General features: G+C 51.2%; 1 protein-coding gene across 1 annotated transcript; it reads right to left on the reverse strand.

The window, feature by feature from the left end:
* Positions 1 to 11,543: 11,543 nt before the first annotated feature.
* Positions 11,544 to 52,150, reverse strand: LOC133362455 (RNA polymerase-associated protein RTF1 homolog). Its single transcript, XM_061581403.1, has 18 exons — positions 51,853 to 52,150; positions 31,094 to 31,261; positions 29,602 to 29,746; positions 28,784 to 29,006; positions 26,903 to 27,017; positions 26,128 to 26,239; positions 24,501 to 24,642; positions 23,857 to 24,034; positions 23,024 to 23,106; positions 22,374 to 22,461; positions 21,714 to 21,821; positions 20,557 to 20,634; positions 19,568 to 19,689; positions 18,412 to 18,469; positions 17,793 to 17,870; positions 15,776 to 15,871; positions 14,490 to 14,628; positions 11,544 to 12,715 (listed from the first exon to the last, which is right to left on the reverse strand). Exons 1-18 carry the CDS (start codon positions 51,928 to 51,930, stop codon positions 12,609 to 12,611), a joined length of 2,118 nt encoding a protein of 705 aa, XP_061437387.1. The 5' UTR covers positions 51,931 to 52,150; the 3' UTR covers positions 11,544 to 12,608.
* Between the last annotated feature and the right edge of the window lie 19,770 nt (positions 52,151 to 71,920).

Consider the following 71,920-nt stretch of genomic DNA (forward strand, 5'->3'; position numbering starts at 1 on the left):
TGAAGGACTCCCTGCACCGTCGATATCCCTGCTGCACGTGAGAGACTTTGGGTGGGGGAGGTCTTTCATCCAGCAGCAGATTGACCATGGCTGCCGCTCGCTGCTGATTTTGCTGATGGTGGTGGTGATGGTGGTGATGGTGGTGGTGATGGTGGTGGTGATGGTGGTGATGGTGATGGTGGTGATGGTGGTGGTGATGGTGATGGTGGTGGTGATTGTGGTGGTGGTGATTGTGATGGTGGTGATGGTGGTGATGGTGGTGGTGATGGTGGTGGTGATGGTGATGGTGATCATGGTGGTGGTGATGGTGGTGGTGGTGATGATGGTGGTGATGGTGGTGATGGTGGTGGTGATGGTGGTGGTGGTGATGGTGGAGAGAGAGAGAGGAAGAGAGAGTTGCGAGGGGAGAGACGGGGCAGACTTTTGACTTTTTAAACAACTTTTAATGCCGCCAGCAGCAGCAACAGCACTGGAGGCGATTCCGATATGAAATGCACAAAGTCACCAGCAAACAAATAAAACAAACGCTACAAATCTATGCGCTATGGCGCTAAAAGCACCGCGCACAACACGAAAGAAAAGTCACGTGGTGGTTGGTGGTGGTGGTCATCGCGCACGCCACGGTGACGAGCGAGCACTTCAGAAGGTGAACACCACGAGGGTGCCGTCCACGCTGGTACAGAGAGGGGCTTGTCCGGCTCCCAAGCGTAGGGACCGGAGTTCAGAGAGAGGTGGATGCAGGAGGGTGTGTGGGTGGCGTAGGTGGAGAGAGTAGAGAGAGAGAGGCAGAGCGAGAGAGAAACAAGGAGTTGGGGAGAGAAATACAAAGGGGAGTGGGGTGGGAGGTAGACAGATGGAGCGAGAAAGGAAGGAAAGAAGGGTACAGTGGAGGGGAGACACGGAGAGACACGGGGAGGAGACACGGGGAGACTATCCTGTTCTGCCAAGCATGACGGATGTGGACCCTGACTCGCTCTTTCCGTGTCCCTACGACCCCAGCCACATCGTGTGCGCGAAGCGCTACACCCATCACGTGGCCAAGTGTAGCCTGACGCACAAGAAGGTGGCGCAGAACATGCGCACGTGCCCACTCAACGCACGCCACCGGATACTGAGGAGGAGTAACGTGGCCGAGCATCTGGCGCAGTGCCCCGACCGGACGGTCGACGCGAGGGGCGGCCGCGTGCGGAGAGAGGAGATGGTCATTCTTGGGTGCCGCAGAGCAGCGGGGAGGCACAGCCGTGCCAGGAGGATTGGGACGCAGAGATGGAAGAAGATGCCGAGAAGCAGCCTTACATCTGGGGAATATCCGCAATGCCCCGCAGTAAGACGACAAGACCGCCACGGGATATGGCCGTGTTCGCCGTGCCCGACTCTCTGCCACCGCTGGCCTCGCCGCGTGAGAGGGAACAGCTTTGCCGCTGGAGCCAGTGGCAGGCAGCTTGCCGCCACGCCTGATGCCACGGGCTCTAAGCACAAGTCTAGCAACGCATGGGCAAGCTGCAAGTCACGAGAAGGTGCTAACCGCTGCACTACCCGCTCTATACACACATGCAGCAGGGCGGTGTGCGTGCGTGATCATTAAGTCCCGACGCTCTGTGTGCCGCCTTTCTTGCAGAGGAGCTGCCTGGAGGACTCGCGCTGGGTGCGAGTTCTCGCGAGATTGGGGGGGGGGGGGGCAGGAGCGAGTTCTCACGAGATTTGGGGGGGTGCAGGAGCAAGTTCTCGCGAGATTTGGGGAAGGGGGCAGGAGCGAGTTCTCGCGAGATTTGGGGAAGGGGGCAGGAGCGAGTTCTCGCGAGATTTGGGGAAGGGGGAAGGAGCGAGTTCTCGCGAGATTTGGGGAAGGGGGCAGGAGCGAGTTCTCGCGAGATTTGGGGGGGGGGGCAGGAGCGAGTTCTCGCGAGATTTGGGGAAGGGGGCAGGAGCGAGTTCTCGCGAGATTTGGGGAAGGGGGAAGGAGCGAGTTCTCGCGAGATTTGGGGAAGGGGGCAGGAGCGAGTTCTCGCGAGATTTGGGGGGGGGGGCAGGAGCGAGTTCTCGCGAGATTTGGGGCAGGGGGCAGGAGCGAGTTCTCGCGAGATTTGGGGAAGGGGGCAGGAGCGAGTTCTCGCGAGATTTGGGGAAGGGGGAAGGAGCGAGTTCTCGCGAGATTTGGGGAAGGGGGCAGGAGCGAGTTCTCGCGAGATTTGGGGGGGGGGCAGGAGCGAGTTCTCGCGAGATTTGGGGGGGGGGCAGGAGCGAGTTCTCGCGAGATTGGGGGGGGGCAGGAGCGAGTTCTCGCGAGATTTGGGGGGGGGGGGGGCAGGAGCGAGTTCTCGCGAGATTTGGGGAAGGGGGAAGGAGCGAGTTCTCGCGAGATTTGGGGAAGGGGGCAGGAGCGAGTTCTCGCGAGATTTGGGGGGGGGGGGCAGGAGCGAGTTCTCGCGAGATTTGGGGGGGGGCAGGAGCGAGTTCTCGCGAGATTGGGGGGGGGCAGGAGCGAGTTCTCGCGAGATTTGGGGGGGGGCAGGAGCGAGTTCTCGCGAGATTTGGGGGGGGGGCAGGAGCGAGTTCTCGCGAGATTTGGGGGGGGGCAGGAGCGAGTTCTCGCGAGATTGGGGGGGGGGGCAGGAGCGAGTTCTCGCGAGATTGGGGGGGGGGGCAGGAGCGAGTTCTCGCGAGATTTGGGGAAGGGGGAAGGAGCGAGTTCTCGCGAGATTTGGGGAAGGGGGCAGGAGCGAGTTCTCGCGAGATTTGGGGAAGGGGGCAGGAGCGAGTTCTCGCGAGATTTGGGGGGGGGGGCAGGAGCGAGTTCTCGCGAGATTTGGGGGGGGGGCAGGAGCGAGTTCTCGCGAGATTTGGGGGGGGGCAGGAGCGAGTTCTCGCGAGATTGGGGGGGGCAGGAGCGAGTTCTCGCGAGATTGGGGGGGGGCAGGAGCGAAGAAGAAGTTTAATGACCACGTCCTGGTTTCACCAGATGTGAACCCTGAAGAACGCAAGTGCAAGAGGCACAAAGAGCAGCTCAAGTTCTACTGCAAGATGCAAGACCTCCTCAGCATCGTGTGCAGGGACTGCACCATCGCAGGAGACCACGCGGGTCATACGTTTATCACACTGGAGGATGAGCATCAGACACGGAAGCATGGAGTCGGAGAGGAGACGCGAGCGGTGGAGGAGAAGAGGAAGAAGGCGGAGGCATCCGTGGGACGGATGAAGGCCGCTCGCAAGGAAGTGCAGGACTCCACGGTCCAGACCAAGGCTCGCATCTCAGGCGAGTTCACCCACACGAGGGCGACGCTGGATGAAGACAAGAAGGCAGCTCTGGATCGCGTGGACGTGAAGGGGTGTGAGCTGCCGTCCCAGATCAAGGAGAACATCGCTCATTACGAGCGTGAGATCAGCAACCTCCAGGCAGCAGCTACGCGCCCGCGCGCTCTGCAGGAGGAGAGGGACTGGCTCACGTTCCTGCAGGTTCAACCTAAAGGAGACAAACCGGAGAGACACTCAGAAGGGATCTCCACCGTCATCTCCCAGTGAGAAAGACATCGCCTCCATCAGAGCCCTGCAGGGAGCTGTGATCAGCCTGCTGGCAGTCACGTACGGACGCTCGCCGACTGTGGACCCAAACTCGGCCCACAACATCCTCCAGATTTCCTCAGACCTCAGGACAGTGACGCGGACCGCTGTCTCCCAGGGTCGCCCCCCCGATCACCCGCACCGCTTTGATCACTGGCCACAAGCCCTGTGCTCCGAGAGCTTCTCGTCGGGTCAGCACTACTGGGAGGTGGACGTGGGGGGCGCGGCGGGGATTTGGATGGTTGGAGTCACGTACGGGACGATCGCACTGAAAGGGAGCGGTAAAGAATGCGGGCTGGGACACAACGACTCGTCCTGGGTTTTATATAAAAATACCAACAGCTGCTCAGTGCGTCATGGTGGTGTAGTGACCTCAGTGCCGATGAAGGATCCTCCCTAGAGAGTCGGGTGTCACCTGCACTGGGAGGCGGGGCTGCTGTCGTTTTACTGCACCGACTCCATGGAGCTGCTCTACTCCGTCCAACACACTTAACCTCAGGACATTAAAATATAACTCAGAAACAGGTCCCTGCGGGGTGGGCTGGTAGGAACGAACAAATGAATGGCTATAATAAAATGAAATGGCAAAAATGGCCGCCAATAAGTGGATGGAAACGTAGACGTAGTGGAACATAGGAAACAATAAAGTAGTAACCGTTGTGGAAAAAATACTAGTAGCGTTGTTTGGCTTTCCGTCTCGGCTCAACGAGTCAAGCAAAGTAACCCACGCGTCTGGACGTCCAGGGTTAACAAAGCAGAAGAGTTGCCAGTGGTTGCCATCCTTGCAAATAGGCATCAACCACAGGTGGCGAGTGAAAAGGTCACCAAACCCGTGCTGGCATCGAAGAGCACGTCGGTCGTTCTCCAAGATTTGACGAGGCCAATTCGTAGGATCCTGGGAATAGGTCGCATAAATGTCGGGTGAGATGACGGCGATAGTCTGGCGTTGGTCCTGAATAGCGCAGTGCACCTGTAATGCGGGCGTAAACGGCCTCGCGGATGTGACGTCACGGGGGGAGGAGTTAGGTCACGTGGGAGAGATAAATAACAACAGTAGGTGAGGAATGGCGGCAAATCCGTCTTATTATCTGCGAATAAAGCCACCCAGGGGTACCGTTTCCCAGAAATGCGAAAGTCGACACTGAATTGCGAAACTGGCCCACAGTCGACTTGTTTTACACCAATGCTTATGATCATGATGTATGTTGAACTTCTTTCGTACCGTACGTAGCCAACGGTGCTAATCGGAGGTGCGTGGGGAAGGACAACAACACTGAACAAAAAGAGCAGTTAGAAACAAATTAGTTTCAAATTTTCTTTCTGTGGATTTCACACCTGATGATGATTGCTTGTGTTGCAGTCGAAACGTCGTGAAAATGTTTATTTTTTATATTAATATTATTTTATTATTTCCCTTCTACATGACTTTACCAAATTAGTTTTAATCTAGATTTAAAAGTGCATACAGCTCCAGCGGCTGTGCAGTCGATGGATTTGTAATGGTTCGACACTCGTGTGGAGGAAACTCTATTTACTTAACACAACTTCAACACAACTGCAACACACCCTACACATGAGGTGGTGACCACCGTCCGACTCTCACTAACACTCGGGTACTACCATTGGTACCTCATTTGGCAGTAAAAAATATGATAATTGGTTTTTTACCCTTTAATCTGGCAACAAAAATATTTGGTCCAACCCATGTGAGACTAGGCTCTACGGAAAGCTGTCTCGGGTGTGGACCAATCAACTTCAAGGACAGTGCATACATTATCAGAGTTATGTTTATTGTTTGCATTATGACTGCAGGTATTGTGGTCAATGCAAACATGACTCCTCGTAAAAAAAACGTGTCAGTTTTGTTTCCAGATAAAAGGGTAAAAAACCAATTATCACTCGGGTACTTCTTGGCGCGGCCAAGCCAGGAGGGCTTCTGCTTGGCCACGATGACTGAAGGCTTCTCTCTTCAGAGTCTTCATACGACGGCTTCATCCCAGGCGCCAACAGCGCAGATCTGCACGCTGAGCCCGCTTCGAAGCCTCCCCGGAGTGGACGGCCACAACGCTGTGGGCTCTCATGATATTGTCTCTTCCCAGACCAAGGTGCTATGCAAACCTTCTGGCTACCATCAAAGGTTTGTGCATGAAGCCATCCAGATATACAAACATAGACATAACTTCAACCGTGATCATGGGTACAAATTGAGCAATCATTGGAAAGATCTTATTAACCATGTAAAAAAGATTTAACGACGCATATTTGTACCATCTTATTTGACAGGTACTAGTCTATTTTACCGAGTTGTTGACATCCCCAGCGTTTAACAGTGCTGCTATTGCTTGGTTTTGGAAGCCAACATCGGCCGTAACCCCTGTGGAGGTTCTTCACCTGAACCTTCCCTTCTAGCCCCTCCCACATTCCCCTTCTAGCCCCGCCCACCTTCCCTTCTAGCCCCGCCCACCTTCCCTTCTAGCCCGCCCACCTTCCCTTCTAGCCCCGCCCACCTTCCCTTCTAGCCCCGCCCACCTTCCCTTCTAGCCCCGCCCACCTTCCCTTCTAGCCCCGCCCACCTTCCCATTCTAGCCCCGCCCACCTCCCCCTCTAGCCCCGCCCACCTTCCCTTCTAGCCCCGCCCACCTTCACTTCTAGCCCCGCCCACCTTCCCCTTCTAGCCCCGCCCACCTTCCCTTCTAGCCCCGCCCACCTCCCCTTCTAGCCCCGCCCACCTTCCCTTCTAGCCCCGCCCACCTTCCCTTCTAGCCCCGCCCACCTTCCCCTTCTAGCCCCGCCCACCTTCCCTTCTAGCCCCGCCCACCTTCCCCTTCTAGCCCCGCCCACCTTCCCTTCTAGCCCCGCCCACCTTCCCTTCTAGCCCCGCCCACTTTCCCTTCTAGCCCCGCCCCCTCTCCCAGTCCCTGACTGCCACATTTAGATAAGCTCCTCTCCCCTCCCCTGAACCAGTATATAAGATCTTGTCTCTTGGATTTCTCTTCACTTGATACAGTAAATTTGGCTGTAACGGTCCCACCTGAAGACGGAGACTTGTGTTGCCTCCGAAACGTCGTCGTGATTTAATTTAGTTATTTTCATTTATTTTTATTTTATTATTATTTTTTACCTACGTGACTTTACCGAGAAAAAAACCCTAAGAGTATGACCACGCCCCCCTTCTAGATCCCTCGAGAAGGCTCCACTCCCTGACCACGTGACCCCCAGGGTCCCTCAGGGCCCCCGGCCCCCTCTTGGATCCGGTCACGTGTCCAGCCGGGGTCACTCGGAGTGTCATGGCCTGACACAACCCCCGTGGCACCCGCAAGCTTCCATAACGAATCAGCAGTGACGTCACGCATGCAGACCCAACATGGCAGTGACGTCATGTGTATACAGACCCGACATAGTAGTGACGTCATGTGTATACAGACCCGACATAGTAGTGACGTCACGTCACTACAGATTAATTGAGCACTTTTGGGTGGCTTATTCTCGGATAATAAGATGAATCTCCCTCCTCTCTCTGGTGACTGCTCCTATGTGCAAAAATATGTAGATAATAGGAAAATGTACGTGTGTGTGGTGTGTGTGTGCAAGCATATACGTTGTACATATAAACATATAACTCTGGCCGACACTCAGTGTTCCATCACGCTTGCTTAAACCCATGACGGTGAGCTGCCCAATGGTGAAAGACATGGGTTCATCAAGTCCGGTGACAAACTATATCACACGTAGCGCACTCCTTGTACACAACTAATACATCCAGTTAATAATAGCCACATACAGCCGCCTCCTTCCCATGCAGTATTTGCCTCTCCGCATAAACAAACGAAAACATTCTTCTGACATCCCATCAGCCGCGCAGCCTACTAGGGCACATCTTCTTGGTTCTTTCGGTAAAGTCACGTAGAAGGAAAATAATAAAATAATAAAAATAAAACATAAAATAATTCTCACGGCGTTTCGGCCACAACGCAAGCAGCCGTCCTCAGGTGAAGACCAGGTCTGTCGGGGAGACAGCGTCATTCGGACAGCGTCATTCAGACGCTGTCTCCCCGACAGACCTGGTCTTCACCTGACGACGACTTTACCGAAAGTACCAAGAAGATGAACCCCTGCAGTCACGAAAGCTTTAAATCGAAAATTATTTTATTGTTTTATTTTTATTATTTTATTACTTCCCTTCTACGTAACTTTACCGAAAGAACAAAGAAGATTAATCCCTACAGTCACGAAAGCTTTAAATCGATATTTACTCGGGCACTTGTTTACGTGAGCGCGGCCTCTGCTGATGAGACACCCGAGTGTCGAAACCGGTCCCGGGGCAGGTCAACCTGCCACCGCCACCGCTGCCGCTGGATCCACCAGCTTAGCACAAAGCCTCCCCGTTATCCATCTGGGCCCTCCATCCCTTACAGACCCTGGCCTCTTCACTCAGCCCAAGCCACGTGGAACAACGGAGACACCCATTGGCAGCGGCGGCACGCTGCACCCACTCGCGCACCGGGCGTGCGCGCAATTGAGCGAGCGTTGCACGCGAATAACTAGAGGATTTTTCAGTTTATTTTGTACTGGTAGAAACCTCCTGGTTCCACCAGCCCACAGGGGATTATTGTGTCCGTCCGTCCGTCCGTTGTGCATCCAACAATTGGAGGGGTGGAGCTGGGTGGAGAGGGGAGGGTGGGAGGGGCTGGGTGGGGAGGGGCTGAGTGGGGAGAGTGGGGCTGGGTGGGGGGTGGGAGGGGTGGGGCTGGGTGGAGAGGGGAGGGTGGGGAGGGGCTGGGTGGGGAGGGGCTGGGTGGGGAGGGGAGGGTGGGGAGGGGCAATGTGGGAAGGGGAGGGTGGGGAGGGGCTGGGTGGGGAGGGTGCGGATGGGCTGGGTGGGGAGGGTGCGGCTAGGTGGGAGAGGTGGGGCTGGGTGGGGAGGGGCTGGTCACCCCGTGGTGCCCTTATAAAACTCAACGTTTAACCTACTCACGCCGGCTTGTGCCCGCCCTCACAGTCGGCCATATTTGCGGAATACACCACGCCGCCATTGACCCTGGCCATTGACCGAGCAACCCAACGTTCCTACCAGCTCCCTCCGCAGGAATGTGTTTTAACCAGGTGACAACTGCAGAGACCGGCAGAATGGCATTGACAAGAGTGACCTGGGGCATTGGTCGGCCAGTAGTGGGCGATGATTGCTGCTGCATGTATGCCGAACTTCTTTCGCACCGTGCGTAGCCAACCGTGCTAATCGGAGTTGCGATGGAAGGACGACTAACTGCGGTGTAATTTTCAAAGTTTTTGTTGTCGTTGCAAAAAAATCGTACGCCAGATGCCGGCACACAATGGCCTCCTCTTGCGATTGACGTCAGGGCATCTTGAACATCCACTGTGAAGCAGACTGCGCGCGACTTCGTGATGGCTAATACATAGCCGCAGTATTAATCAGGGCGGCCACTGGATTTGAGCTGTGAATCTCTAACAACAAGCGGCGAACGCGTGACTGCGAGGTCATGATCACGGCACCAAAGTTTCGGAATTAAGCATTTTAGCTTTTTTTATATAAATTGTTGCGTCTCATTCAGATAATTGAAATTGTTTTCGTCATATTTATCTGCTGGCTAACAAAAGTGACGTCATCCGACGCAATGCGACACAACGAATGTTGGCAGGAAAGAAGTGGAGGTGACAATATTTTAGTGACATAATTTCCCTATTCGGAATAATCCGAAACAGGCGTGTAAGTATATTTACAATCGTCTCAAATTTCATATCTCGACCTAATTTGCGGATTATTCAGATCAATTCAAATGATCGAATGAGTGCCATTCCATACTCTTCAGATCATAAGACGCTCCTAAAATAACACACACCCAGAATCTTGCTTTCAAAATCAAGGGGGGGGGGTGGGGAATGCAATATTATACTCCGAGAATGACATATAAACACACACACACATTAAATTCGTTCACAATTGAGGGGCGTTCTGGAATATTTAGATATTGTTGAATGTATCGGCAGTTTGACTGCATACATCTCTTAAGCAATGTGCCAAAATGTCCATGCTATGTCCTGGCAGTGAAACCAGGCTGTGCTATGCCCCTAAGCCACACGCCCACCGCTAAGACAAATGTTTTAATTGCACTGCATGCGGTGAAATATGGTCAACTAAGCCCCATTTCAGTGTGTGGAGACCTTAATCCAGCAGTGGATTGACAAATCGGCTGCAATTGTATTATACTAGAAATGCATATTGCACACTGATGTGGGGGAAGTGGTGCAGACGGAGGTTCTGCCGAGTTGAGGAGTGGGACGAGAGCTCAGGGTCGGTGAGGTCGTGACATGGCCGAGCGGCAAGATGTTTGCCGCCTACCGCAGAGGATTGTGGTTCACACCACCGGGAGCCCTGGTTAATACTGTGGATGGCAACAACACAATGGGCATTGTCTGCTTCAAGGTGGGCGTTAAAGAACCTGTAGCGTGATTCCAATGAGCAGGCCATGCGTGTCAGGTGCCATGGTCTAAATTTGCAATATCACCTCGTAAACTACTTAAATCGGTTCTAGATTGGAAGCTTTCGTGACTGCAAGGATTCATACTCTTAGTTCTTTCGGTAAAGTCACGTAGGTAGTATCGGTGGTACCGGCCCACAGCAGCCTGGCTGTGACGGTCTCACCTGATGACGGAGACTTGTGTTGCCTCCGAAACGTCGTGATTTTTATTTTATTAATTTAAATTTCATTTTTTTTACCTACGTGACTTTACCGAAAGAACTAAGAGTACTTAAATCGGAATAACCAATGGCACCATGGCAAGCTACGAGCCGAGCGAATGCCCCCACTTGCCACCCGGTGTTGCGCTCATCTTGCGCCACAGGGACAAGTTTCCGTTACGCTGTCGGCGCGATATTAACGCCAGTTCTTAGTATTGTCACGAGCGGAGAGCATGTCGCTCTGAAACCAGGAAGCGATAACTGCGATTTTCTTATTCTGACAATCTCGTAGCAGGAGAACTAATTCATCTTTTATTTACTCGCAAGGATTTAAAGAATATTTTGGGCGAAAGAATAACATCCTTCGTCGCGTCTCATGTTTAACCTGCACGGGTCTTTCCCCAATATTCTGCAAAGGCCACCGCCTCTGGTGTTGACATTGCCAAATCTTGAGGAGCGCATTGCGGTGCTGCAGGGCATCTCAGAATGACATTAAAAGGAGCAAACGTTGAAAAGTTCGAGCTACATTTTAAATGACGGCCACGGTGCGAAAGAATTTCTACATACGAACCGTCAGTCTTCTGTACTCGTTACACTCGCCACTCCGGTGTCGTTATTGTTTTACGCACTTCTTCCACCGAATAAAGTTAGTTCAATGTGTATTTTTTTTTATACACGGATAATCCCGCGTAGCCAGTTACCCAGGTAGTATCAGTGGTACTGGCTCACAGCAGCCATGAACAGTTATCGTTGGGGGTGGAGCAGAGGTCGCAAACGGGTTTTGATTCCTTACCCGTACCCGGCCGCACCAGGGTCGCAAATGGGTACCCGCACCCTACCCGATACCCGGCTACCCGTAACCGGCTGGGTATCGGGCAGGGTACAGGTACAAGTACCCGATTGCGACCTCTGGGATGAAGCCATGTTGCAGGCGCGGGTGGGTTGATTCTAGGAACTTGAATTGTGAGAAGAGACAAGACTTTGGGAAATGAGTGACAAATGGTAACTCACCAGTGACTCACGGCCTACCTGTACCCGTACCCGGCCGCACCAGGGTCGCAAACGGGTACCCGTAACCGGCTGGGTACGGGTAGCCGGGTATCGGGTACCCGATTGCGACCTCTGGGGTGGAGAGGTCAACCAGCAGCCAGCCAGGAAACTCGGGGGGAGGGGGGGGGGCAGATTGTTTTGAATACTGTCGTAATAAATGACAGCCCCAAGCCACTGCACTATGCAGTGAAATCACAATTGAAGCTTTTCATTGCATTGCAGTGTATTGATATTTTATTTCAAAAAAAAGAGAGAGAGCAAGTTTTATGTACGTGGCTTAGAGAAGACGAGAGAGCCATCATAATGTTCCCATCTTCACCGAATATTTCATTTCCCCCTCTCCCCACCCGTGGTGTGCGTATGAGCGGGTTTCCCATATACACATGCCCATTCCGCAAAAAAAAGCACACTCGCCCTCTCATTGTAAAGACACAGACACAAAACTAGAACAATATAGAGAATCAATCAAAGAGTGTTACAGCAATCACATTATACAAGCTTACTAGTCAAGGGGGACTTTACACGGGGAAAACACGCGGGCGCGCACACACACACTCAAATTATAGAACAAAACCTCTGTAGATGACGTTCATACTTCTTAGGTTAAGTATAAAACTGCACGGAGTTTGTGAATTATATAAAAAATTCCGAGCCGTTATTGCAGGCTTAGATTTTGTTTTAACACCTTGTGTACAAGAAATACAATTAAACAAATGAGGTTAACCCATGGGTGCTATTTTGACATAAAAATTTGAATTCTCTACAAAATAGAACAATCCAAAACAAAAATAAACACACTTTAAAGTAAGAGAATGTTACAGGCTTTATAATATGAACAAGTTTATCCACCATACACATTAGGCAGGGCGTTGACATTTGGAGAATAAGGTACAGCTCATTATTAATAATCATCGTTATGATGATCACCATCCAAGCCGGGTGGCACAGTGGCTCGAGCAAAAACTTGTAACGGGAAGGTCATCACTTCAAAAACTGGGCAGTGGGCCTCCGTAACTCACCCCCATCGTCCCTACGGAGATCATCAGTGTCCACTTCATGGCAAGTTCAACAGTGTACATAATTTCGATGTGCCCTGCCAAGGTAACGTGGCGTTTGCCCACCAACCCCACTGGACCAGAATCACCAGCGAAGTTGAGAGCTGCCCTCCCCCACCCCCATTGCTTATCTTGAGTAGGCAGACACCGACTTTGAATATTTGTTTTTATCACTGTCATTACGATTATGATCTTCTCTTCGACGTTGTTGGCTCAACGTGTGGGGAGTGCATGTGGGGGGGGGGGGGCTAAATGAGGCCCCTTCGTTTCTTGTAATCTTCCAGGTTGAGGGAACGGCGAGGGCCGCCGTCTTTCACGGGAGGTGGCTTGGAAACGCCGCTGTTTGACTTGGACTCTGCACAGTGAGGGGAAGAAGATGGGAGAGGCCGTCAGTGACTGCACGAGGGGAAAGGGAGACGGAGCTTCAAGAAAGGAGCATGCTGCAGGAAATAAAAACTTGTCATTTTTTATTTTACTTTTAGCAGGCTAAAGTACCCTCTTTCAAGACGTTTGTGCAGCGTGGAGGCGGCCAAATAACTTAGAGAGCAGGTCTCTGAAGCTCTCTCTGCTGCAGTATTTTTACATGCTAATTGTAATGTTTTTGCATCGCTCAGTCGCCCTGCCAGGTCTCCCGTGCGATAAATTTAAAACTACATCAGAGGTCTCGAAAGTTCTTTGTGTAAAGAACGATATGAATGAGTGGTCAATGATCGGTCGCACTCATTGCACACAGAGTGCTTGCCACAAATAAACCACGATACCTTGCTGATCTCGTTATGGAGCATAAAACATCACGCAAACTCCGGTCATCCTCGCAGTGACTTTTCTCTAGCCAGCCAACAAAGACGGTCCCCGCATCGCGCGCTTTCCAAAGTGCTTCTGCAGCCGTCTGGAACGCTCGTCCTTCCGATATGAGGAAGCCATTGGGGCCATGCACTTTTAAATCACCTGGGTTGAAAACCAATCTCTTTAGAACTGATTATTGTATTGAGTCGTCCTTCCTCCGCACCTCCGATTAGCACGGTTGGCTACGTATGGTGCGAAAGAAGTGCAACATACGTACAATAATAAAACAAGGCCCATCGAAAACGGAATTGTTCCGGTGTTATTTCGAGTGTTTGCACGATCAAGTATGGCTGTTGTCTGCATGGTGTTTTGAAGATGCAACCCGAAGGAAGACAACACCTGAAGCTTCATTCGTGAGGACCCTAAACTTAACCAATATAGTTCAGCACAATAGCAGCGGCAGCGCGAGGCACACAAGCAAATCAAGCAAAGGCTGTGGGCAGCTCAAGGGGCCCCTGATTCATGCATCAATAAATGAGCTCAAATTCAGGTCCTAATTAACATAACAAGCTAATTATCATAAACAAACCTATCAGTCTCTTTCATCTCTCATCTCTATTGTTCGTCTATATTTCCTTTACCTCACTCCATTTCCTATCTCTCTCTAGTCATCTCAATCGGATGTTGGAAAATGAACGGTGGGATTCATGGAACGCACCCAAAGATGGATGAAGCTTGCCAATTTCAGTGTTCTCCACTAATTTCAGAGGGGGGGGGGGGGGCACTTTCGCCGATGAGACATCACCAATGTGAGCGCCGCACGTCAGGGGGTGCACGAAAAGTCGTCAGGGGCTGCACGAAAAGCCACTAAGGGCCGTCAGTGGTTCACGGACCTTGCAATGAAGAACGCTGTGCTCAAGTGCATCAGGACACGGTGGGAGCGTGGTGGGAGCGTGGTGGTGGTGGGAGCATGGTGGGAGCGTGGTGGGAACATGGTGGGAACATGGTGGGAACATGGTGGGAGCGTGGTGGGAGCGTGGTGGTGGGAGCTTGGTGGGAGCGTGGTGGGAGCGCGGTGGTGGTGGTAGCGTGGTGGGAGCGTGATGGGAACGTGGTGGGAGCGTGGTGGTGGGAGCATGGTGGGAGCATGGTGGGAGCGTGGTGGGAGCATGGTGGGAGCGTGGTGGTGGTGGTAGCGTGGTGGGAGCGTGATGGGAGCGTGGTGGGAGCGTGGTAGGAGCATGGTGGGAGCATGGTGGGAGCGTGGTGGTGGGAGCAATGTGGGAGTAGGTGGCACCTCCCGTCAATTCAACGGAGCGCCTTCACTCCCGCTGGTGGCTGACCTGTCATTGGGACTTGGAGGTCAATCTTGATGTCAAAGTCATGGGCCCTGAAGAGGTCGTCAGATTCATCTCCATGAGCCCTGGCACCCGAGGAATCCTTGGCTCCGCCCCCCGACCCAGCCTCCCGTTGTAGGAGTAACTGAAAGAGAAACACGATTAACTTCACGTATCTTAGAGCGTAGTTTTTCCGCCGGGCGATCCACTCTTGATTTTTGGGTGAGGTTTAGTAAAGATCTAGCCACGCTTAATGCCGTAACATCCTCCACCACCCAACACAGCCAAACTAAATGAGAATGTGGATCCAATTGCTAAAGTTTGTTGTGAGAATCGTTCTTAAACTTCCCGGCGAGCTGAAACGATAATATTTAGCACCTTAAAACGCTTGTTTCAGGGACAAATTAATTTGATTGACTGTGTAGGATGAAGGAAGGTTTTGAAGGACATTAAATTAGGTCAGAACATTCCTTGGTGTAACAAAAAAAAATATTACGAACAATAAATATTTTACAAAACGAGCTCGACCATGAGTTTTTGGTTCGCTACCGGGTGTTGTTCGGCACGATGTCCGACGTTTTGCTCAACGTGCTGGAAGCTTCCTCAAGAATTATTGCTCCCAGCACGTGGAACGACATGTGCGACGAAACCGGAGTACCCGGAGAAAAGCCACGAGCGCGAGGGGGATAATACTCAATCACCGCACGGATGGAATGGTTGGAAATCGATCCACCTGCTCTCCTGTCATCATACCCTAGCAAGCCAGACTTGAACGCCCACGGCTAAGAGAGCTTCACCAATTTGTGTGAGCCATCGACCCCTGGCCTCCCCAGTGCTGTATCGCAGGCGAGCAGCACAGCCGCCAGGGACATAATATTTCGTTGCAAATGCCCGGCTGTTATATATATAGGGGAATGGAAGGGGCGTTGGAGAGCTAAGCAAGGGGAGAGGAGGAGGGTGCAGGAGGGTGGAGAAGCGTAGAGAAGGGCGACAGCAAGAGGGGAAAAATCTGAATGTTTATTTACGTCCAGTGGAGGAGGGTCATAAAGTTACGACAAGTTACGACAACCAACAAAACACAATCGAGTGCAAAGCATAGGAAAGGAAAGCAAAAAGACGAGAGGGAAGAGAAATGGGCATCTGGCAAAAACCGCAGAGTGCAGAAATGTAATCGGGTTACAAGCGATTTAATAAAAGGGGACCATATTTTAGTGTGCACTGCCACCGATCCCGGTGGCAAGAGGCCCCGCGCGCACGTCCTGCTTAAGGAGAGAGATCACGCATCGACTCACCGCTCGCCCAATCTCGATCGGATTGTCTGACTCCAGCTGTCCGTACTTGGCGTTGAGCTGAGCCCGGATCGCGGCCTGCACGGCTGGATCACGTGCCTGTGGGCAGAGCGTCGTGTCAACAGGGCAGCGCGGTGCACTGCGGTGAGCGTGGTATTATTGTTTACAATAATACCACGCTCACCGCAGCGCGGTGCACTGCGGTGAGCGTGGTATTATTGTTTACAATACCGTTCGACGCAACACGTGTTTATGTGATGAATGTCGCGGTATATCAGTTTTCTGTATTTTGTTTCACACATTTATCGTGTTATTTTTCTGCTTTGATGTACTTCAAGTAAAAATGTATTCTTTAAAAGTTAAGCAACTACACTTCACTCAATATAAGCCTACGAACTCCGGTCATCCTCGCAGTGGCTTTTGACTCGCCATCGAACAAAGATGGTCACTGCATCACGCGCTTTCAGATGCACTTCTGCGGCCGTCTGGAATGGCCTTCCTTCCGATATTATGAAGTCACTGGAGCTATGCAGTTTTAAATAATCTAGATTGAAAACGAATTTCTGTAGAACTGTTTTTGTGCATCTTCTTGGTTCTTTCAGTAAAGTCACGTAGAAGGGAAGTAATAAAATAATAAAAATAAAATATAATAAAATAATTCTCACGTTTCGGCCACAATAAAGACCAGGTCTTCACCTGAGGACGGCTGCTTGCGTTGTGGCCGAAACGTCGTGAGAATTATTTTATTATGTTTTATTTTTATTATTTTATTACTTCCCTTCTACATGACTTTACCGAAAGAACCAAGAAGATGAATCCCTGCAGTCACGAAAGCTTTAAATCGAAATTTGCTTTTGTGCGATTAGCACTGTTGGCTACGTACGGTCTGGCAAATTGTAATTCTGTCTTTGGCGCTTTAACTTCTGGTTTCCCACCAGGTTCCGTCCTGGGGGGCCCTACTAGTCTGCCTCTACATGGCTCCACTTGGTCCAATTTTTCTGCCGATTCGGTATCAACTACTGTGCCGATTAGCTTGGTGGTTTATGTACGGTGTGAAAGAAGTTCAACATACTACATACTGACACGTCCTCCATATATATGAAAGTGTTATTGGCCAATTAACGAATGCTTATATGCTGTCATAAAATGATTATGTTATATAATCACCCAGCCGTTAATTACTCTTGAATGTTTTACAAGCACTAATGGAATGGATAGTTTCTATGTTGTACACCATCCCACAGGTGTTTGGATCTTCTCGATTGGTTATTCACTAAAATATTTAAGATAACTGAATAAAAATCTGAAAAAATCTGGATACAAATGAGAGAATGGAAACAAAAATGGAGAGAAAAATCCGCTCACTTGACGTGGCCTCCCAGTGATTTAAACATTCCCACAGTGAATGAATAACGCGTGGAAAACACGTTTTGTTCGTGACAATGACACAAGAAGCAAGATCGTGTCTCTCAAGTGGGGATTAAAACTCCAGTGACCGATGGACCAAGAGTACTGCATTTAAAGGATGACCGACGGTGCATAACGATAACATAGATTAATTAATTTAATCGCTTTAGTCATTGCCTGTTCATACACCTTCAATCACCTCCTGGCTGTGTTTTCGGGGTTGCTCTGCACGGCTCTCCGATGTGTTCTCGCGTTGTGCCGTGCATCATTGGGCACGCCGTCTGACGTTCCGCTCCACATTCTGGGAGCTTCTCTTACGCCAAAGAAGCTCCCGGCGGTGTGGAACGAAACGTCGGGACATCGTGCCAAAAAACTCACGGCACATCGTCCAAAACGCATCCGGAGAGGGCCATCAATCGGCCTCTTCTGGTAAAATGAACGACGAAGCGGCGCCGAATGGAAAGCCAGGGAATAAAAAACTCACGGGGCCGAGTCAATGATGCATGAGCAGAGGGCTGCTACGCACCACCAAAGCCCTGGGTGTTTGTCCCAAGGTCATTGCTCACTGCCTGGCCCTCGCTGTGTGTTTTTCTCAGCTTGGTGCAGTGCTTACATTGGACACCATGGTGGGCTTGCACTGCCTCCGAGTGAACGGGTCCATTTTCTGGTTCTTCATGTTTACAACCTCTGCCTGTTGAATTCGACGCACGCCATCATTATTGCGGGGAAGGAAAAAAAAACACAGTTGCTATGTTGTTGTCTCGACGTGGGCTTCCAAAAGACCCCACAAAAGATTTAGTTGCCCGAGTTCATTGGCCCAGATTTTCTTTACGTGTCAAAGGTATCTGCGTACTCGTGCAAGCAATCGCTCTCTCAGAACGAATCTCTGTCAATGCCCACCGCCGAGATGAGACACTTTAATTGCATATTGTACGTTTTGAGACGTGTTTTCTTTATGACGTATTTATATTTTAACATTGCGAAGTATTTACACGTTACACAATACCATTCATATTTAATCACCGGTGGCTACCCAAATTGGAACCCACGACCTCAACAGCACCGGCTCAGTGCTCTGACCACTGCACCACCCAGCCACCTCTAAGGCACATTGCGGTAGATGTAGAAGCTCCAGTGGTTGCAGGTATCACGTGAACAAATTACACACAATGGCATAGCAAATTATATAAATGATATTCATTAACGCGTCATTACATGCCTATTCGCCATACCTGCATGGCTTTTTCCGACTCCACAATGTTCCACTCTCGATTCCTTTGGTTGATATAGCTGCAGACAATCATGCATTGGTTACAATATTTTGTTAAGACAAATTTCACGTGTGTACTGAAAGGTCTTAAAATGTGGTATGTGTGTAATATGGTGGATAGCCGAGTGAGTGAATGAGTGAGCAAGTGAATGAGAATGAGCGACTGACTGAGCAAGTGAGCGAGAAAGAGAGTGAGCGGGTGAGTGAGTGGGTGAGTGAGACAAATTAAGAGAGTGAGCGAGTAAACTGAGTGAGCAAGCGAGTGAGCTAGAGAGCGAGCGAGCGACTAAATGAGTGAGTGACTGAGCAAGTGAGTGAGCAATTGACTGAGCAAGCGAGTGACTGAGCAGGTGAGTGAGCGGGTGAGTGGCAGGTGAGTCAGCGAGTGAGTAAGCAGGTAAGTAAGCGGGTGAGTGAGACAGTGAGAGAATGAGCGAGGGAATGAATATGAATGAGTGAGCGAGAAAGAAAGTGAGTGAGCGGGTGAGTGAGAGAGTGAGTGAGCGGGTGAGTGAGCGAGTGAGTGAGCGGGTGAGTGAGCAGGTAAGTGAGACAGTGAGAGAGTGAGCGAGTAGACCGAGTGAGCAAGCGAGTGAGCTAGAGCGAGCAAGTGGCTGAATGAGTGAGTGACTGAGCAAGTGAGTGAGTGACTGAGCAAGCGAGTGAGTGAGCGAGTGACTGAGCAGGTGAGTGAGCGGATGAGTGAGTGGGTGAGTAAGCAGGTGAGTGAGCGGGTGAGTAAGCAGGTGAGTGAGCGGGTGAGTGAGACAGTGAGAGAATGAGCGAGTGAATGAATGAGTAAGCGAGAAAGAGAGTGAGTGAGCGGGTGAGTGAGCGGGTGAGTGAGAGAGTGAGTGAGCGGGTGAGTGAGCGGTTGAGTAAGCAGGTGAGTGAGCGGGTGAGTGAGCGGGTGAGTGAGACAGTGAGAGAGTGAGCGAGTGACTGAATGAGTGAGTGACTGAGCAAGTGAGTGAGTGACTGAGCAAGCGAGTGAGTGAGCGAGTGACTGAGCAGGTGAGTGAGCGGGTGAGTGAGTGAAAGTGCGAGCGAATGACCGAGTGAGTGGGTGCTCGAGCGAGCAGCAGTGAGCGAGCGAGTGACTGAGCGAGCGAGCGGACCTGATGGCGGAGATGTTCTTTGTGCGAATGCGATCGAGGGCCTCCGCTCGCTCCTCCAGTTCGTTCATCTTGTCCTGGATCTCGCGAGCGCGGTCCTCGTTTCCACCCTCCTCCGCCATCGCCTAAACCGTCAAAGCGCACCGCACGCCAGTCACCAAATCAAGGACCGCCGGCCACTTTACCAAACCATTTACAGACACAACAGTCCCCCAAGATCGTCACACGCCATTTCACCAGATCAGTAACGGTCACAACAAATTATTTCCCCCTTGCAACATCGACGGTCACCCCATTCAGAAAATGTGAACCGCCGCAACAATCAAAAAAGTGTCAGGCTGTCACACAATTTTACAAAGTTCTCTGGGCCCCATTCACGAAAACCGTTTAAACTGTAACAACGTTACCAAACTGATTACCAAACCGTTAATTGCTGCAACCTTAACAGCTCTCTGTTGCACGCTGCAATGCATTGTGGAGGAGGTTAATGTGCATCGTGCATAAATCATCGCGCGCAACTTTCCAGGCTACGAAACATCAAATAGCAGGCAGCGAGCAAGTAGGTGAGATTACTGGCTGATGACTCCCCCCCCCCCTGAAGTAAAGTATTGACACTCGAGGAAGTGTCATTTGGTAAACAATATATATTGTAGACTATATATATTAAATTCAAGAAAAGTATGAAGCCTTATCCATTTTACTTTCAGTAATGCTGTTTGCTTTTGGCAACTTGGTAATTTGGGCCTTAAGTCCTGCACTCAACAACTTATGATGATGATGATGAAAAACTTAAATATATAGTGTGCCAGCACCATGGACAACATTTTCCAAATTTGAAAAAAATTACTCGGCAATGACTTAATTTGTAGACACGAAGCAATCGTCACCCCCCTGATGCGAAAACTTGGCAGGACTCTTCATAAAAACGAGACTTGCCGAGTCTTTCCCGGGTAACCGGCCGTGATGACAACAATAACAAATGACGTAAATACCTTATCCTTCATCAGCTCAGTTTTCTTCATGGCGTAGTTGGCAGGGTTTTTCCTGAACTTATCCTTTTCTTGGACGATCTGCGATGCGTCAAACACGTGGGAAAACACAACACAACTGGCAAATCACAATGCTCTCACTGCAACAATCGGTATTAAAAGCGTGCAAACTTTTAACCGGCTGCACAACTGGTTACATTTACAAGATCAGCAAGGAAATATTTTTTTTTATGACACATGCCTTAAATATGCTCTCAATAGCATCCCTACGATAATGTACACTGACGAGGCCCTCTCCATGCCATGCCGGTCTTGGTGGTTGTTTGACCATACTTCACCGCTCTGGTCAGTGCGGGTTGGTGAAGTTCACAATAATGCTATGCAAAGAGAATCAGTGTCCTCCAATTGGATTGGAGCACAGGATAGTCTTCATGTCTATCGGCAGTTCCAACCTAGTGGTTGAAACATCTGCATGACAACCAATGTCTCTGTATCCCAGAAACCAAAACTCGCCGCTACAATGCTCAACTGACGGCCAATGCAGCACCCGCCACGTCCCCATGCCCCCTCCCCCTCACTTCAATAATCTTAGCCACACTAATCAGGTACGAGGGGAAGTTTTCCCCCTGGGAATTGTCAATGCAACGTTTCTACTTCAAGCGTGCCCAGTCGCCTGTTGTCTTTGAGTAGTTCTGAGCGTGCACAGTCAACGCATGAAGTATTAGCGTTATCAAAGTTTAGCGTAAATTGACCCTTTCCCGTACCGAGACGTCTGCAAGTTGCAGGGTGGGTCCCGTTCACCGCCGAATCTCGTAACGAGCAAGCAGTTAGCATTAATTTTATTTAGAGGCATAGTGCCGCTCTTTTTAAAGACATTGTACTCACCGCTGAAAACCGTGGCGACACGACCGCACTCCACGATAGGGGGCGCAAAACTGTTTACTTCCGTACACGTACGTCATCGTACATCGGAAAGGAATCGGAAGAAAGAAAAACTGATGACGTACACGTACGTCATCGGAATGGGTAAGGGTTAAAGTGCGGTCTGCCAAACGCATTTGAGACTCCTAATGGGCCACTGTGTAGGGAAGCGGTCCCCAGTCGCCGTTGTGCGCACGGAGAGGGGGGGGGATACGTGAACACGAGGGCCATGCACTCACGTGCTCCACGTCCTGGTCGTTGAACTTGTAATCGTGGGCGACCTTGATGTCCTGACGCTTCTTATTGATTTCGTCCAGGGTCGGCAGCTGAAGCCCTCCCAGCATCATCTGAGTGAAACCGGGCGGAGCAATGCATTTTCAGACGATGCATCGTCGTTCGGCCCGTAAATACGCTCTGCACTAGACAACGCCTTTCGCTTCGAGGGGGATAATGCTGCCATGGTATAATGGGAAGCATACTGGACTTGCGATCCAGAGTTTAGTTTAACACGTAGGCTTTCGCGATCAATATTATCCGTAATAAAGGTTTTTTTGGGTTAGATGGCGTAAATACAAATGTGTTGTTATCCCACGTGGTGTGATGTTTACACACCGCACCAGGTACTCATTTGAGGCTGAGTCGACCTAGGGGAAGCCCAGGACCGGATCAGATAATCGTCACTGGTGTTGGCCATGTGCGGTAATTGAACTCGGGTCGCCAGGAACATAGCGAACTGCGCTAACCGCTGCACTACCGCTCCCTAAACTCTCCATCAATATATTCACACACACACACACACGTGTGCGCGTGCACGGGCAGCGGCCGGCGAAGGGCCTCACACATCAAGAGTCTCCTACAGCCGAGTGGCGCACACAGCGCCGCCACCGCCGCCGCCTTACCGCTTCCTTCCACTTCTGGAACTCGTTGTCGGTGATGTCCTGATTGGAGACGAACTCGAGCCGGAATACGCGCTCCTGGTTGCCGTGGCTGGGAGGAGACAACCGGCACAACGCACGCAAGGCCTCTGGGTGTTGGTGTGCTCCGATACACGTGTACACACGTACAGCGTCCTTCACTGTGTCCAATCACTGCTGGATGAGGGCCCTCCCCATGTCGGCCGTACTCCACCAAGCCGGTCAGTGCGGTTTGGTGACGATACGGAGCGTAGATGTGGGAGAAGCGCAGTACAGGAATGGATTGTTCTGCATTGCCCTCCGCTTGCAACGGACGTTTTATAAACGGTGGTAACCCATTCATGCACTATCCAGGCTCAAACCGGCTTAGCTTCCGAGATCTGACGAGATCGGGAGGGAAATTCAATTCAATGCACCTCATGCAGGTGGCCTCCATTTTACATGTCCTGCAAAGAATTTTGAGCTGGAATGTCTCGAAGCGGCAATTTTTTTTTTAAACACGACGCTTTATTGATGCAGTCGTCGGGGTAACCGGGCTGAGGCCATCAACTCGCTACACCTGAAAACCTGGAGTTAAATTGGGGGCGAGACGTTTAATCTAACGCTGTGCGAGACACAAACACGGCAAGCCTCACCGTAACCGGAGGCCCTTGTTGGTGCGTGTCGTCCCCAGCTGGTAGATCTTCCCCGTCTCCATCATGCCCGTCACCTCCGCCACCTGCTCGCAACCGGCACCCACCCAAGGGAAAACGAAACCATGTCGTTTCGCTCAGAAAGAAAGAAGCGTACAGATGCCGCTGATAATGTGGTTAAATAACAAAATGTAAATTTCGATTTAAAGCTTTCGTGACTGCAGGGATTCATCTTCTTGGTTCTTTCGGTAAAGTCACGTAGAAGGGAAATAATAAAATAATAAAAATATAAAACAATTAAATTCTCATGACGTTTGGACTGCAACACAAGCAATCATCATCATGTGTGAAATCCACAACAAGAAAATTTGAAAAAAGTGGCAGTTTTTTTCTTAAAGAAAATGTTATTGTTTTATATATTTTTTATTTTATTATTTCCCTTGTACGTGAATTTACTGAAATAACCAAGAATATGAATCCCTGCAGTCACGAAAGCTTTAAATCAAAAGTAACTAGCGTGTTAGGGATACCTCAGAAGATGGACAATTATTTAAAATATTGACCTTAATTTTTATAATTCACTTGCAGTTACCAGCTAGTTAGGATACCTTACAAAATGGACAATTTGTTAAAATATTAACGTTCATTATTCACACATTTATTCCTCAGAACCATGTTTGGGCCAGGCAATGGGGCACCACACTCGGTTGAAACAAAATTCAACAAGGGGTCAACACAGTAGCCAAAAAAAAAAGGTTGAGAACCACAGCTCTCGATGGATGCGAGCGAGCGAGCGAGCAAGCGAGCGAGCGGTGGCAAGAGACTGTGCGACGCACCCGGTACACGGGCTTGGCGTTGTTGTTGCCGATGCCAATGCGGACGAAGCAGCCGATGGCCGTGCGCTCGAAGAACGGCATGTGGCACCAGCGCTCCATCTTGTGCCGCGACAGCCGGATCTGGTTGAGCTCGTCCTTGGATGACACCAGCGTCGTCTTGGGCGCCGACTCCTCCTTCCTGCGGCAAGGATCATCACCATCACCGCTGTCATCATCATCGTCATAATCATCATCCGCTGTGATCTATCCACTGTCGGATGAAGGCATTCCCACGACTCTAACGACCCTGGCTTGCAGGTGGATGGGTAGCCTTAGGGGCATTTCAAGACCCGTGCACCGAGCCAGCACCGATCGGGGTCTTGGATTCGAATGTTACGCTCCCATCATCGCCATCGTCATCAGCTGTGACCAATCCACTGCTGGATGTACGGTATAGATTTCAGCATACATGGCTGGCTCCTTAATAAGGGGGGGGAAGCTTTTGATTGGTTCTTATTAATAGGCTTTTAGTGATGTTAACGTACTGCCTGAAATATGCGGTAGCAGAATTCCATTCGAGGGCGGACCAAAGACGTGTGGAGTCGTTAGGAGTTGGCGCTCGTTCAGGGAGGGCACGCGCACGCAGAAGAAACCCAACGACTTACTCTTCCTCCTCATCGGAGGAGGACGACGAGCAGGAGCTTTGGTCGCTCTTCTCGCTCGCCTTGTCATCCTCCTCTTCCTCCTCGTCATCGTCAGAGTACACGTCGCTCGCGTTTAGACGCTGCTTCCGTGCCAGAAGCTCCGCTGCAATTGGTCAAAATAAAACAATGACGGACGACAGTCCTTCGGTATCAAACAAAGATGGGTAGACAATATATCACCTTCATATATCAGTCTCTCCACACGCAAGGCCTTCTGGGAGTGGATTATTTTAGCAGCATTGATTCAGTACAAGCAAACACTGGACCTTTGTCGGCACAGTGTGTCTTATCAGCAAAGTCAAGCTTGCTTGAATCAATGCTGGTGAACTGCCAGTTGTTATCGAGAAGGATTCCCTCTCTTTAAGATTCAGGTCTTGGTTTGACATTAAATTACAATCAATCGGGTCATTGTGGAGAATATAAATAACAAATAAAAAAAGTTCCTTCCGACGATGAGTTCGCACAAGTGAATGTATGCAGAATCTCCAAACATAAGAGAATAGATAAGACTCCCTCATCCCAAAGGGATAATCATGAGTTAACATGACCCTCGACTGGTACTTGAACTCACGCACTTCCCACTCTGAGTTAAGCTCCGGATGGTGCAGATAGATGTAGAGCTGGGGATATCCAATTATTTGAGTAATTTATGATACCAGCTCGGAGTCTGTAATATGAACTGTACTCGGTCATTGTGGAATACCGTAGTTTCATTCATGGAGGTGAGAAGTCACACATGCAACAACGGAGCAATGGTGAAAGAAAGGGTGGTGAGCGATGCTAATTGAAGAGTGTAGGCTCAGACAATTCATTGAAGTGACATCATAAAAAGTGATATAATGCTAGTTTTGAAGTTTTCGTGACTGCAGGGATCCATACTTTTTGGTTCTTTCGGTAAAGTCATGTAGGTAGAAAATAAAATAAATCACGAGTTTCTGATGATGATTGCTTGTGTTGCAATCGAAATGTCGTGATTTAATTTATTTTATACCTACGTGACTTTACCGAAAGAATCAAAGAGTATGATATCATGCTACTCTTGAACAACTGCCATGCCTCACGTGCAGCTTAAAGTCACAAGCCATCAGGATCACCGTCAGCCAGTCAATCCACTGCTGAAGGCAAACTATCACTGACCCTAAATTTCGATTTAAAGCTTTCGTGACTGCAGGTATTCATATTCTTGGTTTTTTCGGTAAAGTCACGTAGAAGGGAAAAAATAAAATAATAAAAATAAAACAATAAAATTATCACGACGTTTCGATTGCAACACATGCAATCATCATCAGGTGTGAAAACCACAGCAAGAAAATAAAAAAAAAACGTCGTGAGAATTTTATTTTTATTATATTATTATTTCCCTTCTACGTGACCCTTTAAAACTGCAAAGGGGCGCAGAGCAGCGCACACTCTCGTGCGGCTGTGCATGGCTGCATCTACTAACAACTGGCAGGCTTTGGCCTGGTCGGCATCGAGTCTGGCTCAGGGGTTGCCCTGGTAAGATCCAAAGTGCCCACACGGGCAGTGGGGGTTGTGGTGAGATGGGGGCAGAGAGGGGTTAGGCAGAGGAAGGTGTGTGGTCACCCACCAGTCTTGTTTTTCTTCTTTTCGCGCTCGGCTTTGAGCTCCTCCATGGCCTGGGACTTCTTGTCGAGTTTCTCGTCCCGCTTTGAGCGCCGCTCCTTGCTGTGCGACATCACCTGCCCAAGGCAACGCCGATGCCAAATCCTCAGTCACCGTCAGTCACGGGGGACGCGTTCGCACGTTCGTTCCGTTTCGCCACCGGCTCACGTGGCACCGGCGGTAGTCGCACGTTCACCGCTTGTTGCAGAGGTTCACGGTTCAACTAGAGAGGCCTCCCTGATTATTACCGCGGCTGCAATAACCGTACATGGTGAGCGCCGTATACTTCACATCGTGCGTTAAAGCCCCCCTGACTTAATTCGCAAAGAGTAGACCATCGTGTGTGCCGGCATCACGGTCAAAATTTTCTTCGTTAGAAAATTACACCGCACTTTTTTTTCAATTGGAATTAGACAAAACAGCAATCATTGCACCAGGTCAATGTTGCAAATGACGACTATTCTGGTCTCTTGGCAATTCTCACCGACACAAAATAAACTTTAAAAACAACTACGATAAAAACATTTGTTAAAAATAAAATTCCTGGCACTGTCCATGCATTTGTGCAGGATCCACAGCCGGGGTGGGGGGTGGGTAGGGGGTTGGGGGGTTGGTAGGCGTGAGATCAGTGGGACGTCATCATGCAGATGTACGTGGTAATGTCACCACCGCGTGCCAGCCAGCCAGCCAGCAAAACCTTTTGCAATCTCGTCAGATAGATAATTTTTCTGCCGTCTCACCTTTACGGGTGTCTCCTGCACCTTGCTCTGCTTCTCCCTGTGCTCCCGGTCATGCTCGTGCTTCTTTCGTTTCTCCTTCTTCTTTCTCGCTTTCAGTTTCTTCTCGATCTCGAATCTGCGGCGTTAATCGTTTACGAGTCGTGCATCCGAAATGGATTTTTTAAAACACGGCGCAAAGACGCTGTGTTGAACCGAATTTCAGGATCGCAACGGCTCGGACCGGCTAGTGGGCTTCAAGAAATGTGCCCAACCGATTCTGATCAATGACCCCACCACCACATTGCTCGGTTTCACCAACACACACGCTCATCAGCAACGACACCACCCGACTGGCCATCTTCAATTTTCCATGGACACAGTGGCCAAAGCTTGGCTGGATCTGCGCACAAGCCATGGAAGATACCTGATGCACAAGTGAAAAATCAAACTCACTCTTGCGCGTGATTGCCGCGATGAACATCAAACCACGGACGCATAAATTCGCACTATGCCCAATAAATATTTGAAGGCGGTGGGTGAATGAATGGGTAGCTATATCTGCAATTCACTAACTATCATACAAAGCAATTGAAGGGCTAAATCACTTAGAACTGAATCGCTAATAGTTGGTATTTTTTTTCCATACAAAATCACCATCATCAGCCACACATGAAGCAAATTAGAGGAAACAATGTTACAATGTCTCCCTGCTGACATGAGCCTGGGGCGGTGCCAGTGGTGTAAATTTCATATTATCATGATGAGGGCCAGTCTCTCCGTTAAAGAAAGCAATTTAAAATGTAGGCTTTCGCGATCAATATTGTCCATAAGAGGTTTTTGTGTTAGATCGTTTCAATATAAGCGTCGTTAAACCAGCCACCACCTGCCACAGCCAATTAGTAAGGTTAGTCACGAAACAAAACATGCCAATTCGTTATTAGTACAGCACATCGGTGTGTTGGAGAGTAAATCCACGGCATTCACAATTTGAGTATGACATTTAGCTGCTAACTACATCCAGCATCATTTTCCAGAATTCTCCAACATCAGTGTGCTGTACAAGTAAAGAATTGGCATGTTTTGTTCACGTGACACACCTTACTAATTGGCTGTGTTGGGTGGTGGCGGGTTTAACGGCACATTTATATTTACGCGATCTAACCCAAAAAAAAAAAATCTATTTTGGAAGAGAGCAATGTTGAAGTCCCATGGTGGTAACAATTTTATTGGGCCTGAAAGAATGTTGGTCTGAGTCAATCTCTAATAATGCTGCTTTGAAAATTACGGCCTTATAATTGTGAGTCGAGTGATTTAAACAGTGCCAAACATGTCAGATACAAACAAAACCCCAAACTAAAGGATTACCAAAACGAGTAGGTAAAATATAGTAAATTAGCGAGTAATCACAAGCCAATCGCTCCATTAAATGTGAGGTAATGCTATTTCAAACAACAATTATGCATTTTGATAGTTTTTGCATTGCTCTTCTCTGCACCACTTTTGGTTCTTGAGTCATAAGCGGAATGACAAACAACTTTCATGATGAGTACAATGGATGTAGTGGCATAGTTGTCTCGTGTGCAGGCGGTGTAACGGAGGACAAGGCACCGGCTACGTATATACAGAAACTATCGTGTTTTTGTATTGTTTGTTGTTGTAACGTTCTGACCCGCTCCGACTGGATATCTGTGAATTTTTTTTATAGCTCATTGGTTTCTGACTATGACTTATGTTTAACTTCTTTCGCACCGTAAGTAGCCAACTGTTCTAAATGGAGGTGTGGGGGGCGGGGCAAAATTGCACATGGGGTTTGGAGGGGGGGGTCACCCATTTCACGCCTTGTTGCAAACAGGCTACGCCACCACTGAATGTGCTTGGGGGTGGGAGCTTTTGCATGCCGACCTCGTCTTGAGAACCTCGCGCTTCTCGATGCGGTTGTAAAGCTCCTGCTCGCGCTCCTTCTCCGTCATCTTGGAGAGGCGCGCGCGGTCCTCTGCGTCGCCCATCAGGTCGTCGTCGTAGCCATCGTGGAACTGGTCCTTCCCTTCCGACGATGAGGACGACGAGGACGAGCTCGCCGAACCCGAGCCCGAGTCGCTGCTGCTGTCCGAGTCCGACACCTCCCCTAGGGACAGAGAGGGCGGCGGGGGAAGGGGGGGTGGCGTTGTGGCCACGAAGAAGGTTCGGTACGGCAGTTCTTCCAAATGCGCTTCCTGGCGAGCCACGTAACAAAATTAGTACGCGTAGGTGGGCCACATGACGTGGGGTCGCATGTAAATACGTTGCGACGTGTTTCTGCACCTCCGATTAGCACGGTTGCCTATGTACGGTGCGCAAAAAAGTTCAACATACACACATACATGACGTCTGTGCACCGGGAACAGGATGTAATAACATCTTACATATGAATAATAGTTGGCACCTCTTGTGTATAGCTTTCTCATCTCTACGTATTGTTTATTTCCCTTTCATCTGAATCGACGTCAAACATCGAACGTTGGATTAGGATGGAAGCTATGTCAGTCAAGAGAGGCAGCGATGGATGAGGGAAACGGTCAGGACCCAACAGCCCAAGAGGCTAAGCGACTCTGGTGAAGAAAACCACCAGCGTTGCTCCGTGTGCACGCGTCTCCTTCCACGGTTAAAGCCTCCTGCCGCTCTGCTCGGTTCGAGCTCTTGCTCCGACCGAGGCGTTGGACTGTACTGCGCTGGGACCGCACCTTCCTCCGGCTCGGACGCCTCCGCTGCACTCTCCTCCTCGGAGGACCCCGACGCTGTCTTGGCCACGGCCGACGTCTTCTTACTCGACTTCTTGCCGCTCTTCCCCTTGCCCTTCTTCTTGGCGTTGTTGCCTCCGACCGTCCACTGTGGAAAACGCAGGCACACACCTCTCGTAAGACCATCAAGACGCCTCTCGTATGTATTAGGCATGTAACGACGCATTGATTTTATGGAAATCGGCCCCAGTTTTCCTGTGTTGAACCGATGCAGCGAATATATGCACTCCAAGAAGCAATAGCTTAATACAATTAAACTCTGCACTGGTTTAACACATTCACTGTCTCATCAGCAGTTAGGCTTGCGTGAAGGCAATGCCGAGAAGGTCGTGCAGCTGACAGGATGTGTAAAATAACCACTTATATTTTTTATGTCAAGCCGCAAATATGGGAATGAGGCTTTATTTATCTTGCCATAAACATTCTTCACACTGACTCTTAATGAGTTTTGAATGTTGTAGATGATAAATGGGATAGAATTGCAAAATACATTTAAGGCACAATTTTAATTGTGGGAGCAATCGTTGATTATTTTGATGCGTACATGTTGCACGAAAGGTTTTCATGTGGTTCCTGAAATGCTGCACATTCTGCAAATTTTAACGAATAGAATCCAATCTTGCCATCTCAGATAAAAAAGTGGCAATAGATTTTATAGCGAGGGGGGCGACTTGTAACAACATAGCTAGAATATATCTTTATAATTTTTTGCTCCTATTTATGCAGTGTTCTTGACAAATGTGGAGTTTTTTGTGTTGTTATTTGCGCTTGAGCACTACTGCCAATGCAGCAGCAGCATCACCAAATAAAAAGTTCAATATACAGAATATGTGGTGTATATAAAATGCATGGTACTATATATAACCATCTTTCCATTGGGATAGAGCCAAGAGGATTTCCTTTGGCTACAGAGTTCCAAAACATTTCCAACCGTGATAATCTAATTTGATCAGAGTTTAAAAGGAGGGGCCACTCGATGATAACTTCCTTTATTTCCTAGTTTAACCAAACTGCCAATGGCCTAGAATTACCACATTTTTTATTCAATGCTTCGGGGTGACTGTATTCACAACGCTATTCCCAAAACATAGTATGCTGGTTAAAGACCAACCCCACATTCCATATTAACAGAAGGCCCGTGGATGGATAGATTAAGGAGAGATTCCCATCATGAAGAAATGACCGGCACACATCATTCTGGTGTTTTCCAATAGTGTCGCTAATAGCGATGTGAGCACATGCGATCTGAAAAGCTGAGAAAAAGACCGTCAGAACAAAAATCTGACCCCAAATATGAAATCACTCCACAATTAACGATATAGCAGTGCCATCAAGAACCTGGATTTGAATCCAGATGCAGCCGCCCATGATTAAACCGAGATTTAAAGTGTAAAGCAATGAATGAAGCGTCAGAGCGAGTGTGTCGCGATCTCACCTCCAAGTCGCTGTCGGACGTCTCCGAGTCGGAGGAGTCTGACCGTTTTGCCGCCGTCGCCGCCGCCGATGCCGCCGCCGGTTGTGGCGTGGCAGCCGGAGGTACGGGAGAAGGGCTGCTCTGCTGCTCGGGCTCACTGCGCTTGCGCTTGGCCAGCGAGAGCCACTCCTGCACGGGAGGCAAAATGACGGCGGTAACAACAATCGCCATTCGCCACTAAGTGGCGATAACGTCACCACGGCGCTTGTGTCAGGCTATGTGCACCTTAAGCCTCGTGGATGGAGGGGGGGGCCCTCTGCACATGCACGCGGTGCGACTCAATGACTGAGCAGGCACGCCGCGTTATTCAGAACCGTGCATACCAGTCAAACGAGATCAACTACACCTCTGATGCAAAGGGTATATTCGTTATTTTTTTTAAAGATAAAGTTCCTTACTACGTAGCCTCTCACTTTTGTGCTGTATACCTCTCGGATGTGCTTTCGGGTTGTATCGAGTGTTGTTCGGCACAATGTCCGACGTTTCTCTCCACGTGCTGGGAACTGAATTAAGTTCCAAAAGAAGATCGCAGCAAGTGGAGTTTCGAGTGAATGGTCCCAGGTCGTGAAACGACACTCCACGTACTAGGAACTTCTTCAGGAACTGAATTCTATACCTGAAGCAGCTCCTAGTATGTGTTGTTCATCATGTTGTGTGATATCATGCTGAACAACATGCAGAACACCCGAAAACACATTGGAGAGCTAAAGCTGGTAGTTATTAAGAACGAGGTGAGTATAAGAGATGACTGGGTGGCTGAGGTCAGAGCTGCCACTGATAAGGTAGCCGTCCATGATTAAATTGGGGTTGCAAGTGTAGAGAGATGATGATTTTCCACCTGATAGGCAATGGCTGCACGTGAAAAAAATCATTACATTGCACCTTACTATGTCATTTATTTCGATTTAAAGCTTTCGTGACTGCAGGGATTCATCTTCTTGTTTCTTTCGGTAAAGTCACGTAGAAGGGAAGTAATAAAATAATAAAAATAAAACATAATGAAATCAAATAATTATTTGAAAAATAAAACATAATAAAATCAAATAATTATTTGATTTTATTATGTTTTATTTGTATTATTATTTTATTACTTCCCTTCTACGTGACTATGTCATTTATGTCGCTAAATTCCAGCTCTGAGAATTTTCAATATAAATGTTACTTTCCTGTGACAAACATAACTCTCTGTAGCATGGTACGTGATCAGAGATCACTTAGAGGGATCAGAGGTCACTTAGAGGGATCAGAGGTCACTTAGAGGGGATCAGAGGTCACTTAGAGGGATCAGAGGTCACTTAGAGGGATCAGAGGTCACTTAGAGGGATCAGAGGTCACTTAGAGGATCAGAGGTCACTTAGAGGGATCAGAGGTCACTTAGAGGGATCAGAGGGTCACTTAGAGGGATCAGAGGTCACTTAGAGGGATCAGAGGTCCTTAGAGGGATCAGAGGTCACTTAGAGGGATCAGAGGTCACTTAGAGGGATCACTTAGAGGGATCAGAGGTCACTTAGAGGGATCAGAGGTCACTTAGAGGGATCAGAGGTCACGTAGAGGGATCAGAGGTCACTTAGAGGGATCAGAAGGTCACTTAGAGGGATCAGAGGTCACTTAGAGGGATCAGAGGTCACTTAGAGGGATCAGAGGTCACTTAGAGGGATCAGAGGTCACTTAGAGGGATCAGAGGTCACTTAGAGGGATCAGAGGTCACTTAGAGGGATCAGAGGTCACTTAGAGGGATCAGAGGTCACTTAGAGGGATCAGAGGTCACTTAGAGGGATCAGAGGTCACTTAGAGGGATCAGGGTCACTTAGAGGGACAAGGTCACTTAGAGGGATCAGAGGTCATTAGAGGGATCAGAGGTCACTTAGAGGGATCAGAGGTCACTTAGAGGGATCAGAGGTCACTTAGAGGGATCAGAGGTCACTTAGAGGGATCAGAGGTCACTTAGAGGGATCAGAGGTCACTTAGAGGGATCAGAGGTCACTTAAGGGATCAGAGGTCACTTCGAGGTCAGAGTCACTTAGAGGGATCAGAGGTCACTTAGAGGGATCAGAGGTCACTTAGAGGGATCAGAGGTCACTTAGAGGGATCAGAGGTCACTTAGAGGGATCAGAGGTCACTTAGAGGGATCAGAGGTCACTTAGAGGGATCAGAGGTCACTTAGAGGGATCAGAGGTCACTTAGAGGGATCAGAGGTCACTTAGAGGGATCAGAGGTCACTTAGAGGGATCAGAGGTCACTTAGAGGGATCAGAGGTCACTTAGAGGGATCAGAGGTCACTTAGAGGGATCAGAGGTCACTTAGAGGGATCAGAGGTCACTTAGAGGGATCAGAGGTCACTTAGAGGGATCAGAGGTCACTTAGAGGGATCAGAGGTCACTTAGAGGGATCAGAGGTCACTTAGAGGGATCAGAGGTCACTTAGAGGGATCAGAGGTCACTTAGAGGGATCAGAGGTCACTTAGAGGGATCAGAGGTCACTTAGAGGGATCAGAGGTCACTTAGAGGGATCAGAGGTCACTTAGAGGGATCAGAGGTCACTTAGAGGGATCAGAGGTCACTTAGAGGGATCAGAGGTCACTTAGAGGGATCAGAGGTCACTTAGAGGGATCAGAGGTCACTTAGAGGGATCAGAGGTCACTTAGAGGGATCAGAGGTCACTTAGAGGGATCAGAGGTCACTTAGAGGGATCAGAGGTCACTTAGAGGGATCAGAGGTCACTTAGAGGGATCAGAGGTCACTTAGAGGGATCAGAGGTCACTTAGAGGGATCAGAGGTCACTTAGAGGGATCAGAGGTCACTTAGAGGGATCAGAGGTCACTTAGAGGGATCAGAGGTCACTTAGAGGGATCAGAGGTCACTTAGAGGGATCAGAGGTCACTTAGAGGGATCAGAGGTCACTTAGAGGGATCAGAGGTCACTTAGAGGGATCAGAGGTCACTTAGAGGGATCAGAGGTCACTTAGAGGGATCAGAGGTCACTTAGAGGGATCAGAGGTCACTTAGAGGGATCAGAGGTCACTTAGAGGGATCAGAGGTCACTTAGAGGGATCAGAGGTCACTTAGAGGGATCACTAGAGGGATCAGAGGTCACTTAGAGGGATCAGAGGTCACTTAGAGGGATCAGAGGTCACTTAGAGGGATAGAGGTCACTTAGAGGATCAGAGGTCACTTAGAGGGATCAGAGGGTCACTTAGAGGGATCAGAGGTCACTTAGAGGGATCAGAGGTCACTTAGAGGATCAGAGGTCACTTAGAGGGATCAGAGGTCACTTAGAGGGATCAGAGGTCATTAGAGGGATCAGAGGTCACTTAGAGGGATCAGAGGTCACTTAGAGGATCAAGAGTCCTTAGAGGGAATCACAGGGCACTTAGAGGGATCAGAGGTCACTTAGAGGGATCCAGAGGTCACTTAGAGGGATCAGAGGTCACTTAGAGGGGATCAGAGGTCACTTAGAGGGATCAGTAGGTCAATTAGAGGGATCAGAGGTCACTTAGAGGGATCAGAGGTCACTTAGAGGGACAGAGGTCAACTTAGAGGGATCAGAGGTCACTTAGAGGATCAGAGGTCACTTAGAGGGATCAGAGGTCACTTAGAGGGATCAGAGGTCACTTAGAGGGATCAGAGGTCACTTAGAGGGATCAGAGGTCACTTAGAGGGATCAGAGGTCACTTAGAGGGATCAGAGGTCACTTAGAGGGATCAGAGGTCACTATAGAGGGATCAGAGGTCACTTAGGAGGGATCAGAGGTCACTTAGAGGGATCAGGAGGGTCACTTAGAGGGATCAGAGGTCACTTAGAGGATCAGTAGGTCACTTAGAGGGATCAGAGGTCACTTAGAGGGATCAGAGGTTCACTTCGAGGATCAGTAGGTCACTTAGAGGGATCAGAGGTCACTTAGAGATCAGGCTTAGAGGGATCAAGAGGTCACTTAGAGGGATCAGAGGTCATCTAGAGGGATCAGAGGTCACTTAGAGGGATCAGAGGTCACTTAGAGGGATCAGAGGTCACTTAGAGGGATCAGAGGTCACTTAGGAGGGATCAGAGGTCACTTAGAGGGATCAGAGGTCACTTAGAGGGATCAGAGGTCACTTAGGAGGGATCAGAGGTCACTTAGAGGGATCAGAGGTCCACTTAGAGGGATCAGAGGGTCCACTTAGAGGGGATCAGAGGTCACTTAGAGGGCATCAGAGGTCACTTAGAGGGATCAGAGGTCACTTCTAGAGGGATCAGAGGTCCACGTAGAGGGATCAGAGGTCACTTAGAGGGACATAGGTCACTTAGAGGGATCAGAGGTCACTTAGAGGGATCAGAGGTCACTTAGAGGGGATCAGAGGTCCCTTAGAGGGATCAGAGGTCACTTAGAGGGATCAGAGGTCACTTAGAGGGATCAGAGGTCACTTAGAGGGATCAGAGGTCACTTAGAGGGATCAGAGGTCACTTAGAGGGATAAGAGGTCACTTAGAGGGATCAGAGGTCACTTAGAGGGATCAGAGGTCACTTAGAGGGATCAGAGGTCACTTAGAGGGATCAGAGTTCACTTAGAGGGATCAGAGGTCACTTAGAGGGATCAGAGGTCACTTAGAGGGATCAGAGGTCACTTAGAGGGATCAGAGGTCACTTAGAGGGATCAGAGGTCACTTAGAGGGATCAGAGGTCACTTAGAGGGATCAGAGGTCACTTAGAGGGATCAGAGGTCACTTAGAGGGATCAGAGGTCACTTAGAGGGATCAGAGGTCACTTAGAGGGATCAGAGGTCCACTTAGAGGGATCAGAGGTCACTTTAGAGGGATCAGAGGTCACTTAGAGGCAAGGTAATTGAGGGATCAGAGGTCACTTAGAGGGATCAGAGGTCACTTAGAGGGGATCAGAGGTCACTTAGAGGGATCAGGAGGTCAGATGTCACTTAGAGGGATCAGAGGTCACTTAGAGGGATCAGAGGTCACTTAGAGGGATCAGAGGCACTTAGAGGGATCAGAGGTCACTTAGAGGGATCAGAGGTCCCTTAGAGGGATCAGAGGTCATTAGAGGATCAGAGGTCACTTAGAGGGATCAGAGGTCACTTAGAGGGATTCAGAGGTCACTTTAGAGGAGAGGTCACTTAGAGGGATCAGAGGTCACTTAGAGGGATCAGAGGTCACTTAGCGGATCAGAGGTCACTTAGAGGGATCAGAGGTCACTTAGAGGGATCAGAGGTCACTTAGAGGGATCAGAGGTCCACTTAGAGGGATCAGAGGTCACTTAGAGGATCAGGTCACTTCGAGGGATCAGAGGTCACTTAGAGGGATCAGAGGTCACTTAGAGGGATAGAGGTCATAGAGGGATCTCCCAGAGGGTCATCTAGAGGATCAGAGGTCACTTAGAGGGATCAGAGGTCACTTAGAGGGATCAGAGGTCACTTAGAGGGATCAGAGTCACTTAGAGGGATCAGAGGTCACTTAGAGGGATCAGGGTCACTTAGAGGGATCAGAGGTCACTTAGAGGGATCAGAGGTCACTTAGAGGGATCAGAGGTCACTTAGAGGGATCAGAGGTCACTTAGAGGGATCAGAGGTCACTTAGAGGGATCAGAGGTCACTTAGAGGATCAGAGGTCACTTAGAGGGATCAGAGGTCACTTAGAGGGATCAGAGGTCACTTAGAGGGATCAGAGGTCACTTAGAGGGATCAGAGGTCACTTAGAGGGATCAGAGGTCACTTTAGAGGGATCAGAGGTCACTTAGAGGGATCAGAGGTCACTTAGAGGGATCAGAGGTCACTTAGAGGGATCAGAGGTCACTTAGAGGGATCAGAGGTCACTTAGAGGGATCAGAGGTCACTTAGAGGGATCAGAGGTCACTTAGAGGGATCAGAGGTCACTTAGAAGGGATCAGAGGTCACTTAGAGGGATCAGAGGTCACTTAGAGGGATCAGAGGTCACTTAGAGGGATCAGAGGTCACTTAGATGGGATCAGAGGTCACTAGAGGGATCAGAGGTCACTTAGAGGGATCAGAGGTCATTTAGAGGGATCAGAGGTCACTTAGGAGGGATCAGAGGTCACTTAGAGGGATCAGAGGTCACTTAGAGGGATCAGAGGTCACTTAGAGGGATCCGAGGTCACTTAGAGGGATCAGAGGTCCCTTAGAGGGATCAGAGGTCACTAGAGGGATCAGAGGTCACTTAGAGGGATCAGAGGTCACTTAGAGGGATCAGAGGTCACTTAGAGGGATCAGAGGTCACTTAGAGGGATCAGAGGTCACTTAGAGGGATCAGAGGTCACTTAGAGGGATCAGAGGTCACTTAGAGGGATCAGAGGTCACTTAGAGGGATCAGAGGTCACTTAGAGGGATCAGAGGTCACTTAGAGGGATCAGAGGTCACTTAGAGGGATCAGAGGTCACTTAGAGGGATCAGAGGTCACTTAGAGGGATCATCAGAGGTTCACTTAGAGGGATCAGAGGTCACTTAGAGGGATCAGAGGTCACCTTAGAGGGATCAGAGGTCACTTAGAGGGGATCAGAGTCACTTAGAGGGATCAGAGGTCACTAGAGGGATCAGAGGTCACTTAGAGGGATCAGAGGTCACTTAGAGGGATCAGAGGTCACTTAGAGGGATCAGAGGTCACTTAGAGGGATCAGAGGTCACTTAGAGGGATCAGAGGTCACTTAGAGGGATCAGAGGTCACTTAGAGGGATCAGAGGTCACTTAGAGGGATCAGAGGTCACTTAGAGGGATCAGAGGTCACTTAGAGGGGTAATCAGAGGGTCACTTAGAGGGATCAGAGGTCACTTAGAGGATCAGAGGTCACTTAGAGGGATCAGAGGTCACTTAGAGGGATCAGAGTCACTAGATGGATCAGAGGTCACTTAGAGGGATCAGAGGTCACTTAGAGGGATCAGAGGTCACTTAGAGGGATCAGGGTCACTTAGAGGGATCAGAGGTCACTTAGAGGGATAAGAGGTCACTTTAGAGGGATTCAGAGGATCATTCTTAGAGGGTATTCAGAGGTCACTTAGAGGGATCAGAGGTCACTTAGAGGGATCAGAGGGTCACTTAGAGGGAATCAGAGTCACTTAGAGGGATCAGAGGTCACTTAGAGGGATAGAGGTCACTTAGAGGGATCAGAGGTCACTTAGAGGGATCAGAGGTCACTTAGAGGATCAGAGGTCACTTAGAGGGATCAGAGGTCTACTTAGAGGGATCAGAGATCACTTAGAGGGATCAGAGGTCACTTAGAGGGATCAGAGGTCACTTAGAGGGATCAGAGGTTCACTTAGAGGGATCAGAGGTCACTTAGAGGGATCAGAGGTCACTTAGAGGGATCAGAGGTCACTTAGAGGGATCAGAGGTCACTTAGAGGGATCAGAGGTCACTTAGGTCAAGTGGTCACTTAGAGGGATCAGAGGTCACTTAGAGGGATCGAGGTCACTTAGAGGGATCAGAGGTCACTTAGAGGGATCGAGGCACTTAGAGGGATCAGAGTCACTTAGAGGGATCAGAGGTCACTTAGAGGGATCAGAGGTCACTTAGAGGGATCAGAGGTCACTTAGAGGGATCAGAGATCACTTAGAGGGATCAGAGGTCACTTAGAGGGATCAGAGGTCACTTAGAGGGATCAGAGATCACTTAGAGGGATCAGAGGTCACTTAGAGGGATCAGAGGTCACTTAGAGGGATCAGAGGTCACTTAGAGGGATCAGAGGTCACTTAGAGGGATCAGAGGTCACTTAGAGGGATCAGAGGTCACTTAGAGGGATCAGAGGTCACTTAGAGGGATCAGAGATCACTTAGAGGGATCAGAGGTCACTTAGAGGGATCAGAGGTCACTTAGAGGGATCAGAGGTCACTTAGAGGGATCAGAGGTCACTTAGAGGGATCAGAGATCACTTAGAGGGATCAGAGATCACTTAGAGGGATCAGAGGTCACTTAGAGGGATCAGAGGTCACTTAGAGGGATCAGAGGTCACTTAGAGGGATCAGAGGTCACTTAGAGGGATCAGAGGTCACTTAGAGGGATCAGAGGTCACTTAGAGGGATCAGAGATCACTTAGAGGATCAGAGATCACTTAGAGGGATCCAGAGATCACTTAGAGGGATCAGAGGTCACTTAGAGGGATCAGAGGTCACTTAGAGGGATCAGAGGTCACTTAGAGGGATCAGAGGTCACTTAGAGGGATCAGAGGTCACTTAGAGGGATCAGAGGTCACTTAGAGGATCAGAGGTCACTTAGAGGGATCAGAGGTCACTTAGAGGGATCAGAGGTCACTTAGAGGGATCAGAGGTCACTTAGAGGGATCAGAGATCCACTTAGAGGGATCAGAGATCACTTAGAGGGATCAGAGATCACTTAGAGGGATCAGAGATCACTTAGAGGGATCAGAGATCACTTAGAGGGATCAGAGATCATTAGAGGGATCAGAGATCACTTAGAGGGATCAGAGGATCACTTAGAGGGATCAGAGGTCACTTAGAGGGATCAGAGGATCACTTAGAGGGATCAGAGGTCACTTAGAGGGATCAGAGGTCACTTAGAGGGATCAGAGGTCACTTAGAGGGATCAGAGGTCACTTAGAGGGATCAGAGGTCACTTAGAGGGATCAGAGATCACTTAGAGGGATCAGAGATCACTTAGAGGGGGGATCAGAGATCACTTAGAGGGATCAGAGATCACTTAGAGGGATCAGAGGATCACTTAGAGGGATCAGAGGTCACTTAGAGGGATCAGAGGTCACTTAGAGGGATCAGAGGTCACTTAGAGGGATCAGAGATCACTTAGAGGGATCAGAGATCACTTAGAGGGATCAGAGGTCACTTAGAGGGATCAGAGGTCACTTAGAGGGATCAGAGGTCACTTAGAGGGATCAGAGGTCACTTAGAGGGATCAGAGGTCACTTAGAGGGATCAGAGGTCACTTAGAGGGATCAGAGGTCACTTAGAGGGATCAGAGGTCACTTAGAGGGATCAGAGGTCACTTAGAGGGATCAGAGGTCACTTAGAGGATCAGAGGTCACTTAGAGGGATCAGAGGTCACTTAGAGGGATCAGAGGTCACTTAGAGGGATCAGAGATCACTTAGAGGGATCAGAGATCACTTAGAGGGATCAGAGATCACTTAGAGGGATCAGAGGTCACTTAGAGGGATCAGAGGTCACTTAGAGGGATCAGAGGTCACTTAGAGGGATCAGAGGTCACTTAGAGGGATCAGAGGTCACTTAGAGGGATCAGAGATCACTTAGAGGGATCAGAGATCACTTAGAGGGATCAGAGATCACTTAGAGGGATCAGAGGTCACTTAGAGGGATCAGAGGTCACTTAGAGGGATCAGAGGTCACTTAGAGGGATCAGAGGTCACTTAGAGGGATCAGAGGTCACTTAGAGGGATCAGAGATCACTTAGAGGGATCAGAGATCACTTAGAGGGATCAGAGATCACTTAGAGGGATCAGAGATCACTTAGAGGGATCAGAGATCACTTAGAGGGATCAGAGATCACTTAGAGGGATCAGAGATCACTTAGAGGGATCAGAGATCACTTAGAGGGATCAGAGATCACTTAGAGGGATCAGAGATCACTTAGAGGGATCAGAGATCACTTAGAGGGATCAGAGATCACTTAGAGGGATCAGAGATCACTTAGAGGGATCAGAGATCACTTAGAGGGATCAGAGATCACTTAGAGGGATCAGAGATCACTTAGAGGGATCAGAGATCACTTAGAGGGATCAGAGATCACTTAGAGGGATCAGAGATCACTTAGAGGGATCAGAGATCACTTAGAGGGATCAGAGATCACTTAGAGGGATCAGAGATCACTTAGAGGGATCAGAGATCACTTAGAGGGATCAGAGGATCACTTAGAGGGATCAGAGATCACTTAGAGGGATCAGAGATCACTTAGAGGGATCAGAGATCACTTAGAGGGATCAGAGATCACTTAGAGGGATCAGAGATCACTTAGAGGGATCAGATATCACTTAGAGGGATCAGAGATCACTTAGAGGTATCAGAGATCACTTAGAGGGATCAGAGATCACTTAGAGGGATCAGAGATCACTTAGAGGGATCAGAGATCACTTAGAGGGATCAGAGATCACTTAGAGGGATCAGAGATCACTTAGAGGGATCAGAGATCACTTAGAGGAGATCAGAGATCACTTAGAGGATCAGGAGCTCACTTAGAGGGATCAGAGATCACTTAGAGGGATCGAGATCACTTAGAGGATCATATCACTTAGAGGGATCAGAGATCACTTAGAGGATCAGAGATCACTTAGAGGGATCAGAGATCACTTAGAGGGATCAGAGATCACTTAGAGGGATCAGAGACACTTAGAGGGATCAGAGATCACTTAGAGGGATCAGAGATCACTTAGAGGGATCAGAGATCACTTAGAGGGATCAGAGATCACTTAGAGGGATCAGAGATCACTTAGAGGGATCAGAGATCACTTAGAGGGATCAGAGGTCACTTAGAGGGATCAGAGATCACTTAGAGGGATCAGAGATCACTTAGAGGGATCAGAGATCACTTAGAGGGATCAGAGATCACTTAGAGGGATCAGAGATCACTTAGAGGGATCAGAGATCACTTAGAGGGATCAGAGATCACTTAGAGGGATCAGAGATCACTTAGAGGGATCAGAGATCACTTAGAGGGATCAGAGGTCACTTAGAGGGATCAGAGGTCACTTAGAGGGATCAGAGGTCACTTAGAGGGATCAGAGGTCACTTAGAGGGATCAGAGGTCACTTAGAGGGATCAGAGGTCACTTAGAGGGATCAGAGATCACTTAGAGGGATCAGAGGTCACTTAGAGGGATCAGAGGTCACTTAGAGGGATCAGAGGTCACTTAGAGGGATCTTAGGGATCAGAGGTCACTTAGAGGGATCAGGAGATCCCTAGAGGATCAGAGGTCACTTAGAGGGATCAGAGGTCACTTAGAGGGATCAGAGGTAAGGGATCAGAGGTCACTTAGAGGGATCAGAAGGTCACTTAGAGGGATTCAGAGGTCACTTAGAGGGATCAGAGGTCACTTAGAGGGATCAGAGGTCACTTAGAGGGATCAGAGGTCACTTAGAGGGATCAGAGATCACTTAGAGGGATCAGAGGTCACTTAGAGGGATCAGAGGTCACTTAGAGGGATCAGAGGTCACTTAGAGGGATCAGAGGTCACTTAGAGGATCAGAGCGTCAGTAGGGGATCAGAGTCACTTAGAGGGATCAGAGGATCACTTAGAGGGATCAGAGATCACTTAGAGGGATCAGAGGTCACTTAGAGGGATCAGAGGTCACTTAGAGGGATCAGAGGTCACTTAGAGGGATCAGAGGTCACTTAGAGGGATCAGAGATCACTTAGAGGGATCAGAGATCACTTAGAGGGATCAGAGATCACTTAGAGGGATCAGAGGTCACTTAGAGGGATCAGAGGTCACTTAGAGGGATCAGAGGTCACTTAGAGGGATCAGAGGTCACTTAGAGGGATCAGAGTCACTTAGAGGGATCAGAGGTCACTTAGAGGGATCAGAGGTCACTTAGAGGGATCAGAGGTCACTTAGAGGATCAGAGGTCACTTAGAGGGATCAGAGGTCACTTAGAGGGATCAGAGGTCACTTAGAGGGATCAGAGGTCACTTAGAGGGATCAGAGGTCACTTAGAGGGATCAGAGGTCACTTAGAGGGATCAGAGATCACTTAGAGGGATCAGAGGTCACTTAGAGGGATCAGAGATCACTTAGAGGATCAGAGGTCACTTAGAGGGATCAGAGGTCACTTAGAGGGATCAGAGATCACTTAGAGGGATCAGAGATCACTTAGAGGGATCAGAGGATCACTTAGAGGGATCAGAGATCACTTAGAGGGATCAGAGATCACTTAGAGGGATCAGAGATCACTTAGAGGGATCAGAGATCACCTTAGAGGGATCAGAAGATCACCTTAGAGGATCAGAGATCACTTAGAGGGATCAGAGATCACCTTAGAGGGATCAGAGATTCACTTAGAGGGAAATCTAGAGAATCACGTAGAGGGATCAGAGATCACTTAGAGGGATCAGAGATCAACTTAGCGGGATCAGACGATCACTTAGAGGGATCACGAGATCACTTAGAGGGATCAGAGATCACTTAGAGGATCAGAGAATCACTTAGAGGGATCAGAGACACTTAGAGGGATCAGAGATCACTTAGAGGGATCAGAGATCACTTAGAGGATCAGATGATCACTTAGAGGGATCAGAGGTCACTTAGAGGGATCAGAGATCACTTAGAGGGATCAGAGGTCACTTAGAGGGATCAGAGATCACTTAGAGGATCGAGATCACTTAGAGGGATCAGAGACACTTAGAGGGATCAGAGATCACTAGAGGGATCAGAGATCAACTTAGAGGGATACAGAGATCACTTAGAGGGATCAGAGGTCACTTAGAGGGATCAGAGGTCACTTAGAGGATCAGAGGTCACTTAGAGGGATCAGAGGTAACTTAGAGGGAATCAGAGGTCACTTAGAGGGATCAGAGATCACTTAGAGGGATCAGAGATCACTTAGAGGGATCAGAGATCACTTAGAGGGATCAGAGATCACTTAGAGGGATCAGAGATCACTTAGAGGGATCAGAGATCACTTAGAGGGATCAGAGGTCACTTAGAGGGATCAGAGGTCACTTAGAGGGATCAGAGGTCACTTAGAGGATCAGAGGTCACTTAGAGGGATCAGAGGTCACTTAGAGGGATCAGAGATCACTTAGAGGGATCAGAGATCACTTAGAGGGATCAGAGATCACTTAGAGGGATCAGAGATCACTTAGAGGGATCAGAGATCACTTAGAGGGATCAGAGATCACTTAGAGGGATCAGAGTCACTTAGTGGACAAGTCACTTAGAGGGATCAGAGGTCACTTAGAGGGATCAGAGATCACTTAGAGGGATCAGAGATCACTTAGAGGGATCAGAGTCACTTAGAGGGATCAGAGATCACTTAGAGGGATCAGAGATCACTTAGAGGATCAGAGATCACTTAGAGGGATCAGAGATCACTTAGAGGGATCAGAGATCACTTAGAGGGATCAGAGCACTTAGAGGGATCAGAGATCACTTAGAGGGATCAGAGATCACTTAGAGGGATCAGAGATCACTTAGAGGGATCAGAGATCACTTAGAGGATCAGAGATCACTTAGAGGGATCAGAGATCACTTAGAGGGATCAGAGATCACTTAGAGGGATCAGAGATCACTTAGAGGGATCAGAGATCACTTAGAGGGATCAGAGATCACTTAGAGGGATCAGAGATCACTTAGAGGGATCAGAGATCACTTAGAGGGATCAGAGATCACTTAGAGGGATCAGAGATCACTTAGAGGGATCAGAGATCACTTAGAGGGATCAGAGATCACTTAGAGGGATCAGAGATCACTTAGAGGGATCGATAGAGGATCAGAGATCCCTTAGAGGGATCAGAGATCACTTAGAGGGATCAGAGATCACTTAGAGGGATCAGAGATCACTTAGAGGGATCAGAGATCACTTAGAGGATCAGAGATCACTTAGAGGGATCAGAGATCACTTAGAGGGATCAGAGATCACTTAGAGGGATCAGAGATCACTTAGAGGGATCAGAGGATCACTTAGAGGGATCAGAGATCACTTAGAGGGATCAGAGATCACTTAGAGGGATCAGAGATCACTTAGAGGGATCAGAGATCACTTAGAGGGATCAGAGTCACTTAGAGGGATCAGAGATCACTTAGAGGGATCAGAGATCACTTAGAGGGATCAGAGGTCACTTAGAGGGATCAGAGATCACTTAGAGGGATCAGAGATCACTTAGAGGGATCAGAGATCACTTAGAGGGATCAGAGATCACTTAGAGGGATCAGAGATCACTTAGAGGGATCAGAGATCACTTAGAGGGATCAGAGATCACTTAGAGGGATCAGAGAGTCACTTAGAGGGATCAGAGATCACTTAGAGGGATCAGAGATCACTTAGAGGGATCAGAGATCACTTAGAGGGATCAGAGGTCACTTAGAGGGATCAGAGATCACTTAGAGGGATCAGAGATCACTTAGAGGGATCAGAGATCACTTAGAGGGATCAGAGATCACTTAGAGGGATCAGAGATCACTTAGAGGGATCAGAGATCACTTAGAGGGATCAGAGATCACTTAGAGGGATCAGAGATCACTTAGAGGGATCAGAGATCACTTAGAGGGATCAGAGATCACTTAGAGGGATCAGAGGTCACTTAGAGGGATCAGAGATCACTTAGAGGGATCAGAGTCACTTAGAGGGATCAGAGGTCACTTAGAGGGATCAGAGATCACTTAGAGGGATCAGAGGTCACTTAGAGGGATCAGAGGTCACTTAGAGGGATCAGAGGTCACTTAGAGGGATCAGAGGTCACTTAGAGGGATCAGAGATCACTTAGAGGGATCAGAGATCACTTAGAGGGATCAGAGATCACTTAGAGGGATCAGAGGATCACTTAGAGGGATCAGAGGTCACTTAGAGGACAGAGATCACTTAGAGGGATCAGAGGTCACTTAGAGGGATCAGAGGTCACTTAGAGGGATCAGAGATCACTTAGAGGGATCAGAGATCACTAGAGGGATCAGAGTTCACTTAGAGGGATCAGAGGTCACTTAGAGGGATCAGAGGTCACTTAGAGGGATCAGAGGTCACTTGAGGGATCAGAGGTCACTTAGAGGGATCAGAGATCACTTAGAGGGATCAGAGATCACTTAGAGGGATCAGAGATCACTTAGAGGGATCAGAGGTCACTTAGAGGGATCAGAGGTCACTTAGAGGGATCAGAGGTCACTTAGAGGGATCAGAGGTCACTTAGAGGGATCAGAGATCACTTAGAGGGATCAGAGGTCACTTAGAGGGATCAGAGGTCACTTAGAGGGATCAGAGGTCACTTAGAGGGATCAGAGGTCACTTAGAGGGATCAGAGATCACTTAGAGGGATCAGAGATCACTTAGAGGATCAGAGTCACTTAGAGGGATCAGAGGTCACTAGAGGGATCAGAGGTCACTTAGAGGGATCAGAGGTCACTTAGAGGGATCAGAGGTCACTTAGAGGGATCAGAGGTCACTTAGAGGGATCAGAGGTCACTTAGAGGGATCAGAGGTCACTTAGAGGGATCAGAGGTCACTTAGAGGGATCAGAGGTCACTTAGAGGGATCAGAGGTCACTTAGAGGGATCAGAGGTCACTTAGAGGGATCAGAGATCACTTAGAGGGATCAGAGATCACTTAGAGGGATCAGAGATCACTTAGAGGGATCAGAGGTCACTTAGAGGGATCAGAGATCACTTAGAGGGATCAGAGGTCACTTAGAGGGATCAGAGATCACTTAGAGGGATCAGAGATCACTTAGAGGGATCAGAGATCACTTAGAGGGATCAGAGATCACTTAGAGGGATCAGAGATCACTTAGAGGGATCAGAGATCACTTAGAGGGATCAGAGATCACTTAGAGGGATCAGAGATCACTTAGAGGGATCAGAGATCACTTAGAGGGATCCGAGATCCTTAGAAGGGATCGAGATCACTTAGAGGGATCAGAGATCACTTAGAGGGATCAGAGATCACTTAGAGGGATCAGAGATCACTAGAGGGATCAGAGATCACTTAGAGGGATCAGAGATCACTTAGAGGATCAGAGATCACTTAGAGGATCAGAGATCACTTAGAGGGATCAGAGATCACTTAGAGGGATCAGAGATCACTAGGAGGGTCAGATCACTTAGAGGGATCAGAGATCACTTAGAGGGATCAGAGATCACTTAGAGGGATCAGAGATCACTTAGAGGGATCAGAGATCACCGTAGAGGATCAGAGATCACTTAGAGGATCACAGGATCAACTTAGAGGGATCAGAGATCACTTAGAGGGATCAGAGGTCACTTAGAGGGATCAGAGATCACTTAGAGGGATCAGAGATCACTTAGAGGGATCAGAGATCACTTAGAGGGATCAGAGATCACTTCGAGGGATCAGAGATCACTAGAGGGATCAAGATACTTAGAGGGGATCAGAGATCACTTAGAGGGATCAGAGATCACTTAGAGGATCAGAGATCACTTAGAGGGATCAGAGATCACTTAGAGGGATCAGAGATCACTTAGAGGGATCAGAGATCACTTAGAGGGATCAGAGATCACTTAGAGGGATCAGAGTCACTTAGAGGGATCAGAGATCACTTAGAGGGATCAGAGATCACTTAGAGGGATCAGAGATCACTTAGAGGGATCAGAGATCACTTAGAGGGATCAGAGATCACTTAGAGGGATCAGAGATCACTTAGAGGGATCAGAGATCACTTAGAGGGATCAGAGATCACTAGAGGGATCAGAGATCACTTAGAGGGATCAGAGATCACTTAGAGGGATCAGAGATCACTTAGAGGGATCAGAGATCACTTAGAGGGATCAGAGATCACTTAGAGGGATCAGAGATCACTTAGAGGGATCAGAGATCACTTAGAGGGATCAGAGATCACTTAGAGGGATCAGAGATCACTTAGAGGGATCAGAGGTCACTTAGAGGGATCAGAGGTCACTTAGAGGGATCAGAGATCACTTAGAGGGATCAGAGATCACTTAGAGGGATCAGATGTCACTTAGAGGGATCAGAGATCACTTAGAGGGATCAGAGATCACTTAGAGGGATCAGAGATCACTTAGAGGGATCAGAGATCACTTAGAGGGATCAGAGATCACTTAGAGGGATCAGAGATCACTTAGAGGATCAGAGATCACTTAGAGGGATCAGAGATCACTTAGAGGGATCAGAGATCACTTAGAGGGATCAGAGATCACTTAGAGGGATCAGAGATCACTTAGAGGGATCAGAGATCACTTAGAGGGATCAGAGATCACTTAGAGGGATCAGAGATCACTTAGAGGGATCAGAGATCACTTAGAGGGATCAGAGATCACTTAGAGGGATCAGAGATCACTTAGAGGGATCAGAGATCACTTAGAGGATCAGAGATCACTTAGAGGGATCAGAGATCACTTAGAGGGATCAGAGATCACTTAGAGGGATCAGAGATCACTTAGAGGGATCAGAGATCACTTAGAGGGATCAGAGATCACTTAGAGGGATCAGAGATCACTTAGAGGGATCAGAGATCACTTAGAGGGATCAGAGATCACTTAGAGGGATCAGAGATCACTTAGAGGGATCAGAGATCACTTAGAGGGATCAGAGATCACTTAGAGGGATCAGAGATCACTTAGGATCAGAGATCACTTAGAGGGATCAGAGATCACTTAGAGGGATCAGAGGTCACTTAGAGGGATCAGAGATCACTTAGAGGGATCAGAGATCACTTAGAGGGATCAGAGATCACTTAGAGGGATCAGAGATCACTTAGAGGGATCAGAGGTCACTTAGAGGGATCAGAGGTGGCTCTGTGATCGTAGTACACGATATCGCTTCTACAGGGCTGTTCTCTAACGCAAGTGAATCGTACTGCTCTGCAAGATATAATTAAAAGGGGTTTTCGCCTTTTTTCTGGCAATAAAACTGAAACCTTTTTACAAGGATTTATGTCTGCATTAACCACAATACTTGCAGTCAACATGCAAACAAAAAACATACTATGATAATATATGCATTGTCCTTGAAACTAATTGGTCCACACCAAGTTTTTGTTTGCATTTTGACTGCAAGTATTGTGGTTAATGCAGACATGAATCCTCGTAAAAAGGTTTCAATTTTGTTGCCAGAAAAAAGGGGAAAAACCCTATTATTATATTTTGATACTGGCAAAGGAGGTCTAATGATGATGCTCTGCAAGAGTTCGGAAGGGCTTTTTCGTCTCATGCCATGACTTCGATTGCTCATAAGGTGTATATATGGGAAATTGAAGACAAGCGACTGCGCTATTGTGGCCATGAAACACAAACTAGAGTAAACCAATGTAGCCTGCGATCCTTCAACGGAGAAATAGCAAAGCTACCAAGAACTCTCTTGAAGCCCTCTCGTGCCAAGCAGTCCCTCAACATTGCCAATTATCTCCTGAACATATTGCCATAGGCAAGAACAGAATTGGGGGGGAAAACAGCTAAAAAACACCAGGTGAGGGACTGTTGGGATGTAACTATTTCAGCTGTTGTCGTTTTTGCTGTTTGCTTTTCTCCATCCAAACTCTGAAACTGAACAGTGTATCCACTCATGAATAACTAGGCGATTGCCCACGATTATATGTACACATTACGTAGGGGCTTAAAGAGATCGACCTTGAGGAAGAATTCTACTCGTAGATAACCTTTCAGGTTGCATAGGTAGATTGTCATTCAATACTAGCAGGCTCCGAACTAAAATAACAATTCAAACGTATATATCGTCTACAACTCTAAATACAAAAACAGAAAGACATTTAAATTCGGCCCCAAAGTTTGCACAAGAAGACGGAAGGAATAAACTCAGGAATATGACGTCTGCAGGCGGTGGACGCGGCGACTAACATTGCGCATATCAAACTAAAAATAACAAAACAAAAACACGAGCGGGGCACATCCGAGCACGAACACCGCTGCAACCCCCCCCCCCCCCTACATCCGACGGCCGAGGAACACAACGCATCTGTACATTGTGCATTTTCCCACCGACTGTCAAAACAATACGAGCTGTCCATTCCACACCCATCCAGCGTGATGGGTACCGTGGCCTAGCTTGCGCACATCACAAGAGTGAACACATTTGAGATTCATGATGACTACGATCCTCCGGCTAGAGGTTAAAATGTCTCACTTTCAAAGAAAAAGTTTCATGTATTCTACAATGCATTTACATTTTGATTTAAAGCTTTCGTGACTGCAGGGATTCATATTCTTGGTTCTTCATCACACCTGATGATGATTGCTTGTGTTGCAGTCGAAACGTCGTGAGAATTTTATTGTTTTATATTAATATTATTTTATTATTTCGCTTCTACGTGACTTTACCGAAAGAACCAAGAATATGAACGCATTTACAGTAATTCCAAAAGCATTTAATTCGTGAAAAAAGCAAAACTTAAATGAAGCAAGTTTATTTTGAAATTATTCAACTGCTTTAATCCACCTACAACACGGAATATGGCAACATACCGAGTAATCATTATCATCCCCCATGCTCTATTTGCTGCTGGATGAAGGACTCACCACCCTGCCACAATCCCTCATGGTCCTGCATTGCAAGTCACAGCAAGCCCCACCGATCAGCTGCTGCACAGGGAGCTGCTTTTACGGCTCCATCTTCACTGCGATTGTCTCCTTTAGGACGCGTTTCCCTCCTGTCTGGTATGTTTTAAAGCATTTGCTCACTGGTCTAAGTGTCGCTAGGGCAGTGTTTGTTTACAAAGCATCTGCTGAAGAGACGCAAAATGCCAAAACAAGTCAGTGTTCTTTGTAAAATTAAAAATGCTGACTACGTAGGGTGCGCAAACAGTTCAACATACGTGCATCTAGTTTAACACGTGGCAGGCTTTCGCGATCAATATTATTCATAATCAACGTTTTTGGGTTTAGATCGCGTTATTTATAAATGTGTCGTAACCCTCCACCACCCGACACGGCCAATCAGCAAAAAAAGTGTCCCGTTGACAAAAGACAAATAGTTCACTGCTTTAGCCCATCGGTGTGTTGAAGCGTGAAACCACAACATTTACAACACACCGGTGGGCTAAAGCAGTGAACTATTTGTCTTTTGTCAACGTGACACTTTTTTGCTGATTGGCCGTGTCGGGTGGTGGAGGGTTACGACACATTTATAAACAACGCGATCTAAACCCAAAAACGTTATGAATACGTGCATCTAGGCCAAACGAATGACTGCCATAAACATATGCCGTGAAGTTACAGGGGCCAAGCTATCACTTGTGAAATGCGGGTAAAGATATCGGGCACTATTTACGTGGCGTTTCTCTGTTTGAGGTTCTCAGATGCTCCCTAAGAAGACATTCACAACTCCGCTGGAGGACAGCGTGCACACACATTTCATTGTACAGTACACTACTGTACTGCATCACTCCTCCCCTTCTTTTAGTTCCGACCCGGGACCTATCTATACTTAGGATTAATATGCGACCCTTTGAGCCACGCTGGTATCTTATATGCCGTGTTTAATACTCGTGGGGTTAGCATGAGCCATGGTCAAACCACTGCTGGATGATGATGATGAATGGCTTCCGAAAGCTGTCGCGGGATAAAAACGCACTGCACATGTTCATCACGGCCAAACACAGCACGATCAAAGTTGTACCGCAGTTTAGCCAAGCCTTAATGCAGTTCATTGAATTGTGCGAGGTCATACAAACTTGTGCGGGGTGTTGGCAAGACGACGTGCGTGTAATTGCAGGCACAGTAATGCAATGTCCAACACATGTTCACGTAGAGGCTGGACCGGGTTTTGGCTTTAAGCCTCGATGGCGAGAGACGCGAGTTCAACTCCGGGCTCCTCCTGCGGCGTTAACTCAGCCCATCATCATCATCATCCATCCGTAGTCAATGTTGTTTTGGTACAGCCCCACTTTGGGGTTTAGGGGTATGGGGTTAGGGGTTATGGGTTTAGGAACGTGGGATCCCACCGCCGGCTGTGGGTTTGCCAACAGGAGGCGAGCATTGCCTCAACGCTCGTTTGAGACACGAACAACCCACGTAAGGCTGCGTTAGAACACACACACACTACGCTCGGAGGGTAGGGAAGTGGGGGGTGTAGAGAGACAAAGACGGCCGGCGGTGGGCCCAACAATCACTAACCGCGTCCATGCTCTCGTCGCTGCGGCTGTCGTCGCTATCCGAGTCGATCACGACCCTTCCTTTTCTCTTTTTCACCATCTTTACGCCGTTCGTTGTTTTCGTCGACGTCGCCGTCGTCGCTGCTGCTGCCGTTTAACCTCGCTGGCTTTCTATCGGCGTGCGGTTAATTAGCGGCGGCGGCGGGAGGAGGAGGAGGCGGAGGGGATTAATGAAGCGTCAGACAGCGACGAACGACGCGATCCGATGCCCTCTCGCTCGCTCGCTCTCTCTCCCCGGCCCTTTCGCGCCCAAGCTTTGCCGTTCTTCCCTGATGACGTCACTGCCGTTTGGAAATCGCAGCCCGCATTGGCGATGCGCGCGCGCGCGCCGATTGGCCCCGGGGGGTGGGGTTGGTGGGGGGGGCGCGTGGGCCAATCGCGTGCGCGAATAAGCGCGAGGTGGGGGGGAGGGAGGTTGTTGGGACGGGTTCCTATGCGCGCTAGGAAATTAAATCGAATGCACGCGGCTCGTTGGTCACGTGACCGTTCCTATTCCGTATCAATACTGGACCTGGTCTACGGAAAGCGCGGTGGGGTGGTGGAGGGGGGGTGGCAGGGACGGCCCGCGGTCACGTGCGCGTTTGGTAAATCGACCCGCGTAAACACGCAAACTCCCATTCCGTTCGTCATTGACATTCGTAGAAGGGCCACGGCGCGAAACGTTGATTACGGCACGGTACAAAAGTGAAAATTCGAGTGAATTGTGTCATCGAAAATGCCTGCATTGTACTTTAATTTTACACAGTTGTTGAATGCAGATTCAAGGGCTAAAAAATTAACCCGTAAAAACAGTTTTTCACTATAAATCCTTTATATGCGTGGCGGCTAGAGTCCTCTCGTCCTCTGGCTTGAGATGGCTGCCACCTATGGGTCAGATGATTGCCTGCCACCATTAAGCAATTAGTAATTAAATATACAAAAAAATTTCCTAAAAAGTGTAACATTTTGGAACAAAAATTTTTTCACGAAAATAAATTGTCACACACAACGAGTCTGTGTGCAAAATGTTAGCTCAATTGGATCACGGGAAGTGGGTTAAAAAACGACCGAAAGATTTGCACGGTCGTAAGCGCGCAAGCAAGTGAACTTAATATAAAGGATTAAAAAATATCCAAGCGGCCAGCAAAATGCAGTACGAATAACTGTTTAAATACCGTAGATATAAGTTTACACGTTTCTTGAATTTCGCAAGGTTATTATAACAGCTTCGGGAAAAAAAGAGATGATGGGAGGGAATTCTTAACCGGATCAGAGCAAGGGAAGAAGCATAAATCAGAATCATCATTGCGACTGGAGGAATCCGATGAGCTCTGAAGCTCTTTCACATGTTCACTATGGCGGGGTCAACAATGCAGCATGGGCGGGTCAGCAGAAAGAGATGTGTTGTGTGACCTGCAGTGGGCTTAGTGGGCCAGTGACTTGAGTGAGTGACTGAGTGGGTGAGTGACTTAGTGAGTGAGTGACTTAGTGGGTGAGTAACTGAGTGGGTGAGTGACTTAGTGGGTGAGTGAGTGAGTGAGTGACTAAGTGGGTGAGTGAGTGACTTAGTGGGTGAGTGAGTGAGTCACTGGGTGAGTCACTGAGTGGGTGAGTGAGTGACTTAGTGGGTGAGTGAGTGATTGAACAGGTGAGTGACTTGAGTGGGTGAGTGACAGTGGGTGACTTAAGTGATTGAGTGGGTGAGTGACTGGGTGGATGAATGATTGAGTGGGTGAGTGACTGAGTGGGTGAGTGAGTGATTGAATGGGTGAGTGACTTGAGTGGGTGAGAGTGGGTGACTTGAGTGATTGAGTGGGTGAGTGACTGGGTGGATGAATAATTGAGTGGGTGAGTGATTAAGTGGGTGAGTGACTAAGTGGTAGAGTTATTGAGTGGGTGAGTGACTTGAGTGGGTAAGTGACTGAGTGAGTCACTGAGTGGGTGAGTTTTGCTGTGACCACTGGATGAAAAAAAACCCAGCCAATTTAGACCGAGTCCTCGACATGGATTGAAGAATCAACGAGTGAAATTAATGGCAACAATAACTAGGTTAGTAGCGATGTTAAGAATCAATGAGGCGACTGACCCCTGATAAGCTAGTGAATCGGTGAGCTTTGGTTCATCAATCAATGTGGCCAATCTCCGTGGAATTCCACTAAGTGCAGTGGTTTGAGTATCCAGCAGGAATCTCATAAGACAAATCGTAACACAACGCCTTTTAAAATGTTCCATCGATTAGTTTGTTCAACAGAGGCAAACGCGCGTGAAAGCCACAGCAACAACGCTGCTGTGGCTTGCGCCGCATAGGGGCCGTCCATAAATGACGTCACGCGATTTTGGACGTTATTTGACCCCCCCCCCCCTTCGTCACACGGCGTCACAAAAAGTCAGACCCCCCCCTCAAATATGACGTCACAAAGCTCTGCCATCCCCCCCCCCCAAATAAAATATAAAACATGCTTCAAATCGCTTTAAACTATTGTCATTGTAATGCGTATTTAATGTGGCGCTGCACTCTGATGTTGTAGAAGACATTTATTAAAAAGTCAATTTAATTAAGTAGAACATGTTGTCTATATTTGTTTAAAGTTGCTTTTTGATGTGACGTCACAAATGTCTCACCCCGCCCCCCCTCTAGGTGCGTGACGTCATTTATGGACGGCCCCATAGCGAAAGCTGCCAGAAGGGGTCCCTTCTGAATTGGTGATAAACAAAAAAGTTTTTATTTTTGCCAGGTAAAGCCCACTGATCTATATGAGTATTTTTTTACAAGCGACCTGGCCACAATTGATAGCCGAGTGAAGAAAGAGGCTTATGTGGAAATGCTTAGCAGCCAAAAACCTGAGGACCTGGAGAAAAACCCATGCGACCACTGGGAGAACATGCAAACTCCAAACATATAAACGTTAGGATCGGGGCCGAACCCATACCAGTCGAGGTAGTGAACATCTTGCCACCCTAGCATTGGCAGTGATGCACAAACACAAATAGAACAATAGTCAATATCACTGCCTTAAAAGAAAAAAATACACAAAGCTTCGGCAATTGCCCGAAAAAGTGCCAAAGCACAAGGTGTTTTGAAAGAAGGACCATTGCCCGAAACGTCGCCTGTTTACATGCGTTCCCTATTAAGGCCACACACACTCACAACGTTATCGACACATGTGTTGCGTGTTTTGTTATTCATACGTATACAGAAGCACGCTTTTATTTAAATTAAATCTCTACTCATTCAATTCCCAGGGTTTTACCATCCCTTCTAGATTTGAAGCTTTCGTGACTGCAATGATTCATATTCTTAGGTTTTTTTCGGTAAAGTCACGTAGGTAAAAAATTTAAATTAATAAAAGTAAAATAAAAATAAAATAAAAATCACGACGTTTCGGAGGCAACACAAGCTTCCGTCTGCATGTGTATCAAGTAACATCTATCGTGCTGTGACGGTTCCACTTGAAGACGGAAGCTTGTGTTGCCTCCGAAACGTCGTGATTTTAATTTATTTCTATTAATTTTACTAAAAAATGTTTTTACCTACGTGACTTTACCGAAAAAACCTAAGAATATTTTACCATCCCAGTTTACAATCAGCCCAGCGGCCTCCAACCCCCTCGACCCCCGTTGGCCACAGCTGAGACAAATGAACAAACGGAATGGGGAAAGGCCCCCACCCCCGCCCCCCCCGCCCCACCCTCGCCCCGCCCACAACCGCCCAAGCCCCGCCCCCCACCCCCCACCGGCCCCCCCCCCGCCCCACCCTCGCCCCGCCCACAATCGGCCAAGCCCCGCCCCCCACCGGGCCCCCCCGGCCCACCCCCGGCCTCACCCCGGGCCCCCCCCCACCCGGAAGAGCTGCCACCGAGCGAATCAGCACGCATCGAAACGCGTCGGGGTTGTGGGGCGCGGGGGGGGGGGCGTGCAAGCTTCGCCCCCCCACGCCCCACGAACGAATCAGTCGTCACGCGAAACAAGAGTTTCCTTCACCGCTTGCGCAATTTGCGAACGCTACACGCCCCGAGGGCGCCCGTCCAATCGGCGCGCTGCTCGCACGCAGTGCAACTCGGGGCCCCGGGGGCATTCTGCGATGTTAAAGCTCGCAGCCGTTGCGACTGCACGGGGCGCGTTCCTGTGATTATTGGAGCCGTGCAGCCGTGTGGGAGACGTCGTGCGGGGAGGAGGTTGAGTGGACGAGGTTTGGTGGACGAGGTTCGGTGGACGAGGTTTGGTGGACGAGGTTTGAGGCGGTGATTGACGGGGCGAGTAGGAGAGAGGATGAGCGCCGCCACGGCGCCACGGATCGCGCTGAGCAGCGAGGAGTTCACGGACAACGGAGTCGTCAGCCTCACCTCCATCGAGCAGGCGAGCAGAGATGGGAGAGTGGTGGTGGTGGTGGAGAGACGGGGAGAGGAGAGATGGGAGGGTGGTGGTGGTGGTGGAGAGATGGGAGAGTGGTGGTGGTGGAGAGACGGGGAGAGGAGAGATGGGAGGGTGGTGGTGGTGGAGAGACGAGGAGAGTGGTGGTGGTGGTGGAGAGACGGGGAGAGGAGAGATGGGAGAGTGGTGGTGGTGGAGAGACGGGGAGAGGAGAGATGGGAGGGTGGTGGTGGTGGTGGTGGAGAGACGGGGAGGGGAGAGATGGGAGAGTGGTGGTGGAGAGACGGGGAGAGGAGAGATGGGAGGGTGGTGGTGGTGGTGGAGAGACGGGGAGGGGAGAGATGGGAGAGTGGTGGTGGTGGAGAGACGGGGAGAGGAGAGATGGGAGGGTGGTGGTGGTGGTGGAGAGACGGGGAGGGGAGAGATGGGAGGGTGGTGGTGGTGGTGGAGAGACAGGGAGGGGAGAGATGGGAGAGTGGTGGTGGTGGAGAGACGGGGAGAGGAGAGATGGGAGGGTGGTGGTGGTGGAGAGACGGGGAGAGGAGAGATGGGAGGGTGGTGGTGGTGGTGGAGAGACGGGGAGGGGAGAGATGGGAGAGTGGTGGTGGAGAGACGGGGAGAGGAGAGATGGGAGGGTGGTGGTGGTGGTGGAGAGACGGGGAGAGGAGAGATGGGAGGCTGGTGGTGGTGGTGGTGGAGAGACGAGGAGAGATGGGAGAGTGGTGGTGGAGAGACGGGGAGAGGAGAGATGGGAGGGTGGTGGTGGTGGAGAGACGGGAGAGTGGTGGTGGAGAGATGGGAGAGTAGTGGTGGTGGAGAGACGGGGCACCTACAAAACTGGCGTCCGGTGTCCCTCCTGAACACCGACTACAAAATATTGACGAAGGCTCTCTCCCTGCGACTGAAAGGGGTGATTGCACAAGTCGTAAACAGGGACCAGTCCTACACCATCCCCGGACGATCCATCCACGACGGCATCTTCCTGGTCAGAGACCTCATCGCGATGTCCCAGAGGTTGGGCATCCCAATCGCGTTTCTGGCCCTTGACCAGGAAAAGGCTTTTGACAGAGTGGACCACAAATACCTGCTGGGAACCCTCAAGGCCTTTGGTTTTGGAGATGGGTTTGTCCGAACGATCCGCCTACTCTACACCAAGGCGGAGTGCATGATCAAGATCAACGGCACCCTCACTGCCCCTGTCAAATTCGACCGAGGAGTGAGACAGGGATGCCCATTGTCGGGCCAACTTTATGCACTGGCATTAGAGCCTTTCCTGAATCTCATAAGGCGGAGACTCAGCGGCCTGGTGCTCAGGGAACCAAATGTCAGTTTGGTCCTGACGGCATACGCCGATGACATCCTCCTCATCCTTCGTTCCCTGGATGATGTCGCCCTGCTGCACGAGTGTCAGGAGGTCTTTTCGAAGGCCTCCTCATCCAAAATGAACTGGCAAAAGTGCAGCGGCCTGCTGGTTGGAGCGTGGGACATGACCGAGTGCCCGGAGAAGGCAAAAACCATCAATTGGAGCACAACATCGCTGCACCACCTGGGGGTCTTCCTGGGACCAGAGGAGGAACCACCGCAAAGGAACTGGGTCGAGCTGGAGGAGAAGGTGAAGGAGCGGCTGGGCACCTGGAGTCGCCTGTGCAAGTTCCTCACCTTCAGGACAAAGACGTTGGTGGTGAACCAGCTGGTGACGTCCATGCTGTGGCACCGACTCTTCTCCCTGCACCCCCCCATGAGCCTCGTCAACGCGCTTCAGAAGCGAGTCCTCGACTTCTTCTGGTCGGGCAGAGGACACCGGGTCGCGGCTGGGGTCCTGGCCCTGCCACTGGACGAGGGCGGTCACGGGCTGGTGTGCGTGCGGAGTCAGCTGGCCACCTTCCGACTGCAGGCCGCACAAAAGTTCCTGCACGCCACCACCCCTGCACCAGCCTGGAGCGTCACGGCCTCCTTCCTACTCAAACAGCTGGGGGGTCTGCAGTGCTCCAAACAACTATTCTATATGGACCTGCAGGGCCTCCCACTGGGACAGCTGCCACCTTTCTACAGGAGCGTCCTGCAGACGTGGAGCTCCCTCGCCGTCAGGAGGCTGAACCAGCCGCAATCGGCCGAGGATCTGGTCTTCGAACCGATCCTCAGGAACCCGCAGACAAAGCTGCCGTCCACCACCGCCACCCCCGGCATGGAGAGGCGCCTCACCAACGCGCGGCTCACCAGGATGGGAGATCTGGTGGAGCCTGGAACACGGGGCCGGTGGCTCGGACCAGCAGACATGGCCGCAAAGACAGGGCTGCAATCGCTCCGGGTGGCTGCTCGGATCCTGGCCGAAGCCAAGGGGGCCTTCTCAGCGGCAGCGGGGAGAACGCCCCCCATCGGCGTTGGGGATCACGAGGCCCCTTTCGGTCCCCCTCCACCGGAGCTCTCCGTCGTGCCGCTGCGTCGCCAATGCCGACAAGCGAAGGCGGATCACAACCTGTGCCGGCTGGAGGACCTACCAGAGGTGGCCTTCGCAAATGTCAAGAGGAAGGTGCTCTACTCCTACATGGTCCGGTTTCACCAACAGGACACCCTGAGGAGCCATAAGGACCATGCCTGGAGGAAAGCCCTGCCCTGCATCTCACCGGAGAGGCCGCGCTGGAGGCAACTCTACTCCAGCCCGACGTACAACCGCATCGGCGACCTCAGCTGGAGCATCGCCCACGGCACCGTCACCACCAACGCCTCCCTGGCGCGCTTCACCGACACGCCCCCGGAGTGCCGGTTCTGCGGAAAAGTGGAGACGGTGGCGCACCAATACGTGGAGTGCAAGAGCCTGGACTCGCTGTTCAAGGTCCTGAGAAACATCCTCCTAAAGTTCAGCCTCCACTTCTCCCCGACGGTCCTCATCTTTGGATACCGAAAGGGCGACGGACCCCAACATCTCCAGGGGCTGGTCAACGTGCTCGTCGGCTACGCCAAGCTCGCCATTTACAGGGCGAGGAAGGTGGCCCTGGAGGGGAAACGTCCGGCCAGCAGCCTGGGCATCTTCCGCGCTCTGGTCGGAGCCAGGGTGTGGCTGGAGTTCCGCCACGCGCGGCTGACCCACGCCGTGCCGGCCTTCAAGGAGCAGTGGGCGATGGAGGAGGCCGTGTGCTCCGTGGCAGATGACGGGGAGCTCTGCATGCTGTTATGAGCTACCCGTCGGAGGCCATAGGACTGCGAGGGGGGCGGCGTACATAACGAGAGAGTGAGCGAGAGAATGAGCGAGAGAGAGAGCGAGTGAGAGAGAGCGAGAGAGCGAGCAAGCGAGAGAGTGAGCGAGAGAGCGAGCGAGAGAGCGAGCGAGCGAGCGAGGGCTACATAAAGCCCCGTTTAAATTAAAAAAAAAATTTACGAAATGATGAACGAAACAAAGTGCCGAATACACCGAGCATCTTCATGTTTCCACTGATCGTAAAAAAAAAAAAGAGAGAGAATGAGATGGAGAGAGAATGAGATGGAGAGAGATGGAGAGAGAGGGAATCTGGTGATGCTGCTGCTACTGCATTGGCAGCGGTCTGCAGGCACACACACCAACAACGACAACGACGACAACTCAACACATGCGTCAATAACCACTCTGGTCTTGCTCGACATTATGCTTTTGTGTTTGCAGATGCGTTACGAAAACAACAACAACAACAACGACGACAAAAAGGGGGGCTCTCCACCACTACCTCCTCCTCCACCACTACCTCCTCCTCCACCACTACTTCCTCCTCCACCACCACCTCCTCCACCACTACCTCCTCCACCACCACCTGCTCCTCGTCTCTCGTTCTCTCTCTCTCTCTCGAGCGCGTTCTGGAGCACGCTGTAGAGAGAGAGGGAGGGGCGGGGCTGCTGGAACTGGAAGAGGCGCTTTTGAAGCCGGCGGGGCGGGGGGGGGTGGAGGGGGTTGGTGGAGGCGGCGGCGGCGTGAGGGGGAGGGGAGGGGGGAGGGGGGGGAGGGGAGGGGGGGAGGGGAAGAGGGAGGAGGGAGGGAGGGAGGGAGGGGAGGGGGGGAGGGAGGGAGGGGAGGGAGGGGAGGGGGGGAGGGAGGGGGGGAGGGTAGGGGGGGGGAGAGGGAGGGGGAGAGGGAGAGGGAGAGGGAGGGGGGAGGGAGGGGGGGAGGGTAGGGGGGGAGAGGGAGGGGGAGAGGGGGGGAGGGGGGAGGGGAGGGAGGGAGGGAGGGGAGGGGGGAGGGAGGGAGGGGAGGGGGGGGGAGGGAGGGGGGGAGGGAGGGGGGGAGGGTAGGGGGGGGGGAGAGGGAGGGGGAGAGGGAGGGGGGGTAGGGAGGGGGGGGGGCCGTGAGCGACACTCCGCGCTGGTGGCTGTGACCCCACCCACGGCAGCCCTGCGAGTGTTTTTATACCGCGCACGCCGAACCCACCACCACCACCACATCGGCGACATCGTCACTCAACTACACAGCCACCCAGCTACACCGTCACTCAACTACCCAGCCACCCAGCTACATCGTCACTCAACTACACAGCCACCCAGCTACATCGTCACTCAACTACACAGCCACCCAGCTACACCGTCACTCAACTACACAGCCACCCAGCTACACCGTCACTCAACTACTCAGCCACCCAGCTACACCGTCACTCAACTACTCAGCCACCCAACTCCATCGTCACTCAACTACACAGCCACCCAGCTACATCGTCACTCAACTACTCAGCCACCCAGCTACACCGTCACTCAACTACACAGCCACCCAGCTACACCGTCACTCAACTACACAGCCACCCAGCTACATCGTCACTCAACTACACAGCCACCCAGCTACATCGTCACTCAACTACACAGCCACCCAGCTACACCGTCACTCAACTACACAGCCACCCAGCTACATCGTCACTCAACTACACAGCCACCCAGCTACATCGTCACTCAACTACCCAGCCACCCAGCTACACCGTCACTCAACTACACAGCCACCCAGCTACATCGTCACTCAACTACTCAGCCACCCAGCTACACCGTCACTCAACTACTCAGCCACCCAGCTACATCGTCACTCAACTACCCAGCCACCCAGCTACATCGTCACTCAACTACTCAGCCACCCAGCTACATCGTCACTCAACTACTCAGCCACCCAGCTACATCGTCACTCAACTACTCAGCCACCCAGCTACATCGTCACTCAACTACACAGCCACCCAGCTACATCGTCACTCAACTACTCAGCCACCCAGCTACGCCGTCACTCAACTACACAGCCACTCAGCTACATCGTCACTCAACTACACAGCCACCCAGCTACATCGTCACTCAACTACACAGCCACCCAGCTACATCGTCACTCAACTACACAGCCACCCAGCTACATCGTCACTCAACTACACAGCCACCCAGCTACATCGTCACTCAACTACACAGCCACCCAGCTACATCGTCACTCAACTACTCAGCCACCCAGCTACATCGTCACTCAACTACACAGCCACCCAGCTACATCGTCACTCAACTACACAGCCACCCAGCTACATCGTCACTCAACTACACAGCCACCCAGCTACATCGTCAATCAACTACTCAGCCACCCAGCTACGCCGTCACTCAACTACTCAGCCACCCAGCTACGCCGTCACTCAACTACACAGCCACTCAACTATCCAGTGACTCAACTACCCAGGAAGTCAACTACGCAATATCTCAACGACTCACTAACGCAACTACACAGCCACTCAACTATTCTCTCACTCAGCTACCCAGGCACTCAACTACCTTCTCGCTCGACTTGGTGTTACGTGAGCGGGAGTTGAACTCAGGTATTTGCTGTGTTCGTAGCGCAGCGCGCTAACCACTGCACCACCGCTCCCCCACTCCTATGCACACACGCAATCAGCAACATCCCCACCCACCTATATGCTCACTCATATGCATATCTATCCACCGACTCTCGCAATCATCTACCAACTCATTCATCTTAACGAACCACTCAGCCACCCACTCATCTACACACCGACCCACTCACCTGCCCAGCGACTCAACTATCTACTCGCCAATCACTCGCCTATTCACGAACTCGCACACTCGTTTACACATCCACATACAGACTCACTCTCTCATCCACAAGCCACCGACTCTCTCACCCACCCGTCCACCTGACATGTTTATCCACCTACCCATCCACCAACCCACTCAGCCAGCTACGAACTTCCCCCATCTACCCACGCAACGAATTACTCACCCACCCACCCACCCACTCACCTATTAATATATCCACCCACCTTCTTACGATACAGAGTGGCATGTGAACATTGTGAACGCGGCACCGAGAATATTCACCACGGAGACGGAGTGATGGTACGGCATCTTCACATGCAGAGCATGCTGGGATTCTGTTTTGCTCTTAAAGACGTGTATTGTTTTCTCGTTGTGTACACCTCCTTTGTATGGACGTCCAACTTCGTTCGCACCGTACGTAGCCAAGCGCGCCAATCGGAGGACAAGAAACTGCTACGAAGCCGCACCAGTGGCTCGCTAGCGCGGGTCGCACAAATCCTGGCGCAAGGAATGAAATTGGGGGGGAGCCCCCCCCCCCCAATCTGTCTCATGTCCCCTGCTGTCCAAGCACGGACCCTGGGTGAGTTTCGCCCACCCCTCAACCACTTGTGGCGGCCCGTTCATCAACACCGCCGTTGGATGGGCACAGGCGACCATACGAGTGACGGGGGGGAGGGGGGTGAGTGAGTGACGTGTGAGTGAGTGTGAGTGAGAGTGAGTGAGAGTGAGTGAGTGAGTGTGAGTGAGTGGTGAGTGAGAGTGAGTGTGAGCGAGTGAGTGTGAGTGGTGAGTGAGTGTGAGTGACGTGTGAGTGACGTGTGAGTGTGAGGGAGAGTGAGTGTGAGTGAGTGGTGAGTGACGTGTGAGTGAGTGGTGAGTGAGTGTGAGTGACGTGTGAGTGAGTGTGAGTCAGTGTGAGTCAGTGTGAGTGAGTGGTGAGTGACGTGTGAGTGAGTGGTGAGTGTGACGTGAGTGAGAGTGAGTGTGAGTGAGAGCGAGTGAGTGTGAGTGGTGAGTGAGTGTGAGTGAGTGGTGAGTGAGTGTGAGCGAGTGAGTGTGAGTGGTGAGTGAGTGTGAGCGAGTGAGTGTGAGTGAGTGTGAGTGAGTGTGAGTGAGTGTGAGTGAGTGTGAGCGAGTGAGAGTGAGTGTGAGTGAGTGTGAGTGGTGAGTGAGTGGTGAGTGACGTGTGAGAGTGAGTGAGTGGTGAGTGAGTGTGAGTGACGTGTGAGTGTGAGGGAGTGTGAGTGAGTGACTGAGTGAGTGACTTAGTGAGTGTGAGTGAGTCTGTGAGTGAGTGTGAGTCAGTGTGAGTGAGTGGTGAGTGTGACGTGAGTGAGTGTGAGTGAGAGCGAGTGAGTGTGAGTGGTGAGTGAGTGTGAGTGAGTGAGTGGTGAGTGAGTGTGAGCGAGTGAGTGTGAGTGTGAGTGAGTGGTGAGTGTGAGTGAGTGAGTGTGAGTGAGAGCGAGTGAGTGGTGAGTGAGTGTGAGTGAGTGAGAGTGAGTGAGTGTGAGCGAGTGAGTGTGAGTGGTGAGTGAGTGTGAGTGAGTGTGAGTGGTGAGTGACGTGTGAGAGTGAGTGTGAGTGAGTGGTGAGTGAGTGCGAGTGACGTGTGAGTGTGAGTCAGTGTGAGTGAGTGGTGAGTGTGACGTGAGTGAGTGAGTGTGAGAGCGAGTGAGTGTGAGTGGTGAGTGAGTGTGAGTGTGTGAGTGGTGAGTGAGTGTGAGCGAGTGAGTGTGAGTGAGTGTGAGTGAGTGGTGAGTGTGAGTGAGTGTGAGTGAATGAGTGTGAGTGAGTGAGTGTGAGTGAGAGCGAGTGAGTGTGAGTGGTGAGTGAGTGTGAGTGAGTGGTGAGTGAGTGTGAGCGAGTGAGTGAGTGTGAGTGAGTGGTGAGTGTGAGTGAGTGAGTGTGAGTGAGAGCGAGTGAGTGTGAGTGGTGAGTGAGTGGTGAGTGAGTGTGAGCGAGTGAGTGTGAGTGGTGAGTGAGTGTGAGTGAGTGGCGAGTGAGTGTGAGTGGTGAGTGTGAGTGAGTGTGAGTGAATGAGTGTGAGTGTGAGAATGAGTGTGAGTGAGTGGTGAGTGTGGGTGAGTGAGTGAGTGTGAGAGTGAGTGTGAGTGAGTGGTGAGTGAGTGGTGAGTGACGTGTGAGCGAGTGTGAGTGAGTGAGTGAGTGCGAGTGAGTGTGAGTGAGTGACGTGTGAGTGAGTGGTGAGTGTGAGCGAGCGAGTATGAGCGAGTGACGTGTGAGTGAGAGTGAGTGGTGAGTGAGTGACGTGTGAGTGTGAGTGAGTGACGTGTGAGTGAGTGTGAGCGAGTGACGTGTGAGTGTGAGTGAGTGACGTGTGAGCGAGTGACGTGTGAGTGAGTGTGAGTGAGTGACGTGTGAGTGAGTGACGTGTGAGTGAGTGACGTGTGAGTGAGTGAGTGTGAGTGAGTGACGTGTGAGTGAGTGAGACAACCACCTTCCACTGCCGTGTCGGGAGATCGAATTGGAACCCGCTGACCAGCGGAGCTGCGAGCTCTGAGCGTGGAGCCAATGACGTCACCGCGTCGCTTTGCGTGCCAGGCTAGGTGCACTTCTGAGGCCACGTGAAGTGTCCGCAAGGCAACGCTGGCCACGTGGGGGGGGGGGGCCGAGACTGAGCCCAGGCGGCGCTACGGGTTGAAGGACTTGGGGGGGGGTTTCCACTGGCAAGGTGGTGGCACCAGCTGCTTTATCCGCCCGGTGCTCTGCTCGTTGTTGTGAGCGGCGCTCCTCTGCCCACCGTTCTCCCCCCCACCCGCATTGCCACCGTAGCAAGCAAGCGACTTGTGTTGCTTGTGTGTGTATATACGATATGTCTACTAATGTGTAGAGTGTATACAGCACACACACATATATATATACTTGTACATGTGTGTGTATATACGATATGTCTACTAATGTGTAGAGTGTATACAGCACACACATATATATACTTGTAAATGAATTTATAACAAAAAATGCGTGTAAATTGGCTACGTACGGTGCGAAAGAAGTCCAACAACACACGCACGTTTAGGAGACTTATACAAGATGTGGGGGGGGGGGGGGTGCTAAGAGAAGATCAGGCGCATGGCGATTGTTTTAAAATACAAATCGAGAGTCCTGTTGCAATTGTGCCAAAATCAGTGGCAACACAAACACCCGCTTCTAGCCTCCTGGTTCACAGCTGTTCCCTGCAACAATGTTTTGTTGTAAGTTGAATTGTTCTATTGTATGTTTATAATTGTATAGTGTACTGTGCACAGCGAAACACATAAGAGTGCAGTGCTGACACGCACACCTGACACTCGTACACAGCGACACACAAAGATCCCCCGTGTAGCCTGTAGCAGACTGTTGGGGCAAGTGCTGCTAGCGAGTAGCACCTATGAAGACTGACACGGCACACGAGGGGTGGGTGGCCAGCATCACGCCCGGCCGCCTTTGTCTCCCCAGTGGCGATGTTTTGATACTTCACCAGCTACTCATTTGAGGCCGAGTCGACCTAGGGGAGGCCCATGACCGGTTCAGATATTCGTCACCGATGTTGGCCGTGAGCGGGAATCGAACTCGGGCCGCCGGGTTCGTAGCGCAGCGTAGCGCTACCCGCTGCACCACCGCTCCCCACTGTTAGCGAGCACACACACACACGATGACACACATATACGCTGACACACACACACACACGCTGACACACACGCGACACACACTGACACACACACGCTGACACACACACACGCGACACACACGCGACACACGCCGACACACATACACTGACACACAACACACGCCGACACACACACGCTGACACACACGCGACACACACTGACACACACACACGCTGACACACACACACACGCCGACACACACACAGAGGCATGATGAGTACAATTAGTCACTCGACTCTGTCTAATGGTTCCGTGACTCAGTTGTAAGAATTGTCAGAATCAGAATCTTTGTATTATCCTGGAGAAAGCCGACGAGCTATGAAGCTCTTTGTCGTCACACAAGCCCAGTCGGGGCGGCGGGGGTCACATTGCACCGCGAGCAGAAAGATGCAATAACAACAACTAAACGCCGTCCTCATTCACGCGTGCCATTGCTGCTCGCTCTCCACTGCTCTCGTGTGATCTCGTGAACTCTGCAATCGTGACTTGAAGTATTCGTGACTGCGGGAATCCACACTCTTTGCTTCTTTCGGTAAAGTCACGTGGGGTAGAAAAAAAATATAAATAAAGCATTTCTTAGCTTACATCTCAGCCTCATATGAATGAGTGTTCCGTGCTGTTTGGGACTCCCCCGTGTGGCCCATGGCGTGCGCGCAAGTCAACAACGCCACCGGGAAGACAAAGGCGGCCGGGTGGTGCCAACCACCCCACTCGACCTCGTGCGCCACAGTGCCGGTAGCCTTCATAGGTGCTGCTCACCAACAGCACTTGCCCCAACAGTCTGTTAAGGCTACACAGAGCAGCTTTGTCTTGTTGCGAGTGGGCGCGTGAGCGAGTTGATGGTCGCATCGGCGGTGAGTGGGTGAGCGAGTTGGCCCAGCCACCCCCCCCCCCCTCCGTGTGTCGTAGCGGTCCTGAGCCTCTTCTAGGTCGACTCGGCCTCAAATGAGTACAGTAGCTGGTGCGGTGTGTAAACATCCCCACAGGGGAGACAAAGGCGGCCAGGCGTGGTGCTGGCCACCCACACCCCCTCGTGGGGCTACTCACCAGCAGCACTTGACCCGACAGTCTGTCAAGGCTACACTGGTGACCTTTGCGTGTTTGTGTTTGCGCTCGTTGGCACAGCAGGGGGCACAGGTGGTGCATCAGCCAGTCAACTCGGTCATCTCGGTCAGTCGACCCGTGACACCTGCTGGGTCTGCCCCGTGACCTCCTGCCACGTGGCCTCAAGGTGCACCTGGCCTGGCACAAGCGTCGTGGTGACGTCACCGCCACTTCGTGGCGAATGGCGCTTGTTGTTGCACCGTAAGCCAGCGTTGATTAAGATGGGGCGCCACGGTGGCTAGGAGATGTTAACTACCTCGCCAGGTCTACAGGAGGTCGTGGGTTCGATCCCCACCCTGACGCCTGCTGCTGTATATTTGGAGTTTGCGTGTCTCACTCCCCCCCCCCCCCCCGTGGCCCGCGTGGATTTTTCTCTGCGTCCTCCGCTTCCCCCCCTCCACATCTCGAATCAAACACCGCGCGGTTTCAGTGCTCAGCTGCTGTGCTATCAGTGTCCACACGACGATGATGATGATGACGATGAGCCACCTCTGTTGAGCCATCACGCGATAGCCAGGGCCGCTTCTGTCAGACAAGCCGGGCTCACCTGGTGAAATAACACAAACACTTTGATCAGCGCCAGCACCAGCGCCCGCCCGCCTTTGTCTCCCCAGTCCCGTGTCAATGTAAGCGCCGGACACGTGCCTTTTGAGTGATTATGTGTCGACGTTTTATTTCTGAAGCAGTGCGGAGATTTGGGGAGGGGGGAGGGGGGCGGGGGGGGGGGAAGTCATTACATTGGAAGGGTTGCCCAATCGCACACAAAGCAACCAATTAGTTGATAAATTGACGGACGTTGTTGACTCGCGGATGCGCCAATAAATATTCTCCAGGTTGCGCAGATTTCCCAGGTTCGAGGTTTCACAGATTTCCCAGGCTTCTTCAAGACGGCGACCGCACAACAAACACAGCGGGTGACAGACGGGGGGATGAGAACAGCAGGGGGAGGGGAACAAAGGTTGCACACCCATCGCTCCCATCGCCCCGTCACATCGCCCCGGCACCGCGTGACCCCCCCGCCCACCGCCCCCTTTCACCGGCACGTGCATGCGAGCGCGACCATGCCCATGTACAGCTTGTAGACGATGCCGCCGTGGGGCTCCCACACGAGCATGCCGATGGCGCCGTAGCGAGAGGCACGCAGGCGGCCCGCCCCACGCCCAGCTCCGGGCGGACCTCCTCCACGGTGGCGCGCACCGCCGCGTGGTTGGGCTCTCCCGGGGCTTGCAGGAGGAGGCCGCGGGGACAGCCCCCGCGGCAGTCGCCCGCCTCGTAGCTTCGCGGCTCAAACACCCACCGCTCCCAGCCCAGGTCGGCGAAGTTGATCGTCAGGTTGCGCAGGCGGCAGCCGTTGGAGTAGGGCCCAAGTAGTGGCGCGCCGACGGCCGATCCTGCTGCTGTTCCTGCTGCTGCTGCCGCTCCTGCTCCTGCCGCTGCCGCAACTGCTGCCGCCGCAAGTTGCTGCCGCTGCAGCCGCTTGAAGTTCCGCAGGAGCTGCTGGTGGGGGGACAATTGCCAAGGAGGCGGATTGACGCCGATTTGGGGGCTCGTGCGGGTTCGAGCCCCTTGGGCGGCGATGCGCGCCACCCTGCGGCGGCGCCTCCTCCTCGCCTCTCCGGAGGGGCACGGGGCCCACCGGAGGCCCTCGTCGCACCCCCAGGGCCCGCTTCCGGAGCTCCGCTTCAAGGCGGCGGGGGCCGTCGTCGTCGTCGCCGCCGGCAGGACGTCGTCCGAGTAGAGGAGGAGAAACGGCGTCACGGCGGCGCGACGAGGGGCGCAGCTCCAGGCCACGCGCAGCACCAGCGGCGGCAGCAGTGGGGAGGAGTAGGAGGGAGACGGAGAGGAGGAGGAGGAGTAGGAGGGAGACGGAGAGGAGGAGGAGGAGTAGGAGGGAGACGGAGAGGAGGAGGAGGAGTAGGAGGGAGACGGAGAGGAGGAGGAGGAGTAGGAGGAGACGGAGAGGAGGAGGAGGAGGGAGACGAAGAGGAGGAGGAGGAGGGAGACGGAGAGGAGGATGGAGAGGAGGAGGCGGGAGACAGAGAGGCGGCAGGGTGGCCCAAGAGGCGCGACACGGGCCCCGTGACGTCCACCTGGAACCACTCGCCACCCAGCGACACCCTCGTCGTCGTCGTCGTCGTCGTCGTAGCGGGAGCCTCCGGCTCGGGGGTCGTCCGAGACGGGGTCCCCGTTGAGGCTCTGCGGCAAGGTCTGGGTCGGAGTCCAGCTCAGGTTTGGGTGTCGGTCGAGGGCTCCAGCCGGGGCTTGGCACCGTCTCGGGGTTTGAGTTTGGCTCCAGGTTGGGGTCACCGCTGGGCTCCGGGTCGTCCGCGGGCTCCGAGGCCCCGTGGTCCGCTCCGACGGAACTCCCCCGGCAACACCTGAGAGCACGGAAGGGCAGCGGTGGTCCAAGTGGGACCGTCTGTCAGCGGCCCGGTTCACCCCCCGTCACAATCACCGCTGGTGGACGGTCACAGATGTTCATCGGTAAAGAACCCCCCCCCCCCTCTCAGATGCGGGTCACAGATGCTGGATAACGATTGGCCCATTCCAGTGAAGGTAGCTTGCCCCTCCCCTGATCCCATCTGCTTCAATGCTGCTTCCACCTCTTCATCCGCGTCTTCTAGCACAGGGTAAGGAAGTTGCTACGGTGGTAAAGTGCGATAACGGGGTAAAAAGCACCAATCTTCTCTCTCTGACAGCCACCAATCACGGAGCGGTGACACGCGGGGTAACACGCGGGGTACTGTGCAAGTAACAAGGTAACACGTGGGGTACTGTGCTAGTAACAAGGTAACACGGGGGGTAACACGTGGGGTACTGTGTTAGCAGCGGGGTTAACACGTGGTGTCACGTGGTGACGTGTTAGTTACGGGGTAGCAGGTGTAGTGGGTGGGGGTAATGGGGGGGGGGTCACGTGATGTCACGTGTGACGGGGTAGCAGGTGTAGTGGGTGGGGGTAATGGGGGGGGTCACGTGGTGTCACGTGGTGTCACGTGGTCACCCGCAGGGAGCAGGGGGCGTGGCCGTCCCCAGGGTAGACGAGGACCGCGCGCTGCAGCAGCTCCCCGCGCGGCACCACACGCAGGTCAAAGGTCCCACCTCGGCTACGCACCCGGTCAAGGGGTCAACAGGTCAAGGGGTCAACAGGGCATAGGGTCAAAAGGGTGGAACTATCGCACGGGTTGTACAGCGGGGCGGGGAGTCGCGTGCGTGAGGCCGTCTGTCTCCCCAGTGGCGAAGTTAAAACACGTCGCACTTGAGGCTGAGTCGACCCAGGGGAGGATCCAGTCCGGCTCAAATAATTATCGTGACTCGGGTTGACCAGGGGAACGGGAATCAAACTCATTCTCACCCTTCCACCCACTCCCACCCACCCCCCTCCACTCACCCTCTCTCTCACCCACCCTCTCACCCACCCACTCACCCACCCACTCACCCACCCTCACCCACTACCTCACCCACCACTCACCCCCCACCTCACCCCACTCACCCTCCCACACTCCCCCTCACCCTCCCACTCACCCTCCCACTCACCCTCCCACTCACCCTCCCACCCCCTCCCACCCCCTCACCCTCACCACTCCCCTCCACTCACCTCCTCTCACACCCACTCACCCTCCCTCTCACCCACCCACTCACCCTCCCTCTACCCACCCACTCACCCTCCCTCTCACCCACCCACTCACCCTCCCTCTCACCCACCCACTCACCCTCCCTCTCACCCACCCACTCACCCTCCCTCTCACCCACCCACTCACCCTCCCTCTCACCCACCCACCCACTCACCCACCCCACTCACCCTCTCTCTCTCTCACCCACCCACCCGCTCACCCACCCGCTCACCCTCCCGCTCACCCTCCCGCTCACCCTCCCGCTCACCCACCCACCCTCCCACCCTTCCACCCTCCCGCTCACCCACCCACCCTCCCACTCACCCACCCACTCACCCTCCCACCCACTCACCCTCCCTCTCACCCACCCACTCACCCTCTCTCTCACCCACCTGTGCCCGCGATGTCCCCCAGGCTGGGCTGTTGCGTGCGGGCGTCACGAGCTCGCCGTGTTGCCGGGGAGGGCGCTGGGACCGCCCCGCGGCCTCCCGTGCGCGTCCACCTCCCGCCGGAACAGCGCCCGCATGAAGCGCACGTGGTCGTCGTTGTCGTTGTGGTCGTGGTTGTTGTTGTGGTGTTGTGGTTGAGAGAGACAAAGGCGGCCACACTTTCAGCATCGCCTCCTCCTGCTGCTCCTGCTGCTGCTGGGTCGTTCTCTGCACCTGCGCAGGCGGCGAGACCGAGGAAGCAGGCGACACACAGGCCGCCAGGCAGCAACAACAATCCCCTCGGCACCACCACCGCCACCATCATCATCTTCATCTCACTAGAACTATTCTCCTTGCCGCTGTGCGCTCCTCTCGCCCGGGAGTGTCTCGAGGCGGCAGCAGCAGCCGCCCGCTGCGCCACGCGGAGTTGGTTTGTCTCCGCTGCTCGCGACGTCGCCCGCTGCTGCTGCTGCACGAGACTTCCCGCAGGGAGCGCCACGTGCCGCGCCTCCATCTTTATAGCGCCACGCCGCTTGGGGGGAGGGAGGTGGGGGCTGGTGATGACGTGCGTCTGGGGGAGGGGTCACGGGGCGTGGCTAGCGGGGGAGGGAGGTGGGGGCTGGTGATGACGTGCGTCTGGGGGAGGGGTCACGGGGCGTGGCTAGCGGGGGGGAGGGAGGTGGGGGCTGGTGATGACGTGCGTCTGGGGGAGGGGTCACGGGGCGTGGCTAGCGGGGGGGAGGGAGGTGGGGGCTGGTGATGACGTGTGGGGGAGGGGTCACGGGGCGTGGCTAGCGGGGGGGAGGGAGGTGGGGGCTGGTGATGACGTGCGTCTGGGGGAGGGG

The sequence above is a fragment of the Lethenteron reissneri genome, unplaced genomic scaffold (genome assembly GCF_015708825.2).
Source record: "Lethenteron reissneri isolate LAM-NWPU_2019-01 unplaced genomic scaffold, ASM1570882v1 scaffold_1488, whole genome shotgun sequence".
Classification (NCBI taxonomy): Eukaryota; Metazoa; Chordata; class Hyperoartia; order Petromyzontiformes; family Petromyzontidae; genus Lethenteron; species Lethenteron reissneri.

What these genes read in the sequence shown, in the direction of transcription:
- LOC133362455 (XM_061581403.1), bottom strand. Translation starts at nt 51,930, where the DNA reads ATGGTGAAAAAGAGAAAAGGAAGGGTCGTGATCGACTCGGATAGCGAC. An exon ending in AACAAGGGCCTCCGGTTACG is followed by an intron (nt 22,462 to 23,023) that starts GTGAGGCTTGCC and finishes GTCTCCTCCCAG; the next exon opens with CCACGGCAACCAGGAGCGCG. An exon ending in CTGAGCTGATGAAGGATAAG is followed by an intron (nt 19,690 to 20,556) that starts GTATTTACGTCA and finishes TTGACGGTTTAG; the next exon opens with GCGATGGCGGAGGAGGGTGG.